This window comes from Pinus tabuliformis, chromosome 8 (genome assembly GCF_031772625.1).
Source record: "Pinus tabuliformis cultivar Carrire ecotype Pingquan chromosome 8, CPIR1, whole genome shotgun sequence".
Lineage (NCBI taxonomy): Eukaryota > Viridiplantae > Streptophyta > Pinopsida > Pinales > Pinaceae > Pinus > Pinus tabuliformis.
In genome coordinates this window covers 1,969,970,517-1,970,042,605 of record NC_142294.1, presented here as the reverse complement: position 1 = coordinate 1,970,042,605, position 72,089 = coordinate 1,969,970,517, and the positions used below count along the sequence as shown (strand labels likewise).

At 37.8% G+C, this 72,089-nt stretch overlaps 1 protein-coding gene and 1 pseudogene across 1 annotated transcript; both read left to right on the top strand.

Annotated features, from left to right (window-relative positions):
• Positions 1 to 37,742: 37,742 nt before the first annotated feature.
• LOC149244345 (uncharacterized) lies at positions 37,743 to 38,666 on the top strand. Its single transcript, XM_089371511.1, has one exon. The coding sequence runs from the start codon at positions 37,743 to 37,745 to the stop codon at positions 38,664 to 38,666; it is 924 nt and encodes a 307-aa protein (XP_089227637.1).
• Positions 38,667 to 42,091: 3,425 nt separating this feature from the next.
• Positions 42,092 to 44,548, top strand: LOC149244344 (glutathione reductase, cytosolic pseudogene; annotated as a pseudogene).
• The last annotated feature ends 27,541 nt before the right edge of the window (positions 44,549 to 72,089 follow it).

Below are 72,089 nucleotides of genomic sequence, written 5' to 3'. Positions count from 1 at the left end.
GAATTAATTTCCACCTGCATATCTTGACATCTCTCTAAATTCTGCATCAAAGTTCACTTGGTTAGCACCCTTTTGATTTCCAAAATAGTGTCTGTCCTATCCAAGATGTCAAGTTTTTCTAGTTGTTCCTTATTTCTATTATTCAAAAAGTGTATAAGCCGGTTGGCTTCATCTGGCATTTGTCCTAACAAAGCTCTTGTCTTTTGAATTTCTCCCTGTGCTGCTTTCACTAGATCAATCTGTTCAAAGATCACTTGGATGGATGGCCAAACATCATTTATAGATTGAGTGATGTTGGCCCAAAGAATTTTCTTGATCTCAGCCAGAGGCTTGTCAAAAGTGAGATCCTTTTCTAATGTTTTTACTTTATTTTCTAATGTTTTGATCTCCCTTGTTTTTTCCACAACATTTATCTTTGAGATATTATAATCTCTTTCCATTTTAGCCAACTGTTATTTTACTTGTTTTAATTCTGAGACTTGTAGTCTCATGTCTTCCATTGCCTTTATCAGCTCCTTTGTGCTCAAATTGGCACTGCTGCCTGGTGTTGTTCCTGCTGTAACTGTACCTGTGACCACCTCTACTGTGGTTGTTGGGATGTTTGGAGCTAATGCTATTCCAAGTGTAGAAGGGACTATTGTTGAGACTATGGGAATTACATCAGGAGGCTGAGAGGTCGACTCTCCCTGCCTGTCCTTCAGTGCTTTTTCTAATGCCGGCTCTGTATCATTCAATCTTTCATTGATTTTCAAGAGGAGATCCATCATCTCTTCTTTAGATTTCTTCTTTATAACCTCAGCAGTCTGTGGATGCCTTGAAGGAGGTAGCTTTAGTTGCTTCCTCAAGGCAGCAATGTCATCTTCTTTCTTCTTGATTAGTGCTTCTACACCTTTCACATCTTTGGGATCATGTCCCAATTCAATGATAATTTCTTCTAATGATTTTATTCTATCATCTTTGGCCAGGGAGGAGGATTTTTCTAAGTTTAGCTGGGAAGTTGTATTATCCAAAGAATTTTGTAGCCTGTGAGCCATCAATGCTTTACTATTTAAGGTTGAATAGACCATTTCTCTAGTTTTCTTATGAAGTTCAATCTGATCCAAAGGATTAATATCCTTTGCCAAGACTTCCAAAGTTGTCCTGATATAATCTGCTGCTTTTTGAGGTTGTTGTACCTTTGGCTTGAAGTAGCTCATTATCATCTTGCCCTCTTGAATGTCATACATTGACATTAATCTCTGCTGGTTTGTGGGGGCCATTTTCAAATAATAATTGTAAATTTGAAGTCTTACTGGATCATTTTTGGCCTTTATTTCTGTCAATGTCTTCTTGATGTCTAAGGCCTCTTTACTTTGTGGCCTGGTGAATAATACTTCTGCGTTGTGTTGTCTTTCTAGCTCCTACCTTTGTGAGCTAGTGGGTGTTCCTCCCAATGGGGAAGTTTGCTGGCTAACTACTCTTTCTACTCTTTAACTATCTGTAGTTTCTTCAATAATTTCCTCTTCTGAAAGAGGATTCAATCTTTGCCTTTTTTTCTCCAGGCTATCCTGTAGGTCCACTGGCAGGGGTAGTAGCTTCTCTGTCCCTCTTTTTATTCCTTTCCTCATTTAGAGGAGTTTGCAAAGCTGGAATTTCTGCTGCTTTGGTTTGAGCTGGAGGAGTTGGCACTTGACCCTGTTCTTTGGAAATTCCAGGCTGATATGACATTGTAGGCTGTTCTGTGGTTTCTATTTCCTTGCCTTTGGATGTTCCTATGGCTGGTATGTTGACTTCTTGTGGAGGTTGTTGAGAGGTCCCATCAATGGATGCACTAATTGTTGATTCTTGAGATAGCCTGAATGGTACCTGCCCAAAATAATCCAGGTCAAGGGTTTTCTCAGGATCTCTCATAGTATTTTCTATATTGACTTGCTCACTAACTTCTTCTACTAGGGTCCCCCCTATCCATTCATCCAAGTTTGCAAACTTTTCAATTGCTGGGATTCTATGGTGAATATATGAGGATAACCTGTTCTTCATTTTTATGTCACATATAAAACTGTTGGGGTCATAAGGTACCCACCTAAAAATATTTCGTAGTCTAAGGTGATCTTCTAAGATTTTTTCAGCTTCTTTCCATGCATCCCTAGTGTTGATGACAAAATGGCCTAGCTGGTTCTTAATTCTTAGGTGAGCTTTCTTTTTGGCACCACAAAAATGGACTAAATCTACATTTATGATCTGCCTGAAATACTCCAATGCAAATAATCTCATGGGAACATACTTGGGTAGCTTAAAAGGGAAAATTTCACACCCATACATCCTGATTTCTGTGTGATTTTTGTACAGGTACCAGTCACCTATCCTATACTGCTTAGAGAGCTGGAGAGTTTTCTTCATGTCACCATTGATCCTCGGAGGGGAAACTCCTATCAACAGAGTGGTTGCTGGATGTATAAACAAGTCAATGAACTCACTATAAGTGTAAGGGGTCTCAATGGTATTATGAAAGATTGGGCTCCAAAGGATATCAGACCTTGGATTTCCTTTGGTGCCAAGTTTTTGGATACAGAAAGTAAAGTTATCTGACTGATAATATAACATAAAATCATATATGAAAGAGGTGTATTTGAAAACTCCTTCCCTTTCCAATTTCAAGAATTGATCATGGATTTTGTTGGCAATATAGGTGGCATAGTCATATTTGACAGCAGGGGGCTATCCTGGAGTAAAGATTGATAATAAAACTAGGGTGATATCATCAAAAAATTCACTAGTGTTAAATCCCATAAACAGAGATATCATATCAACAATGAGTCTTCCAGTTTCAGTGAAGAAAGTCTGGAGATAAGGAGGTGGACCTTTTGGCTGGTGCTTTGCTAACATGAAGATTTGACTGATACGGCTTATTTCTGATTGGGACAACTGAGATGCTTTTTCAAGTAAATATCCCATGGAAATAGGAGTGAGGGGCTGACTGGAGTGGAATTGCAACATTTCATTGATGGATTGAGCAGTTATGGGAAAAATGACCGTTTGGCTTGGGGACATAACAGCTCTTTGATTAGGATCATAATTGGCACAGCATTGATGAATTATATCTGGGAAAACATGGACTGAGGGGAGGAAATACATGGGAATGTTAGATTCCCACAGTCTAAAAATGTCAGACTTGTTTAGATACCTATCTCTGGCTTGGAAGAAGACCTAAAGATGATTTTTATCACCAGATAGGTCTTTTATCTGAAAATCTTTATCGGCTAGAGGTAGATAATCCAAGTCTTTGTGAGGAGCATTCATGGGTGCGACATTCAGGGCTATAGGGGTTTCCATCTTTCGTTCTTGTGGATTCAAAAATGAAATTGGGGGTATTCTGTGGAAAATAGGCAAGACAGCAGGTTGGGAACTTTATAAGGCAAACACAGACTGGACTAGAACTGAATTTGGCCCTTTCTTGTAGAATTTTCAGTAGAAAACCAAAATTACAGGGTTTTAGTGAAAATTGGATAAATACCTGCAATAAAGGAGTGACCAGTACAATGGCAGGTTGGATGATAGGCTGCGGAGTGCGTTGCTGTAGATTTTCTGATCAAGTGGCGGTTGGGAGACTGGAATAGTTGACTTGGACGTTGTTTTGCACGGGAGCACGGGTCGCAGCATATAACAATGAAAATGAATTTTATTCGTTTTATTTAACAAAACTGAGGTTGGCGGGGTTTTTTTGGATTTATCAGGGATATGACATAAGCGGAAAATGACGTTGTGTCGTTTGTGGAGGGTGGTAAGCGGTACGCGATCGCACCGCTTTTGAGGCTGGGTGGTTTTGGGCCGGGGGCGAGCGATCATATGGACTGCACGACGCGTGGCGGAGGTACAGGCGGAAAACCGCTTGGTGATCGCGAGTTAAAGCGCGGTCACCAGGGGGGGCGCGATATTAATATTGATCGTTAGATGGTGCAGGAACGATCAGACGGCAGACGGGCAAGGGATACAGCAGGGCTTTACTGCATGCGGGCCTAATACATTTAACAAGTTAATAACCATATTGGTGTGATTAATGAATGGCGGGAATGGTTATTAATTAACCTAGAGGGTTAATTAATCCCGTATTGTGTGTCGAGGAATTAAGGTCCTTAATGAATTACGGTTTAACTCATTAATCCTTTTTAACTGTGTTTTATGGTTATAATTAATTAGGGCGGGATATATAATGTTTCGGGGATTTGTATATAACTAAATAATACGGGAAAGGGTAATAGGGTAGGATTTATATATTGTGTATGTTAATAGTTAATATGACTATGAAGTGAAAAAGCGCCAAGTTAAAACATTTCACATATATATTTGAACTTAGGCTAAAGATAAAAAGGGGTTTTTTAGGTGATATTGTGCATTATTCCTAAGTAAAATAGGGTTTTACTTAGGAAAAACTTTATGAAATGAAATGAATGGTTTATGGATGATTCTAAGTACTTAGGCTTTTTTGAATTATTAGGCCGAGGGTCCGGTCCCTCCAAACGTCAGGGAAATTCTCTGAGCCCCTTTAATTTTCAAAGACCTTAATACTTTAGGGGGAATTAGTGAAATCTATAGGGAAAAATGTGAATGAGAGTTAGTTATTTGACCTTGTCTTGCTTGAATTGTATCAAGTGTAATGTCTGTCTTGCACTTGTGATAAAAATAAAAAATTAACACTAGAGACATTATCCATCACGAGTAATTCTGCAACACCATCTACTTACCCTACCTACTTTAACCTAACATTTTTTCTTCTTTATTAGGGTGTACTTAGACTGGAAAACCCTTATCAAATCTTCTTTTCTTTTACATAATGATATCTATCTAAATCTACACTTATTACATCCAAGGGCTCAGATTAAACTGTTGAGCTCTTTTTTATTTACTCTACCTATCTACTTATCTGCCAAGATTACACTGTTTGGTCAGATTTTATTCTCTATCTCTAAAACATGAAGCTCAAATATGAACTAGCCAAGCTTAAGTTGTTTGGCTATTCATCAATTGTGGCATAAGTTACAAGCTACACACAATTGTTTATTACAGAAAATGAAAAAGTAGTGGTATTTAGACTTGCACACTTTCTTGGTCTTTCTTTGTTTGGGGTTCATTTCTTCTCATTTTTTGACCATTTTATTCTTTTTACCCTTTGATTTTTCTTTTAAGGTATACCCTCTCTATATTTTTTAAATTTTTTTATTTTTTGAAAATATGGAAAACCTTTGCAACAAGGAAATGTATGAACATATTACAGAGTTCATCAAGTCAATCATGAAATATGACACCTATTAATATAGGAGCATAACATGATGTATGGCCTAAATGTATGACTCACTTAGTGGTGACTTATCTAGTGCATGACTTATCAGAATTATTTTGTTTCATATATGGCTCAAGTGGATATGATTTGTTTAAATGAATGACTTAGTGAAATTATGATGAACTGCAAGATTGACACGTGGATACTAGACTTAATAACATGATGATTATATATCTTGTTGTTATATAAATGCATGAATGAGAGCTAACCCGCAGGGGGAGAGAACGATATGATAGCCAAGATCTACTCTTCCATTGAGGGAAATTCGAGACATCTCAGGAGGAAGATATAATGTACATTTTTCTATTACATTTGGTATCTACTTGATATGCACTCATATGACATGAGTAAAATGCAAATGACAGGTGGAAAGATGATCTGACTGGATTATTCGATGACAAGTCCAACCAGCTCTGTAGTGTGGTCCGTATTAGGGCATTGACCCTAGTTGTAAGGGGGGGTGGAGGCATTTCCCACCGTGTATCCTCCAAAACCTGGAATTGTGGGAGGGCAGTGGTGGACAGGCTCTCCTAGACGTGTGATGACGATTTCCAGTTGCTTGCTAGGGAAGTTAGGTCGATGTAGTCGACGCTTCCACCATGTCGGTTTTATCAGTGGTTAGTATGGCCGATGCCACTGGATAAAGCAGCAGAGGACGAATAGGGTGGGAACGGAAGTAGGTCATGATGGATAGGAGGATATAGATCAATTGGAGACTCTTGAGTTAAAGTAATGTCATTGTCTGACTTATCAATTTTACTACTACAACTCTCTCTATTTTGTTATGCCTTCGAACTCCTTGTATCTTTTCACTCTAACTTCGGGATGAATTTTTCTGAAGGAGGGGTGTATGTAATGCCCCACTTAATCTTATCATGCAAATTTTATTAATGTTTACATTACCTGAAAATATTGAGAAATATTAGTGAATACCTTCATTTGAGAAAAATGTAAATTTTATTTACAGAGGTAAAATTTATTATTGCTATTAATCAAATTTCCAACTTGTCTTCTCAAAATTAATCTTGGATAGGATATAGTCTCCTACCATTATTCCAATTTAAATATTCATCTCACATTCCCAAATGTACTCTCACATTTACTTGGGAGAAGACATGGTCCTCTCCAACTAATTACCAATTTATATATTCATCTCACATTCCCAAATGTACTCTCACATTTACTTGGGAGAAGACATGGTCCTCTTCAATTAATTGCCCAATTTTATATTCATATCTCACATTCCGAAATGTACTCTCACCTTTACTTGGGAGAAGACATGGTCCTCTCCAACTAATTACCAATATATATATATATATATATATATATATATATATTCATTTCACATTCCCAAATGTACTCTCAGATTTACTTGGGAGAAGACATGGTCATCTCCCATTAATTTCCCAATTTTATATTCATATCACATTTCCAAATGTACTCTCATATTTTCTTGGGAGAAGAGAAGTCAACTGTAAGGATGAATGAGAAGTTAATGACATTAATGAGAGGTGGTTGAGGGGGAGAAGAGAGGAGAGACATAAATGTGGGGGGAGGAAGAGAGAAAGGGGGATGCTAGGTCTTGCTTTTGTTTTTGGAGTTGGTTGTGATTTTGGGAGAGCTAAGGGAACCTGTGGAGGTTCCTTGGGCTTAGAGTTTGGAGAAATTATTGTTTATCTTGGTCTGGATTATTTATCTCGGACACACACTACATCTGGTTGGACTTAGGCTCGGAGGGCTAGGGAACTTGTGGAGGTTTCCTGGGCTAGGAATTATTTCCTAGTTGGCTGGGAGGCAAATCGAGTCGGTAGTCGAGAGGAGCATTTCAGCAAGAGCAGCAGTTCAGGGGCATCTCCATCGTCCATCAGTACTCATGTAAATTATTGAAATGAATGTTCACTATAAGTTATAAGCTTTAGAATGTAAATGGTTAATTATCATTGTTTAAATGTTTTATAAGGAAGGATTAAATTTTCATTGTTTAAATATCTTGTAAGAAAGTAAATTATTGTCTCTTATTTCATTTAATTCCCAGAGAATATGGATCTGTTAAAAGACCCTAAGATAGGGTCTTACAATTTCTCTCTATAATATTTATTGATTCTTTCTTTACATATTCGAAATACTTTTTAAATTTTACTTGATAAAGTTTACCTCACACAAAAACATTTCAACTATGATATCAACTCATATAATTTATATATGACAAATAATTAAAGTTTTTTATTTGGATACAGTTCACCTTATATAAAATCATTTTAACTCTGATATCAATTTGCATAATTTATATATTTGAAATACTTATTATTTTTCACTTGAATAAATTTTAGCTTACACAAAAACATTTTAATTATAATATTAATTTACATAATTTATATATCTTATTAATTTTTATTTATATGAATTTTATTTCGTATAAAACATTTTAATTCTCATATCAATTTACTCACACAAAAATATTTTTAACTATTAAATCAATTTACATAATTTATATACTAATTATTTTTTATTTTGATACAGTTGATTGTGCTTATTCAGTTTTTTTTTTTACAAATAATCTTATATGATTTTTTATATTACACATAAAATCTAATTTAATATTTTGTCAGAAATAAGGTGTTAGTAAGTTTTATAGCTAATTAAATTTATTTTCATAATAAAAAAATTGTCTTTTGAATTTTATCTACACTTTTTTTTGTAATAAATAATATTATTTTGTTCAAAAAATTAATTAAGTTAATATAATATGTATAGATTGTATCAACAACATAATGAATATTGCAATTATTTGGTTGGATATCCCGACCCCAGCTAACTTCAAATACACAATCTTTTTCTTTATTAATTAATTCTATTTATTTAACGTAACATACCCTGTTATAAAATTACTATTATTCTTTTCTCACTTTTTTGGTTGTCTTTTATAAGAACTTTTTGTTATTCTTAAAGCCTCATAACTATTATATGTGATTTGCAAGATGGTAATGGAATTTTTTTTAAGGCATTTCTTCCTCACCTAAGTTGAGATATTAATTATATAATACCATTTTGTTCCATTTGGCACAAAAACTTATTGAAGTATTAATTTATGATGTCATTTCGTTTTACTTAACGGGATAGAATTGGGTTAACGACCAGAGTTCCTTGTTCATTTTTGTTACAAGCTTTCTTTGTTTATTTTCCCTACTTTATTTTACGCTGATGATAGATATTGATTATATAATATTTGTTTTGTTTTATTTTATTTGAAAGTTATTTTCTAAAAACACTTTAAGAAGTATTAATTTCATGATGTCATTTTATGGGATAGAACTTTTTAGATGACTAGATTTTTTTTGTTCATTTTTTCTACTTTATTCTCTGCCCTCAATTAACACTTGAATGTTTACTTTTCATCATTCTATGTAAGGTTAACATTTGACTTTTTTTTTTTTAATAGAAATTCTATATATTTTCATTTTTAATTGAAGGTCCATTTTTTGTTTAAAAATATGTAACTAAAAGTAATTTATAACTATTTTAGAATATAATATATCTTATATGTAAATATTGTATTTTCATAATTCAAAATTTTAATATATTTAAAATTATTTTATATAAAATTTGTTTTGTTGAAGTTTTTTTTTTTTTAATTTATCTTAAAACACGTGGCAGTACATATATAATTTAAAAAAAATAGGAATGATTTTTGACACATATTACTAATTAATATATAATTATTTATAACAACAATGGGTCTAGATCTTGAATATTTTAATATATTATGAATTTAAAAAAATCTAAAAATTAAATAAATTTACATATATAATAATTTAACCTATTTCAAAGAAATTATAATTATAATAAAACTAGTAAGTACGTTAAGGATACACCTTGGTAGAACATAAAAGTTGCATATGCCATAGTTTTCAGCACTTATGGATACCATTTTTTGTGACTTCTTTTAGGAATTGATGGATATTTTTTTTCTATGTGGTTCACGAGCCTTGAAGGTCAGTGATCGCTACATCCACATAATATATGTACCAAAAAGATATCCCTGAAGGGATCACTTTTTGTTAGCTTAACCATGGAACCTGACCCCAGAGTGTCGAAATAATTTTGTAACCTCTTAATAGTAAAGGTGCTTTAACTATGAAGATTGGAGTGAAGATTGCAGACAGAGGACGCAGACGAATAGCTAGGGTTTCAGGTTTCTGAGCTCCATGGAGGCACGCAAAGGGGGGAGCTCCACTCCCTCCTATAGGCAGGCAGTGGCCAATCGAGGTAAGAAACCAATAGAATCTGTTAGAGGGCCTTCAGGAGAAAGAAAAAAGAATATGGAAGAGGATCAAGATTTTACCAAACCAAGGGAGGATAATAGCACAAAAGATAACGAGGAAGAAGATAAGAAACAGGGAGCAGAAAACAAGGCATAAAAGGGGCCATGTAAACCCAAGGCTGAGGTCACTCCCAGAGTAGTTTTAAATGATCCTGTTGTGCAAAAGCATAGGAACCACATGCATACCTATGCTATCATTTGTAAATTCATGGGATTATGGCCCACTGAAAAGGCATTACAAGCATGGATTAAATACCATTGGAAACCAAAAGGAAGCATAGACCTACATCTTGGGTCAAAGGGTTTCTTCATTGTGGTCTTCACAAATATTGAGGACAAAGACAGGGTGTTTGAAAGAGGACCCTACTTCTATGCACTAGCAGGCCTCTACATGCGGTCGTGGATGATGAATTTTGTTCCGGAGTGAGAAACTTTCACTTCGGTCCTGGTCTGGGTAAGACTCTACTCCCTACCTCTTCATTACTGACAAACGGAATCGTTATCTGCCACAGGAAATAAACTACGGTGTTTTTTTAAAGCCTATGAGGCCACCGAAGGGGAAAATACACTTCCTTCGCACGTATATGTGTGGAGATGGATCTATCAGGAGCCCTACCGGATGAGGTTATCTTGGAAGTTTTTGATGAAGAATGGGTGCAAACCGTAGATTATGAACATGTTCCTTTCAGATGCCACAGGTGCCATGAGCATGGGCACCTATTTAGAGATTGCCCTCTCAGTAAAATAGAGAACAGAAGTAAAGAAACCACAATGAAAGACACTAAAAGCTTTCACAAAGTGGGATATAGAGGAAAAGGGGGCAAAAGGGGGCCAAAGCAACAGCAAACAAAAGGGCAACAGGCCAGTCTGAACAGGTTCCAAGTTCTCAAAGAAGAGGAAGGGATATCAAAAGCAGATCAGGTAATGGAAGGAAACTCAGGGGAGAAGGAGAAAGAAGAAGATAGGGAACAAGCACAGGATGTTACTAAACAGAAAGAGACAATGCTGAGCGATGGAGAACTTGAGATGGACCAAGAAATGACCCAGAGTGAGATGGAAACGGAGGATCATGAACTACAGGAGATTCTTGATAGAGAACACTTAGATCTGGAAGGATTCTTGAAACAGGGAACCATGGGAGGGGTAGACTCACTACCTCAAGAAGAGTTCAACAGAGTACAGTAGCTGTTCCTATGGAAAACGCAGGCTAAAGGGCTAGAAATGCAAAGAAACAATGAAAGGCAGGGCAACGAAGGCGTGAAAACTATGAAAAACACACCAAGATTAGCTCCTAGAAACCCAGGAAAGAAAAGAGGAAGGAAAAAGCAGAATGAGCTATTGATGGAATGTGGAAAGCTAATGATAGATTCAAGTAAGATGAAATACCTAACCAGTTACTCCTTTACAAATCTTTAATAATGAAGTTCACATCTTGGAATATCATAGGTTTAGGTAGTAAAAGAAAACAAATAATACTTAGCAATAGAATGAAACAAGAAGCTCTGGATATGATCTTTATCCAGGAAACTAAATGTTCCATTCAAAAAATCAAAGAAATTCACAACAAATGGCTCAATAGATTTGAGTTTCTAGAAGTTAAAGCAGATAATACAGTAGGAGGTATACTCACTCTTTGGAACCCCCAAAAGATTGACATAATAGATGCTGAGGCATCTAGGAATTATTTATCAGTGGTTATTCAGCCTGTGGGAGACAGGGAGACTTATTTGGTCACGAATGTTTATGGCCCCCAAAGACTGGATGACAAACTCAGGTTTCTAGATTCTCTTGTGGAACTAAGAGATAGACATGCAGGAGTTCCATGGATCATGGGTGGGGACTTCAAAATGATCAAATCACTTTCGGAAAAAAAAGGGGGAACAAGAACTTTAAGCAAAGATTCTATAGCATTTCGACCTGCAAAAATGATATCCAAAGCGATCATATAATTAAGAACTTGGGTGGAACACGGGAGTGAGGGCGGACAATGAAGCTTGCAGTTAGTTGCAGTCGATGAACCCTATGGAGGGCTGTAGAGGAGGGGGCTCCACTCCCTCCTACAAGGAGGTCGTGGCCAGTGGAGGCAAGAAACCTCTAGAAAATGCTAGAGGAACTGGGGAGGAAGGGAAAAGAAATATGGATGTTATGAAATCAGCTCAAGAAAAGATAGAAAAGATAGATCAACGCCTTATAATTCAACCTCTTCGAGGGGGCAACCTCCTTTACATTACATAAATGAACAATTCTTGGATGATACAAATGAAAAGACCTCCTTTCTATATATAGGAGTCTAAGGGGTCATAACATAATCAGAGTCGACATAACAATAATAATGTAAGGGCACAATAATAACAATAGTGGGCTTCTATGGGGCACAATAGTAATAATATGGGCACTACATGGGTACATTAATATAATAAGTGGGTTATACTAATATCAATAAGGGGTTACACTAGTAGTATAGGGGCCTAACATGCCCCTCTCCTTCAAAAAGCGTTGTCCTCAACGCTTGAGTAGTTCTTGATGCTTCTGTATAAAATTCTTGTCCTCCCATGTGGAATCTTCAGCTGGTAAGTTCTTCGAGTTCTTGTTTCTGTGACTGCTTCAGGTTCCAATATGATTTTTCCTTCCTCTTCAATTTCTAGCAATATTGTTTGAATTAGGATCTTTTGCAACTTTTGAATAAGTGGCCATACTTCTTTGTCCTTCTTCCATTCATCCCTTGCTTTGTTTATCCAATCTGGTTGGATAATAGAAATAGCACAAAACAATGCTTCCACATCCTCATCCTTGAAGAGTCTTCCCATTCGGTAAGGTCGCCATTTTTTAAGTGCATGTAGTATTGCCAACATTTCCTTCTCATAAATAGCCTGCTTGAGATGTAGCAGTAAAAATACCCAATCACCTACATCAAAACATTTTTCACTATGATGTTGATCTACCTGTTGTTTCGTTTGATTTTGCACCGAAGTGGCGTTATCATTTAAAGGTTGCAGAACTTGTTGTTGATGCTCGATGTGATCTTTCACTGCTTGAACCTTTTTCTTCTTGATATGTCCTTCTATCTCTAGAGTTTGAGGAGTGGTAATTTCTTCCAATCCTTTACAAACTATGGTTGGATTCATTTCTTGATGCTCGATGTGATATTTCACTTCTTGAACATTTTTCTTCTTGATATGTCCTTCTATCTTGATAGTTTGAGGAGTGGTAATTTCAACCAATGAATTACAAGATATGGTTGGATTCATTTCTTCTTTCTCGGTGTGATATTTCACTTCTTGCACCTTTTTCTTCTTGATATGTCCTTCTATCTTGAGAGTTTGAGGAGTGGTAATTCTTGCCAATGCTTTACAAGATATGGTCTGATTCATTTCTTCTTTCTCTGGGGTGGGGTCCTGGCGTATATCCTCTTCTTTTGATGTTTCTTGATCCTTTTCTTCCTCCTCTTCATATTCTATGTAAAATAATTTCTTCTCGGCACACTTATGACCTTTAGTGCATTTGTTATCACAATTGTAATAAAGTCCTTTTTCTCTTTTTTCTTCCAATTGTTGTGGTGTAACCCTTGTAGGTTGTGGAAGGCTAGGAGAAACAACACTTCCATCTTTATAGTTGTGAGGGGTATGCTTCCTGGTTTCCATAATTTTTCTTTCCACTATGTCACAAAGCCCTTTTACTCTTTCCAATTGTTGTGGTGTTGCTCTAAAGAAGGTGTTGCTCTTTGTATCCTCATAATGTGCTATCATTTCCTCCGTGAAAATCAACCACGTAACAAGTTGTTTACAAGAACAAAGCCCTTCATACCATAAAAATTGATCCGGTTATAAATATGAAGATGCAATACATACCTTTTGTAACAATGGTACACCATGTAGATCAAAATATTGCTCCATCTGAAGTATCCAATTTACGGGATCCTTGCCATCAAACTTCTTCATCTTGCTTTTTCTTGATTTTAGTAGCTCGATCTTGAAACGACTGTAACTCTATACTTTCGGATCTTTAAGTTTTGAAATTGTGACCTGTAGTATCCCTCTGTGTCTTCTTTCCAATGCCACTAGTCTGATCCAAATTGGATTCTCCAAGGAAGAGTTATGCGAAGTCTCCCACAGTGACCTGATTATAGACTAGTTCAGTAGAGCTAACTTGTATGACGTGCCACGAGTCACTGGTTCAACCTTTGGCTCTAAAAGATATATGCAAGAAACTACAGTCCGTCCTCTTTCTTTACCTTCTTATGAAATTTCAATCCGATGCTCAGAGAGAAAGTTATGACGATTTTCCCCAGGTCACCTGTTTGGAATGTAATTCAGGAGTCTGCAAAAAGACCAACTTCCTCAGATCATATCTCTGCTAATATAGTGCGAAAAGCTCTGAAATTTGGACCCAAGGTTCAATGCGATTTCGTCTCAAATGGTTTTTTTTTTCGCTCCTGGAACCTCGCAGAAAAAAAGTTATAGCAAAGATTCCATGATGACCTGTTTGGAGCAGCGAAACCCTAGAATCCAAAGCTCTGATACCAAATGTTATGAAACCAGCTCAAGAAAAGATAGAAAAGATAGATCAATGCCTTAGAATTCAGCCTCTTCGAGGGGGCAACCTCCTTTACATTACATAAATGAAAAATTCTTGGATGATACAAATGAAAAGTCCTCCTTTCTATATATAGGAGTCTAAGGGGTCATAACATAATCAGAGCCGACATAACAATAATAATGTAAGGGCACAATAATAACAATAGTGGGCTTCTATTGGGGAAAAATAGTAACAATATGGGCACTACATGGGTACATTAATATAATAAGTGGGTTCTACTAATAACAATAAGGGGTTACACTAGTAGTATAGGGGCCTAACAATGGAAGAGGAAACAAAAGAAGCCATAAATAAGGAAAAGAATGACACAAAAGACAAAGAGGCAGAAGACAAAAAATAGGGAACTAAAGACAAAAAACTAAAAGGACCCTGCAAACCCAAAGCAGAGATAACATCCAGGGTCATTTTAAATGATCCAACTCTGCAGGCACACAAGGAACACATGCGGACGTATGTCGTCATTTGTAAGTTCATGGGACTATGGCCCACTGAAAAATATTTACAGTCGTGGATTAAATACCACTGGAAACCTAAAGGGAGCATAGAACTACATCTAGGGTCTAAGGGTTTCTTTACGGTGGTGTTCACGAATATTGAAGACAAGGACAAAATATTTGAAGGAGGGCCTTATTTCTATGTTGTAGCGGGACTCTACATGAGACCATGGATGATGAATTTTGTTCCAGAAAGGGAAACTGTCTTTAGTTCCGGTATGGGTAAGGCTCTATTCTCTACCTCTTGATTACTGGAAAAATGAATCGTTAGCTGCCATAGGCAATAAATTAGGTCGCTATGTTAAAGCCTCTGAAGCCACTAGAAGGGGAAAATATACTTCCTTTGCCAGAATATGTGTGGAAATGGATCTATCAGGAGCTCTACCGGATGAGGTGATCTTGGAAGTTTTTGATGAAGAATGGGTGCAAACAGTAGACTATGAACACATTCCGTTCAGATGTCGCAAATGTCATGAACATGGACACCTTTTTAGAGACTGTCCGCTCAGCAAAGAAGTAAACAAGAGAAAAACTAACACAATGAAAGAAACAGACAGCTTCCAGAAAGTGGTTAATCGAGGTAAAGGAGGTAAAAGAGGACCGAAACAACATCAAGACGAAGGAAAATAGTTTAGGCAGAACAGATTCCAAGTGCTTTAGGAAGAGGAAGAGATCACAAAAGAAGATCAAGCAATGGAAGGAAGTACTGTAGAAAAGGAGAAGGAAGAAAACTGGGAACAAACACAAAATATTGAGTACCAGAAAGAAGCTACAATGAGTGATGCTGAACAAGAAATGGATCAGGAAATGACCCAGAATGAAATGGACCTGGAGGACCATGAACTACAGGAAATTCTTGATAAAGAAAACCTAGATCTAGAAGGGTTCTTGATGCAGGGAACCACAGGAGGAGTGGATTTGTTACCCCAAGAAGAGCTCAACAGAATAAAACGCAGGCTAAAGCGTTGGAAAGAGGAAAAACCATCGATAAGCAGGACAATAGAGGTGTGAAAACGATGAAAACTACTCTGGGACTAGCCACTAGAAACCCAGGCAAGAAAAGAGGTAGGAAAAAGCAGAATGAACTCTTGATGGAGTGTGGAAAGCTGATGATTGATTCAGGTAAGATGAAAGATCTAGCCAGCTACTCCTTTACAAATCTTTAATAATGAAGTTTACATCTTGGAATATTAGAGGTCTAGGGAGTAAGAGAAAGCAAAGAATGCTTAGTAACATAATGAAACAAGAAACGTTGGATATAATTTTCATCCAAGAAACGAAATGTTCCATTCAAAAATTAAGACAAATTCATAGCAAATGGCTCAGCAGATTTGAGTTTCTTGAAGTTAAAGCAGAGAATACAGCGGGGGGCATACTCACCCTATGGAACCCCCACAAAATAGGCATTCTGGATGCTGAGGCTTCCAGAAATTATTTATCGGTTGTTATTCAACCGGTAGGAGAAAGGGACACCTTTCTGGTCACAAACGTGTATGGTCCTCAGAGAATAGATGACAAACTCAAGTTTCTAGATTCCCTGGTGGATCTCAAGGACAGACATGCAGATATACCCTAGATCATGGGAGGGGATTTCAACATGATCAAATCTCTTTCAGAGAAAAAAGGAGGAACAAGAGCTCTAAGTAAAGACTCCTTAGCTTTCCAAACCTTTTCAGACAATATGAATCTTGTTGACACTAATTGGAATACTGGCCTCTTTACTTGGAATAACAAAAGAGGAGGAGATTCCCATGTTGCCTCAATGTTAGACAGATTCCTCATCTCTGAGAATCTTATGCTGATAGATAAAGCGGTAACAGCGTGAGTTCTTCCCTTTGGAGGCTTAGACCACTAGCCAATTCAGTTGGAGATTAAGGGTATAGGCACTCCCAGGAACAAACCTTTCAGATTTGAAAATATCTGGCTGTCACACCCAGACTTCATCAGCAACATTGAAAAATGGTGGTCAGAAGATTTGCAGATTCAGGGGACTAGAATGTACCTTCTTCACAAAAGACTAAAGCACATCAAGCTCCGGCTTAAAGAATGGAACAAGAAGGATTTTGGCAATATTTTTGAGGAGAAAAAAGCTGTTGAGAACAAAATGCAAGTTCTCAACCAAGCTCTGATCAAGGAAGGCTTTGATAAAGGCATTAGTGATCAAGCGGATAAACATTTTCAAGAATGGGAGAATCTATGTAAACAAGAGGAAATATTTTGGAGACAAAAGTCCAGAGTTCAATGGCTCAAAGAAGGAGAGCGTAACACTAAGTTTTTTCATAGAGCCACCATGGCCAATAGAACTCACAACAGAATCTCTTCGATCAAGAATGAGGAGGGGGAGCTTCAGATCTCCCATGAAGCTATAGAAACTGTGTTAGTCCACCACTTCCAAGGTATAACTTAGGAGAACAATTCATCAGGGAGGTAACTAGTAATATATCGAAACTAGTGTCCAGAGAGGACAATTTCAACCTCAATAGACCAATAACGGAAGTGGAGCTTAGTGAAGTCCTCAAAGAAATGCAGAATGGTAAAGCACCAAGCCCGGATGGTTTTAATGTGGACTTTTTCAAAGCGTGCTGGAATATTGTTAAGAAAGACATTTTGAATGTTGTGGAGGACTCCAGGTTAAACAAAACCATTCTGAAAGTGCTCAATACATCCTTCATCGCCCTGATCCCAAAACAGGCCATTTCTCATACACCGGATAAATATAGCCCCATAGCCCTATGCAACGTAATCTATAAGATTATATCTAAGGTTGTGGCTAACAGACTCAAACCTTTGCTTCCGATTCTTGTTTTAGGGGAACAATCAGGTTATGTGGAAGGCAGACAAATTCTTGATAACATCATTCAAGCTCAAGAGGTGGTGCACTCATTAACTAGCAAGAGGCAGGCAAGCATGATCATGCAATTAGATATTTCCAAAGCTTATGACAAGGTAAACTAGGCCTACATCAAGAAAATGTTGATTGCTTTTGGATTTGATCATAATTGGGTCAGATGGGTAATGGCACTGGTGACCTCCTCTAGTTTTTCTATATTAGTTAATGGCTCTCCCTCAGAGATTTTCAGTCCTTCAAGAGGCCTCAGACAGGGAGACCCGCTCTCTCCCTTTCTTTTTATCATCATGATGGAAGGACTGGGTAGGGCAATAAAGTAGGCGAAAGCAACAGGAAAGATTAAAGGTCTGCAGCTAACTGAAAATGGTCAGGCCCTAACTCACCAACAATTTGTATATGATACCATGTTACAGGGAATCCCCACAATCAAAGAAGCTACAACCTACAAAAAAAATTTGAATCTCTTTGCCTTGGCTTCAGGTATGGAAGTTAATCTCTCTAAATCAAAAATCTTTTTCTTCAAGACCAATATTGCTATTCAGAAAAACATCTCCAAAATTCTAGGCTTTCATTGCTAAACCAATGCTCAAAAGTATTTGGGAACCTTTGATCAATAAGCTGCATGATAAAGTCAATAAATGGACCATCAGATCTTTAAATCTTGCTGGCAGGTTAGTTCTTACTAAAGTTGTTCTGCAAGCAATCCCTATTTTTATGTTATCAACCCTCCCAGCTCCAAAAGGAGTCCTTCAGCAATTCAGAAATATTCAAAGAAACTTCCTTTGGGGCAAGGAGGAGACTAGGAAGAAATGGGCCTTAGTGTCTTGGGAAAAAATTTGTAAGCCCAAGAACCATGGAGGGCTAGGTTTGGATGATCAAGAGATACTCAGCAAAGTTCTAGGGGCCAAACTTTGGTGGCGTTGGGTTCAGCATCTAGAGACTCAATGGGCAAATATCTGGAAAGAAAAATATGCTAGCTCCTGGAAAAACAGTGATCTCATAAGAATGTCAAGAAATATAAAGGGCTCATATATCTGGAACAAAGCCTGGGAGAATAGAAGACTAGTACAAGAAAATAGCTTCTGGGAAATCAGAGAAGGAAATCTTGCTCTTTTCTGGGAAGACAAGTGGCAACAAGAATCAATTCTGTTAAAAGAAGACTTCATGGATCTTAAGCAGGAGTCAGATTCCCAAGGATTAATTAAGGTAAAGGATTTCTGGAATCATTCTCATCATACGGAAAAGTGGAGAATCTGGAGAAACATCGATTGCAGAGATAACAATCTCCTAAAAACAAAAGCAGAGGAGATCAGAAAATAGTGGAACAAAGGAAGATCTTAGTTGCAAAGGGACAAGACCAACTAAGATGGGGCAATAACAAAGAGGGCACCTTTAATCTTAAGGAAGCAAAAGGCATTCTCCTTGAGCTAGATCCCCAGGTTCCGGACAAAATCTAGCAAAACCTTTGGAGGCACCAAGGGTGGATGAAAATCAAACTCTTCATGTGGTTGGTATACCACAAGAAAATACTGACTTGGGACAACATCAGGAAGAGGAGTGTTCAGGGGCCTTCAAGATGCCAACTCTGTGAGGCTTAAGAAGAAACTTTGGAACATTTACTCAACAGCTGCATTTTGACTTCTTGGTTATGGGACATTTTTGCTACAATCTTTCAGTAATCCGATAGAGATAGAGGGAGCATCATTAATACCCTCAATAATTGGAGAAGAAATTTTTTGGATTATGAAATTCTCAGCTCAGCGTGGGCTCTTACACCAAGCTTCATTATATGGAACGTTTGGAAGGAGAGGAACAAAAGAACATTTAAGGATGAAAAGAAGCCCCCACACCGCCTGTTGGAGATAATCCTGAAACAACTCAAGGAGACTGTGGGAACCACGGTTCGCAACTACCCTAAAAAACCTCCCTCAGATTTAGATTTAAAAATTCTCAGGTAGCTGGGGATGCAGGGGCTCACTCCCCTAGGCCTAGACAGGAAGGTTATTTCTATGGATACGGAGAAGGAATTCTGGCATCCTCCTCCGAAAGGCTATTTAAAATACAACATTGATGGGGCTTCAAAAGGGAACCCGGGAATAGCTGGGTATGGAGGTGTCCTCAGAAATGCAGAGGGAAGTATTATATCCATCTTCCATTGCCACCTAGGAACAGCCACCAACAACATGGCTGAACTAATGGCTATGGAGCAATGCCTGGATTTTCTGAGTCAAGATAACTGTTTCAATGTTATGATAGAGGCGGATTCTGAGTTAATCATCAACTTAGTGCAAAAAATAAATAATGGAACTGCGCCGGAGAAAGTCTCTAAACATTGGAAATTAATTCGGGTCTTCCAAAGAATTCAGAGCCATCTTCAGGGCCTTTGCACTGTCAGTTTCCACCATGTTCGCAGAAAGGCAAATAAGCTGGCGGATCTTCTGGCCAACCAGGGGGTCAGCTGCACAGAGAATAAGGTGTCGATGAAGTGGCAGGAGTTGCGTCCGAGCAGACTGAGAGCTCTATGTTGCGAGCAAGCGGAAGAAGATAGGGAAGTGTTTAGACACAAAGCCATGGAGGCTAGCTTGAATTGATTTATCCCTTGAATGTGTCATCAATATTTGGTATACTGTTCTTTGGTGGGAAGAAGACCACGTCTGGTCGCTCATACTCCAGGAGTTAGCGAGATGAAGATCTCAGTTCATCGTGGGCAACGAATCGAATCCCACAAGTCTTTGTTCGGTGGAAAGCCTCTTATCTTTACAAGGTTCCAGGTTCAGGAGAGGGAGATTAACATGCGCAAGAAGAACCTTGTTTTTTCCGGCAACCAGATTTTTCAGAAATCGGGGTCCCGGCATGTAAAACCGCCTCCCAGGTGGTTTTCGGCTGATCGCATCGCTTTCAAAGTGGGAAACGATTTGTGCGATTTCGCAACAATTCCATTCAAACTACAACACATGGCAGGGTGAGGGTTTCGAAATCTGCCCTTCTTCACACACTAATGATGGACCTTCTTGTTCGGTGCGATATCAATCTCATCCGTTGGATTTAGTCGGAAGGGATCAACAGTTGAGTTTGATCGTGCTTCTTGGTGGGGCAAGACCGCTAAACATCGGTCTTTTTGGCCGAGTGATATCCTCCTCAACCGTTGATCTTAATGCTTTTTTTGGACGGCTCAGATGGTTCGAGCTTTTTTGGGAGTGGGGCAACAGGAAAGTTTGGGGGCTTTTAGGGGGGCAGGTTTTATTTTTGTTGGTTGTTCCTTGGGTTCGGGTTTTTCATTGTAAGACTAAGAGGTTTAGCCCTTGGCAGCTTGGTCTTTTCTTTCTTTTCTTATTCCTTGGAGTCGGGTGAACGTTTGTAAAAATTGTACACTATTTTTTGGCTTAATGAAATAGAAGGATCAACACTTGCTTTAGCAAAAAAAAAGATTCTATAGCATTTCAAACTTTCATAGATAATATGAAGCTAATTGAAACTGATATGAATAATGACCTCTTTACATGGAACAACAAGAGAGGAGGGGAGTCTCAAGTAGCCTCAAAGTTAGACATATTCATAATTTCAGAGGACCTTATGCTCAACGACAAGGAAATGATAGTGAGAATTCTCCCCTTCGGTGGCTTAGACCATTGGCCTGTACAAATCGAGATACAGGGCATTGGTACCCCCAAAAACAAACCTTTCAGATTTGAGAATATCTGCCTCACCCACCCAGATTTTATCAGCAATATAGCAAGATGGTGGACAGAAGATCTGCACATTCAGGAACAAGAATGTTTCTGCTCCACAAAAGACTAAAATACATCATGCTTAGACTCAAAGAATGGGACAAGAATGAATTTGGCAATATTTTTGAAGCGAAAAAAGATGTTGAAGACAAAATGTAGGCACTCAATCAAACCCTTATCAGAGATGGCTTTGATAGAGTCATAAATGAGCAAGTCACCAAACTTCATCAAGACTGGGAGAACTTATGTAAACAAGAGGAAATATTTTGGAGACAAAAATCTAGAGTTCAATGGCTAAAAGAAGGGGAATGAAACACCAAATTTTTCCACAGATCCACCATGGCGAACAGATCCCATAATAGGATCTCTTCGATCAAGGACGAGGGAGGTCATCTTCTCAATTCCCATGAAGAGATAGAAACTGTGTTAGTCCAGCACTTTCAAGGTATAGCAAAGGAGACCACTGCAAATAGAGATCACTTTATCAGGGACTTAACAAGGCATATACCTAGGCTAGTATCAAGAGAGGATAATTTCAATCTCAATAGGCCAGTGACTGAAGAGGAGGTCAGTGAGGCCGTTAAAGAAATGCAAAATGGCAAAGCGCCAGGCCCTGATGGTTTCAATGTGGATTTCTTTAAAGCTTGTTGGAACATTTTTAAACAAGATATTCTGGATGTAGTGGAGGATTCCAGGTTGAATAGAACCATTCTGAAGGTGCTCAATACTTCCTTCATCTCCTTGATCCCCAAATAGGATAATGCTCAGACTCCAGACAGGTTTAGACCCATAGCTTTGTGCAATGTGGTGTACAAAATAATATCTAAAGTTGTTTCCAATAGACTCAAACCCCTTCTTCCTTCTCTAGTTTCTGTGGAGAAATCAGGTTATGTGGAGGGTAGACAAATACTCAATAACATCATTCAAGCACATGAAGTGGTGCATTCATTGTTAAGCAATAGGAAGGCAGGAATTATTATGCAAATGGACCTTGCCAAATCTTATGATAAGTTGAACTGGACCTATATTAGGAAGGTTCTTCTAGCCTTTGGTTTTGATCATACTTGGGTAAGATGGGTCATGGCACTGGTTACTTCTTCTAGCTTGTCAATTCTGGTTAATGGCTCTCCTTTCAAGACCTTTGCCCCTTCAAGAGGTCTCAGACAGGGAGATCCTCTCTCTCCCTTTCTCTTTATCCTCCTGATGGAAGGACTTGGGTGGTCTATCAAGCATGCGAAAGAAGGGTGTAACATCAAGGGTCTCAAACTTTCTGAGACTGTATAGGCTTTGACACATCAACAATTTGTTGATGACACTATGCTGCAGGGAGTTCCCATGGTAAAAGAAGCTCTTGCTTATAAACAAATTCTGCGTGACTTTGCCATGGCCACAGGTATGGAGGTAAATCTATCCAAATCTAATATTTTTTTCTTTAATACTAATATCACTATTTAGAGAAATATCTCCAGAATTTTGGGCTTTCAAAGGGAGGTCCTTCCTTCCAAGTACCTGGGAGTTCCTCTAACTGATAAACCTTTGCACAAAAGCATTTGGGAGCCGGTGATCAATAAGATGCAGGATAAAATCAGGAAATGGACTATCAGATCTTTAAACTTGGCAGGTCAGTTGGTGCTTACAAAAGCTATTTTGCAATCAATCCCCATTTTCATGCTTTCAGCACTTCCAGCTCCAAAGGGAGTTTTACAACAATTTAGAACCATTCAAAGAGACTTTCTTTGGGGTAAGGGGTAGGAGAGAAAGAAATGGGCCTTGGTAGCCTGGGATAAGATTTGAAAACTGAGAAACCATGGGGGTCTTGGATTGGACGATCCAGATGTACTTAGCAAGGTTTTAGGGGGAAAATTATGGTGGCGTTGGGTAAAAGATCTAAAGGCTCAGTGGGCTAGTATTTGGAAAGAAAAATACGCCAGAAATTGGCAAGATAATGATCACATAAGGATGATAGGCATCATAAAAGGATCCCACATCTGGAATAAGGCCTGGGAGAATAGAGGCTTAGTGCAGGAAAACAGTTTCTGGGAAATCAGAGAAGGAGATCTTGCTCTGTTTTGGGAGGATAAATGACAACAAGAACCCACACTGTTAAGAGAGGACTTTCTGGACCTCAAGAAAGAAATGGATAACAAAGGGCTTCTTAGGGTTAAAGACATTTGGGATCAAACCAATATTGAAGAAAAATGGAGAACCTGGAAGAATATAGAATTCGGGGATGACAACCCCTTGAAAGCAAAAGCAAAGGCACTACTGACAATGTTGGACCAAAGGAAGATTCTTGTTTCAGAGGGGCATGACCAACTTAGATGGGGCAACAATAAAGAAGGTGCCTTCAATATTAAGGAGGCCAAGAGTATATTCCTAGAGCTGGATTCCTACGTACCGAACAGGGTTTGGCAGAGCTTATGGAGGCATCAAGGCTGGATGAAAATTAAACTCTTTATGTGGTTGGTACATCATAAGAAAATTCTGACTTGGGAAAATATTCAGAAGAGGGGTGTTTTGGGACCTTCTAGATGCCAGCTCTGTGAAGCCCAAGAGGAGATAATGGATACTTTTGCCACAATTTTCCATCAGATAGACAGGGACAAAGAAAGCATTATCAATACCCTAAATAACTGGAGATGGAACTTCTCTGATTATGAGTTTCTTTGCTTGGCTTGGGTTTTAACTCCAGGCTTCATAATTTGGAATGTTTGGAAAGAAAGGAACAATAGAATCTTCAAAAATGTACACAGCTCCATCCAACGCATTTTTGAGCAGATCTTAAGACAGCTCAGGGAGACGGTTGGCACTATAGTGCGAAACTCCCCAAAAAATCCACCTTCAGAAAATGAGATGCAGATACTTCGTTAGTTGGGTATGCAGGGGCTTATACCACAGGGAATGGATAGGAAGGTTAGGAATCCGAAAAATAAGCCAGATTATTGGCATCCTCCCCCTCAGGGTTTTCTGAAATACAACATTGATGGGGCCTCAAAAGGCAACCCAGGTATTGCTAGTTTTGGAGGAGTGTTACGGGATGAAAATGGCTGTATCCTTTATATTTTCCATTGCCATCTGGGAAGAGCTACAAACAATATGGCTGAATTAATGGCTCTTGAACAGTGTTTAGATTTCCTGAAGTAGGATAATCTTCAGAATATTATTATTGAAGCCGATTCTGAGTTGATCATTAACTCGATCAAAAGAATCTGTTGTGGCACAGAGCCGGAAAAAGTCTCAAGTCATTGGAGGCTGATTCAGGTCTTTCAAAGGATCTAGTTTCACCTCCTAGACTTACGCACCGTGAGTTTCACTCATGTGCGAAGGACGGCAAATAAATTGGCGGACATTCTGGCCAATCAAGGGGTGCTCTGCACCAATAGCAAGGTCAAGTTGAGTTGGCGAGAGATGCCTTAGAACAGATTAAGGGAGCAGTGTCTTGATCAGGTGGATGAGGACAAAAAGGTGTTCCGAAACAGAGCCACAGAGACGGGGTCTAGTTGACTCTTATGTAGTTTTATTACACAAGGAAGGTCACTTTTGGGATGCAGGTCTATGTCGGCAACAGCGAACCAGAAGTCTCAAGGGGACAGCTGGAAGGAGGGATCTTCATCGTCCTTTGGCCCAGGTGCCGGAGTCCAGACTTTCGCGGCAGCCGCAAAACCCCGCTTTTATTCCTGCGGTAGCTTTACCACCCTCGAAGTGGTTTCTGGTGTATCGCATGCCCTTCAGGCAGAAAGAAGTTTTTCTCATTTGGAAGTGATTCCACTCACCACGCAACACGTGGCTAAAAGTGTGAAGGAAATATCACCCTCATCGCACTGTAATTATCGGTGAGTTTAGGCCGAGCGATATGATTCGTAACCGTTGGATCAATCGAGGTCAATCCACAGCCTGGATTAATTGTGCTTATTGGTGGGTCCGAAACAGAGGTTATGTTTCGAGCTGTTCACACAACCTCTCTGGAATCGTGCACAAATTACGGATTTCGGGTGGTGAAAGTGAACGATGGTTATGTTAAAAATGGGCTCGATATGATTATAAATTATGTTCTACTGAATTCATCGGGTCTTCTTTGTTTGTTAAACGGTGTGCTTGTTGGCCACTCGATATGTTTTTCATCCGCTGGATCTTTACCTTAGGATCTAACGGCTAGTTTTGGACTGCTCGTTTGGTTGGGTGGGCCCGCGTCCCTGGGTTCGCTCTGACGTCTTGGGACCATGGTTTGGGTTATGCCCATCATATTGGTCGACCTCACCGTCGTGGTAGCCTTTTGTACATTATTTCTTATTTTTAATTGAATAGAAGGATCTGCTCTTGCTTTAACTATGGGGAATTTAGATGATGTTAATTATCATGTAAAGTTGTAAATTTATTATTTTTAATTTTTAATTTTAATTTAATTTTTATTAATGTTAATTATCAGGTAAAGGTATTTCAACAACTTCATTTGTTGCCTCATACCAGGAAGCCAGAATAATTTTAGTAATCCACAGTTCTTTAATGCCTGGATGGTAGCAGGATCATTTTCTACATTTAAATCTTATTCCTCATGTTCTGTTTCTCTCCATATGAAAGCCAGTTTATGTTGATCAACCCCTAAAACATCAACAAGAGATTCATTAGGATCCTTTTCATGCAAAAAAATTGACAAATTTTGGGGAAAACTGTTGAACAAACTTTAGATTTGCACCCAACGCACCCCAGAAGAGAAAACTAGAGTGTTGCACCCATGCCTGCAGTGCATGAATTCTTAGGTGAAACGCACTTTTCGACCATCTGGGACTACGTTGGTCCTAGGGCTAAATTTTCGAACCCCGGAGCCCTCAAAAACTCAGAAAGTGTGCATAAAATGATGAACCACTGAAAGAAAAAGAAGGGTTCTAGCTCCTACTTGGAAGCGAGGGTACTCGAAATCATCCACTGGATTGGTCGCAATTAGTTGCAGAAGATCGAGGGAAGAAGTACTAAGAACTCTCACTATTGAAGGTAAATGTGAAATGGTAAAGACGAATAGTCATTTTTGAGTATATATGGTCATATTTTTATTATTTTATTCATATTTAATGTTTTGACCTAGTCACGATCCATTTTCACTATGAAGCATGCATGTTTAATCCTTTCTGTGTTGTTCTAAGTAGGTCGACAACTGTCAACGAATTTTCTTATGCTTTAAACATGTTATTTTAACTAGAGACTACACTTTTATCTCTTTTTTGGGCTCTTTAAATCTACGAAAAAGGAACCCCTTGGAGTCCTCTTTCAGCTCCTTTAAGACTCCCAAAACATGAAAATATTTCTGAGCACTTGTCTTTTCGAACTTGTACAAATGAATGAAAAGACATTTACTCAGTATAAGTCTAACCCTTTTCTGGACTGAGATAGACTAAATACAAAAAGGGAATACCTTAGTCAAACATGGCTAAGAGGTTCTCTTGGGTATTTTTTTCTGCCTTTTAGACCTAAGGGACTACCTACAAAAAGGGACATCTGGAGTTTTTTGTTTCACCTCTTTTTCAAACTCTCTAAACATGAAAAAGATGTCGAGTTTTACCCTTGCTGGACTCGTTAAAACATCAAACATTGATGGACTCGTCGATCATGCTAGGATCGGACCATTCCTGCTCAGGGTTCGTTAAATATACTCGGAGGGATTCATCCGAAGGATGGAATTACAAATCAATTATATGTTATCCTTCTCAAGCTTGTTAAAAAATAAAGAGGTACTAACCACTATGGTTGGGGAATTGAGAAAATAGGGTGCTCCATTTGTTAATGGCATTGAGTCGCTATTAAACATGACATTGTTCCACTTCATCTCCATGGTTTTTGGGTTGGGTAATCTGCTTGTCTTTCAGTGCATCATACCTTCACAGAACCTCCATTTCGGTTTTGGGTCAATGCTGCCAACTCCATTTTAGTGTCGTTCGTGTGTTCGAGAGAAGTCATTCTCTTATATCCGTTACAATAATCTTAAGCCTTCATTCTGTGTTTTCCTTTCCTGATCTAGTTCCATACTAGCATCATTCTGATCATTCTATCTCAATCATGATACCTTTTTCGTGTCGTTGATGGGGGATACATCAAGGCCCTCCTTTGAATGGTCGCTTCCTATCGACATTGCCACATTATCCAAGAAGTTGACTTAGAAAGACCCTTTGGTACCTTGGTGTTTGCATACATCAATGGAAAGTTTCCTCACACTTGGCGACAGGTTTACATCATTGGCCTTCGACCGAAAAATTCTGTGTGGTGTTCGGCATTAACTCATTTATTCACACCATATTGATTGTACTTTAGTACCTTGAGATCCATTAATGTCATCGGTGGTTTCTCTCACATTTGTTAGCAACTTACATCATTGGCCAGTAATCAGATGGTGTCTACCATGTTCGACTTCAGCTCATTGATTCACATGGTTAGACTCGTACATTGGTTGGTCGTGTGAATGAGATAGAAGACCCCGGATCTAGTTTCCACCATCTGGGCTGCGATTTCAGGATTATACATAGATCACTATGTATGATGGCTATGATCATACTAACAGTCATCTAGTCATGGATCCACCATCAGTCATCTATGGACATGTCCTTTGATCATTATACATGTAATGTTAGCTTATGTGTTGAGTATGGGTATGCATCCCTCAATAAAAGGATGTCATGATGCAAATGTATTGTAATAGAAGACATTGTTCTTGATCCCGACTTTTCATGAGGTAAATCACTTCAATCATTAGTCATCATCTCTAAATTTGTGCTTTAGGTCGAACATTGTCATCAATCAACCTCCTAATGGGATCATTCACATCATATTCCCCCCTTTACATCATCATTGCACAAATCCCTATGCATGACTCTATCATTCCCCATATTTTCTTCCTTGAACTGCATCATCTGAGACATTTTTAGGACCAACACACCCTAGCCTCTTGCTGGACAGTTTTCACCTACATGTTTCTCCACTATGGCCTGCATTGATCACCTATAGGTTGCTCCCCTTTTCACCTGCGTTGGTTCTAGAAATTCAAGAAAAAGAGAGAGAATCCTGAAGCCTCCATTTCTAGAATCTTCCAAGATCTATTGTAACCATTTACCTCAGATAAAACTTTTGAATCCTGATACCTTGGATTTTTCATCCCTTATCCTTAGATCTCATCCTCCCATCAAGAGTGGATCTCAATCCCGAGATTGGCTAAAGGATAATAACTCACAACTTACCCTACTCCTCTATATATTTATAGCCTTCCAAATGCAAGGGGTTGGTTTTTGGAGAGTGATTCTACCCTTATGTTGTTGTTTTGAGAGTTATCCTTTCATGCATTTAGGGTGATTGGAGATACACTTTGTGACAAAGGAAGGACAAGTCAACAACTTGGAGGAGTTCTTCTACAAGATCAACACCTATTTGTGGTTGTAACTCACTCCATTTATATCAATACAAAGAATTATTTTGTTTTCCTATATGTGATGTCGTTATTTCATATATTTCAATACAATGTTGATATGTTAAATGAAGTAGATAGATGGTGCTACATAGATCTCGTAGTTTCTTGGCTTGTGTTGTCTCATTGTGCATGTTCTAATTTTGGCAGTTGGAGCTAGGATTGGAGCATTCAATTCAAAGGAGAGAAACATATGACATATTCAAAGTAGGTTTCATCGCCTCATCTGCTTATTTGAAGGAAAACATTGTGTCCTTTGTTAGTTTGTTGTTCTAGGTTAGCCGCCAAACCTAGGGGAGATATTTTTGTCTGCAGTCATAAATATCGCATAACAAATGGTATTGTTTAATTTGAGCCATTTTAGTCAATCTCGGGACACTATCAGGTTCAACTAAAAATGCACCCATTTTACAAAGTAATTTAACAATTAAATTATAAATAATTCTCGGTACCAATCACCCCCTGTCCAAAATTAAAACTTTCACTACATTCACTTTCATCAAACCATTATGCCACCAAAATAAAATGATTTAGTTTTCAAAAATACTACACTCTCAATGCTATTAAATTTACAAAAAAATACCTCCAAACTTTACTAACACTCTGTTATTTATGCACTAATGTTTGTGCCAACTCTCAAAGTTACTGCAACACACATGTTTTCCTTGGTTTCTTTTTAACTTTGATGAATATTTGCCGCAGATTTCATTTTTCATTGCCAACGTTTCATACTAATTTCAGCATGCCAAATATCACCTTATTTTAAAATATTCTTTTAATCTCCAATGTCAATGATATTTTATTTATTTAGAAAAAACAAAAATTTCTTTCATGAAAGTTCTTTTCCATTCTTGCACTTAATTAAAAAAATAACTCACAAGCTTATGATTTTCCTTAATTAAAGGATTTTGTACTTCTATTTTTATTGGCGTTCAACCATATTCATGCTCACGCTCCATTTTACTCCATTTCCCGTCTAAGTAGCTCCCGGTGTGAGGACCATTTATCTGAATATACCACAACAGGGAGGCACTATGGAAAAACATTCACCGTTAGAACCATTCGAAGACATTGATTTCTCACCAAAGGTAAACTCGACTATATGATTGAATTCTAAACCTGTAAATTATGGGTGTGTCCGCCATACATTCACTGTCATTTTTTTCTCCATAATCACAGATGTCAAGAATCATATACACCTTTATCTGTTTTGATTGCACCTTCTGAAGCAACACAATGTCCGAGAGATCCAAGTGCGTGTTGGAATTTAGAGGAACAGCAAATCAATAAATAAACACACAGAATATCAAGCACATAAGAGACAATTTTTAACGTGGTTCACCCAACCAATCTGGGCTACGTCCACCAAACATAGGCATCAAGAATTTTATTATTCAGATTAGGAGATTACATCATGAAATCCTCACACTCTCTTAGCAAATCATCCGAATGACTGCCTGTTATATAGCATAGAGAATCTAACAGCCTCATAACTCCCTCACATCAAATATAGGAGGCATTAACTCCCTCCCAACAACCTGGAGCTAATCAAGGAACTGAATCCCTATTGTTGTCATCCTTCAGAGATTTTTGCCTATTTGACTAAAACAGAAAATCTCAACAATCTCCACCTTGACAACAATTCGCCTGATGCCCTGTTATTATTATTTTATCTTTTCTGCAAGCCAAGAGAAGCCAAACACCAGCGTAGCTTCTCCAACAAAACTGGTTTCGTGAACATGTCTGCACAGTTCTCCTTTGTATGCACCTTTTCAAGAGAAACTCCCCTTTCAGTGATAACCTGTCTTACAAAATGATATTTGATTGGAATATGCTTTGATTTACTATGATAGGCCGGATTCTTAGCCAAATGTATTGCACTTTGACTATCACAAAGTAACCTGATGTTGTCCTGTAACCTACCAAACTCACCAAGCAAACCTTTCAACCAAACCGCTTCTTTGCAAGCATGAGAAGCAGCAATGTATTCTGCTTCAGTAGTGGATCAAGCAACAATATTCTGTAGCTTTGACATCCAGCTTATAGCTCCACCTGCATGAGTAAAGACGTACCCTGAAGTTGATCTTCTCTTATCCAAATCACCTGCAAAATCAGAATCAACATATCCGCAAACAGATTCACTACTCTTATTGTAAGAGATACAATAACTACTTGTGCCTCTCAAGTACCGAAGCACCCATTTCACTGCTGACCAGTGTTCTTTACCCGGATTTTCCATGTACCTGCTGACAACCCCAACTGCATGAGAAATATCTGGTCGCATACACACCATCGCATACATCAAACATCCTACTACATTGGCATATGGAATTCGAGACATATAATCCTTTTCTTCATCTGTATTAGGACATAAACTCGAAGAAAGCTTAAAATGGGAAGCTAAAGGGACTGAAACAGGCTTCACATTATTCATACCAAACCTCAAAAGTATTTTCTCAACATACTTCTGTTGTGATAGCCACAGCTTACCATTGCCCCTGTCTCTGAAAATCTCCATGCCCAAAATCTGTCTTGACGCTCCTAGATCTTTCATATCAAACGTCCTTGCCATCTGAGTCTTCAACCTGTTGATTTCTTCAATGCTTTTGCTTGCTAAAAGCATATCATCAACATATAACACTAAGATAATGAACATGCCATTATTTAACTGCTTAAAGTAAACACAATGATCATATTCACTTCTTACATATTTCTGACTCAACATGAAAGAATCAAACTTCTTATACCACTGCCGAGGCGACTGCTTCAGGCCATATAATGACTTCTTGAGCCTGCAGAAAAATTTCGCATTGCGATGCTGAACAAACCCTTTCAGTTGTTCCATATATATTTCCTCATCTAAGTCACCATGTAGAAATGCAGTCTTAACATCTAACTGTTGCAACTCCAAATCAAACAAAGCCACTAATGCTAACACAATTCTAATTGAAACAATTTTAACCACTGGTGAAAATATCTCATGAAAGTCTATGCCAGCTTTCTGAGAAAACCCTTTTGCAACCAGTCTCGCTTTGTACCTGTCTTCCGTATCATTTACACCCCGTTTCAGCTTGAACACCCACTTGCATCCCACAGTTTTCCTGCCTTTGGGAAGTTCAACCAGATCCCACGTGCCATTCTTACCTAAGGCCATCATTTCTTCCTTCATGGCTGCTTTCCATTTGCCACTATTTGAACCTTCTACAGCTTCCTGATAACACAAAGGTTCATCATCATTAGCAATCAAAGCAACTGAAGTAACATGATCATCATACCTTCTCGGACGACGTTTGATCCTTGTAGACCTCCTTAAGAATGTTTCTGGTGCTTCCACAATTGGCTGTCTATCAACTGTAGGAATTTCTTCATGATCGCCATCTGAGACCTGTTCATGTCCTCCATCTGAACCCTGTTCATAATCTGATTCTGAAACCTGTTCATGACTAGAATCTGAACTATGGTCGTTATGAATATCATTAGAAATGCTGTCAAACTGAATATGCTGGAAATCAGATACATCATCCTGTTTCAATCTTCTATCTACATCTAACTGTACAAGAGAGGATTCATTAAACCTTACATCTCTGTTGATGATGATTTTGCGGGTAGTAGGATCCCACAATCTAAATCCCTTTGTTCCATCACCATACCCAACAAAGACATACCTTTTCGATTTCGGATCTAGTTTAGTTCGCTGATGTTTAGGCACTAGAGCATATGCATCACAACCAAACACTCTGAGTTTAGAATAATCACAAGGGTGTCCTTTCCATACCTCTTGCGAAACCTTGCAGCCTATCGCCATTGATGGAGATCGGTTTATCACATAACAAGTTGTTGCCACTGCTTCCGTCCACAACTCCTTTTGCAACCCGGCATTACTCAGCATACACCTTGCTCTCTCTAGAAGAGTCATGTTCATCCGTTCAACAACTCCATTCTGCTGAGGAGTATAAATCGTGGTCTTATGTCTCTCGATCCCTGCATCCTTGCAATAGCTGTCAAACTCCTTGGAGGAAAACTCACCACCATTGTCAGTTCTTAAACATTTTATAGTTCTACCAGTGTTGTTTTCTACCAATGCTCTAAACTGCTTGAAAACTGTAAAAACATCAGACTTCTTTTTCAACATGAAGACCCAAACTTTCCGAGAAAAGTCATCAATGAATGATACAAAATAAGACGAACCACCATATGACGTTGTAGGGGCTGGACCCCAAACATCTGAATGGATATAATCAAGTATGCCTTTACTAGTATGTTTGCCTGTTTTAAACTTTTGTTTACTTTGTTTACCAAACAGACAATGTTTACAGAAATCCAATTTTCCAGATCTTAGATTCGGAAGTAACTTTCAGTCAGCCAAAATTTTCAATCCTCACTCATATGCCCCAATCTTTGATGCCATAAGTGAATGGAACTACTGTCATGTTCAGACACAGACACATGATCTGACCCAGTTCTACCTTCTAACTGAAATAGATTTCCTACTTTCTTAGCCTTCATCACTAGTAAGATACCTTTATAGATTTTCATAACTCCACCTTGAATTACAGTTTTATATCCATTTGAATCAAGTGCTCCTAATGAAATCAAATTTTTCCTTAAATCTGGTACATGCCTCACATCAGTTAATATTTTTGTTGTCCCATCAAACATTTGCAGTTGTATGCTCCCAATTCCCATAATATTACATGTTACATCATTACCCATGTACACAACACCATCATCAATTGATCTATATGTTTTAAACCAATCTTTATGTATACACATGTGGTTAGATGCCCCGGAATCTAACAACCAATGTTGATCATGTTTTGAAACATTAACTGACAATACCTCATCACTCATACCTGAACCTGATACTGAACCTGTATCTGTGGTGTTGGCTTCCTTCTTTTCTGTTGAAGAGCCTTCTTTAGCAACCTGCTTTCACTTCCAGCAATCCTTTTTTAGATGTCCAGCCTTGCCACAATGCCAGCACTTCACCTTTGGCTTCTTTCCTTTGGACTTCGAACGAGAGTCGCTATGCTTTCCCCTGGAGTGTCTCTCTCGTGAGCGACCTCTGGCCATCATTACCTTTGATGTAGAGGTGTCTGCATTCGACCTCTTCCTCGTTTCCTCAGCCAACAAGGCTCCAACAACATCGTCAAACTCAAGGATATCTGATGTACTAAAGCTTATGGAAGTAACAAAGTGACCCCAGGATTCAGGTAATGAACATAATAGAGTTATTGCCTTATCCTCTGAATCAAATTTCACATCTAGACTGTCTAATTGCACCAATAAGGTATTAAAAACATTCAGGTGATCAGCAATTGAGGTACCTTCTTTCATCCGCAAACCATAAAGCTGTCGTTTCAGGAGAATTCGATTTCTCAAAGATTTCGTCATGTAGAGCTTCTCAAGCTTCGACCACAGGCCTGCGGCGATTTTCTCTGACACAATGTTGAACAGAACATCGTTCGCCAGACATAACCGAATTGCGCTCAGAGCTCTATCGTCCATCTCATCCCAATCATCCTCTGTCATGGAAGGAGGTCTGTTGTTTTTCCCCAACAGTGCTTTCGCCACACCTTGTTGAACCAGCAGATCGTGCATCTTCACCTTCCAGATCTCAAAATTATTCTTGCCATTAAATTTCTCAATTTCAAAACGGGCACTTTGTGTTTTGGCCATCTTGTATCAGCAAAAAACACAATAATCTCCAATATCCAACTAGCAATTTAAAAAAAAAATAATTGCCTATGCCTTTGAAACAAAATATCTTCCCTTCACACAAAAAATTTCTGCCTATGCCTTTGTTTTGACACAACAAAAAACTGCCTTATTACAGTAGACCTCCGCCAAAAACAAAAAAATATTTGTTTTATTAACTTTTGTTTCAAGTATCCTGGAAATGTCGTGGGAGTACTGTATTGAACAAACCTGGTTCCCAAAATATATACCCCAATATATTTTAACACCCCACCATTTAACATGCGTTCCAACCTTGTAATTTTTTAGAAAAAACCCATGTTACATAACCCTTATAACTCCTTTTTTGTTTAATGGCATTTCTAAAAAATTACAAGGTTGGAACGCATGTTAAATGGTGGGGTGTTAAAATATATTGGGGTATATATTTTGGGAACCAGGTTTGTTCAATAGAGTACTCCCATGACATTTCCAGGAAACTTGAAACAAAAGTTAATAAAACAAATATTTTTTTGTTTTTGGCGGAGGTCTACTGTAATAAGGCAGTTTTTTGTTGTGTCAAAACAAAGGCATAGGCAGAAATTTTTTGTGTGAAGGGAAAATATTTTGTTTCAAAGGCATAGGCAATTTTTTTTTTTTAAATTGCTGGTTGGATATTGGAGATTATTGTGTTTTTCGCTGATACAAGATGGCCAAAACACAAAGTGCCCGTTTTGAAATTGAGAAATTTAATGGCAAGAATAATTTTGAGATCTGGAAGGTGAAGATGCACGATCTGCTGGTTCAACAAGGTGTGGCGAAAGCACTGTTGGGGAAAAACAAAAGACCTCCTTCCATGACGGAGGATGATTGGGATGAGATGGACGATAGAGCTCTGAGCGCAATTCGGTTATGTCTGGCGGACGATGTTCTGTTCAACATTGTGTCAGAGAAAACCGTCGCAGGCCTGTGGTCGAAGCTTGAGAAGCTCTACATGACGAAATATTTGACAAATCGAATTCTCCTAAAACGGCAACCTTATGGTTTGCGGATGAAAGAAGGTACCAATTTTTGGAATTCAGAGGCATAGCAAATCAATAAATAAACACACAGAATATGAAGCACATAAGAGACAATTTTTAACGTGGTTCACCCAACCAATCTGGGCTACGTCCACCAAACATAGGCATCAGGAATTTTATTATTCAAATTAGGAGATTACATCATGAAATCCTCACACTCTCTTAGCAAATCATCCGAATGACTGCCTGTTATATAGCATAGAGAATCTAACAGCCTCATAACTCCCTCACATCAAATATAGGAGGCATTAACTCCCTCCCAACAACCTGGAGCTAATCTAGGAACTGAATCCCTATTGTTGTCATCCTTCAGAGATTTTTGCCTATTTGACTAAAACAGAAAATCTCAACAGTGCGAAATGATTCTTTGGGAGCAAGAATATGAAATAATTTCTCACGAAATTTGAATAAGAATTTTATTTTTATGGACTTCAAATACCTTCGTATTCAAGCTTCTTTCATCGCCTTTTCAATTTATGCCCTCTGCAAACTCCGCTTTTCTAACAATCGTCGATCTATTATCAATAATAGACTTGAACCATGGCCCCACCTTATCTACATCACGTAATCAAGGCAGTGAAGGATGATTGGTCAGAGTGAACAAAATATAAACAACCGCTTTTTTTTATTTGATTCCGGCGTAAGGCATGGATGATTGAATCATGGGAGGACGATCGTTCTTGGAGAATATGTTTGGCTAGTTAATTGTCATGGGATCAAAACTTGATGTAAATCTTGACAGAATCAACAGATGGGGACGATGTGTAAATGAGAAATGACATAATGAACAAATAGGGGACAATGCGAGGGAAATCTGCCATATTATAACTTTCTAATATTCACAACAAAAGTGTCTTTATGGTTGCATAGCTTCACGAGATTTTATTTAATAAACTAATATTATTATACCTCAGTTCACTTATGTCTCTCATACAATTTTTTTAAGACTTTGATGCACATTTCGACTTGCCTATGGACTCATCAATTTCTAAAAGCTCCATATCAATAATGTTAAATCTTAAATTTCAATGTGTTTATAAATGTTCACAAGCTTACGGATTTTTCTGACATCAAGGAAGAGGATTGTGGCCTCCATTTCTCCAACTCATTTGCTAACAATGCTTTCACCAAAACTACATCGATTGTACGACTTCATTAAAGTTCCACATTGTTGTTCCAATCTAGCATTGCGGCCAAAATCCTTCTTGCCTCGTTATGTCTCTTCAAGCGATGGCTTTCTGTGATAGTTGCAGCAGCAATGGCTTTGGGTGGTGGTGTTAAAACTTCAACTAGGATGCTCATATACAAGAGTGCGATTGTCCACACGAAATTTAAACCTTGGTTCTCTTTAGCAACAATTTCTGAATCTGGATCTTGTGCTGACCAGGTCTCGTCTCCTTCAACAATTCTTCAAGCTCTTCAAATTCTATAGCACGTGTAATAGGATGACCTCCATGATACTCACGAATCTCTTTCAGATGATCATATTCTCGGAAGATGTTTTGCTCGCTCATGCCTTGACCTCCAAGAGTGACGATTTCTGAAAAGCGTGGAGTTTTAATAAGAAACAAGAACTTCATGAATTTTCACTTGCCACAATACTATTCAAATCACTTCTTGATAACTCGCGCACTATGGGTTCTCAATATATAAATATCGCCCAACTGTAAACAGGCATCACGTGTCCTTTCTCCATACAAATCGTTATAAATTCATTATCAAAAATCATTAATACAACAATGAATTGAAAACCCTCAAGGCCTATGCACTTGAACCCCAATTTAAGCTTCTCATGTGATGCCACACAGTGGAACGCGCTGACAATACAATCCTCTTACACCATCCATGGCACGCGAAACTAATGAGGGAAAAGCGCGCATGAACATGAGTGCAAAAGAAGGCCACAAAACTGTTGGAGTTAATGCTTACATTTCATATTTGAGAAATTGGTTTGTGATGGTTGAGAAATTCTCTCAACCACTCTTTCTAAATTAGGAATAAGTTGGATCTCAAAAACTCTATTTAATAGAGTGATCTGAATGTAATCTGTGTGTGTGAGTGTCTTTGCACATACACCATTTGTGCATAATATATGTTTGAGTTTTTGTGATTGTGTGATTTTAGCTGTTTCTATCATGGTATTGGAGCACAGGATCAGAGGCCTGTGTATTGTGAGTCGAAATCCTTTTTTTTGTGTTTGTCCATCATAATCGACGTTGTTTTTATTTGTCTTTTAATGCCTGGTGCTGAATGCAAACGCGAGACAAGTATGCTGGACCTGCCAGAGAGCTGTATATCTACCATTTTCTCCTTTACTATGCTGCGCGACATTAGCAGACTGTCAGTTGTCTCCAAGCTCTTCAAATCTGTGTCCTATTCGGACGATCTCTGTGTCCTATCAAAATGGGTGTCTGAAATCAAGGAACCCAAAAAGAAAAGCAAAATCTGGCTCGGCTCCTTCGATACTCCAGAGATGGCCGCTCGAGCTTACGACGTCGCTGAGTTCTACCTGAAGGGCAAGAAGCAGGCGTTGCTTAATTTTCCAGAGATGATTGATCACCTTTTGCGGCCACTTTCTTTGTCTCCGCACGACATTCAGGTTGCTGCGGAAGAAGCAGCTGTTGCGTTCTATTTCAGCAAACAAGAGAGGAAAAGCCCTAGAAACCCTCCTGTAAGTAATGAGCCCCCCTCCTCGCATCAATTATTAACAGTAATTAGCTCAGGCTTTGAGTCCACAGATGTCGATCTACCAGGGGAAGCGGATACTAGTAATTATTCCTCATCGGTTTGTACACCAACCGAAGGTGTTGGTGAGTCCGAAAATACAGTGGTGGAGGACGATTCGTTCGAGTCTTTCAATTTATTTACCAATTTGGCAGAAGCTCCTCTGCTCTCTCCCCGTCCTCTGTTTAATGGGCACGAAGAGGGCTTGGCTGGAAGGATCCCCATCGAAATTGGGTTACATGTTATCTGCAAGAGCCTTAACTATCATTTGGGGCGACGACGAACGATATTGGCGTTTTGCTCGTGGAGACGGACACGACTCCAGATTCGAGGTGCTTGCGGAATTAACAGTGGTTTCGTGGTTGGAGGTCCGTGGTCAAATCGACTGCAGGCTTTTGTCTCCGGATACCAACTACAGAGTGGTGTTTGTCCTTAAATTCAGAGAACGTCAGTTTGGGTGGACAATGCCAGTTACTTTTTCAATTACAACGCCGGACAGAGAACAGATGGAAAATACATTTGTGATTATATTAGTTTAATTTCCATTATTATAAAATGTTTTGAAGAAATCAAGAAGTAGTAGTAAGGCTCAATATGGATGGTTGTCCAGATAGTATGGCAGTTGCGGATCTAGGGAAGGATCCCTCATTAGTGGTAGACGTGGAAGTGGTTTCCTAATGAGGTTATGCGACAGATTGGGATGCTGTCCAGTAATTGACTTCGGGAGGTCCTTGATTCGGGAGTTGAGGAAGGGAACTCGGGAATCCAACTTGCCAACTACACCTTTCTGAAGGTTATGAGGCAACTTGATGGAGCATCTACTGATAAGCTTGATTATTTTGTTATTTTTCATGTAATGTAATCATTAAAGGAGGATGTTGGAGTTAATGCTTACATTCCATATTTGAGAAATTGGTTTGTGATGGTTGAGAAATTCTCTCAACCACTCTCTCTAAATTAGGAATAAGTTGGATCTCAAAAACTCTATTTAATAGAGTGATCTGAATGTAATCTGTGTGTGTGAGTGTCTTTGCACATACACCATTTGTGCATAATATATGTTTGAGTTTTTGTGATTGTGTGATTTTAGCTGTTTCTATCAAAAACTAGTGGCTCAGACTATTCCACAGAGCAGATTAACGTCTACTGTGATATCACCATAAGATAACAAATTCGAAACCAATCTCAACTTTATATTAAGAATTGATCTCAATGAATGATTTACATAGTGTACATATTAATACAACAAGAAAATCGTTGACTCAGTTTATGGGTCTTCTTGGACTCTAATAACCACTCACCATAACACAAACCTAATCCCAAGGATTAGTTTTCTAACATAACGACACGGCAATGTGAGACAATATTAACCATGCTACAGAATCAAAATCGTCTGCGGAATCCTTCCAAAATGCTATAAAGAAGTAAGCCTCATATGCCAGATGGGCTATTACAATTAATGCTAGTGCTTCAAGATCACCCCATACACTTTTCAAGCCCCAAATGACAATTCCAAGAAGAGAGTAGGAAATGAACACACACATCATAACTCTCATGTTATCCATAAGGAGTTGCTCCTCCACCAAAAGAATCAATTGGGCGTTTTTAAAATATGAATTGCTTGAATTTAGACTAAAATCCAAGTGATCAATAAAAAAGAGCAACTGGATGGTAAGAGCACTAAGAACAAGAGCTAATACCGAAATCTAATTAGCCTTTCTTCACAAGGCCTTCCACACATCCACTAAGACCAAGGTAATAAATATAACAATGAAAACAAACGATGTCCACTCATATCCGGTATAAGAATTGCCAAACGAGTCTAATTCCTTATAATCCTGATCCCACTAAAAGTATGGAGCCCATTTTGTTTCATCCTCTAATAGACAACCTTGCGATGTAATCGTGCCTGTGAATTCCTTTTACCTGATAGATCTGCGAATATATTGGTGTTATGAAGCGCCTTTCATATCTGCGAAATCTATTTAGGAGATTGATCAAGTATGAATATAGAGAGGGACTTTAGGTGTCCACACAAATTCTTTGCAGCAATCCCCTTAGCGATTTTCTATCGAGTTGTCTTTAGTGAGACCTTTTGGAAGCTTTTCCGGTGGGTTTTTCCGGTCTAATATCTCTAAAATCCGGCAGGAATTTATTGAAATCACAAGTTTGATGGGTAACTTCTACATAATCCAAGTGCCCTAGGGGTTTTTTAGGGTGTTGAATCCACATATACAATAAAAAACATAGTTTAAATAACACAAATTAAGATTTCACCTCTAATTTTTCTGCATACCAGAAAGTCCAGAAAATTACACTAAATACAAACCCAATTTTCTATATTATGTCATTTGCACAGTAAAACAATAACTTTACAAATATATAAATCAATAATATAGTATTTTAGAATTTTGATTGTACTTAAAATTATTGTTTGATCTCCATCTGGATGACTCTATTTACATAAATTATTCTTTTTAAATCGTCTGGAAATGATTAGACCTTACCTTGTCTCGTTCGTTTTACTTATGTTGAGAATTCTACAACTAAAATATTTGAATTCTTACAAGTTGATCAACATTAAAATTCAATGTCCAGATGACTCTATTTACATAAATGATTCTTTTGATATCGTCTAGAAATGGTTGGTGTTATTTATTTACTCCAAATATCAAATTTATTGTTAGCACTGCAGATTTTTCAGCCATATTAATCCAAATATTGGAGACTGCAAGTGACTGCTTGCTATAGAATGTTTCAATGGGCCATAGCTTGTGGCAGGACAAAGTCTTGCAATTAATGGGTGTACCATATTCTCAAGACCCAGTTGACATTGAAATAAATGTAAAATTATAATTTTTTCTATACCATTATATTAAACTGAGAAATTAAATCTGTTAAACACACACATGGGCAACAACAAAATAGGAAAGATAAACAAGAGAGTACTTTTATTATTAACAAATGATATACATTTATAGTACATGGTGTGACCCTTGGATTCATATTCCAAGTAGTCTATTGGACTCCTTTTGGTTGTTCAACTTCCACACCAACCCTTAGAGGATTAGGTATCCAACATTCCCCCCTTAATCCGAAGGGTTATGTACGAGTCCAAGAAGAGAGTTGTAATACAAAACGTGCAAAAATGCATGGCAGCACTAGGATGAATGTGCTCTCTGAAATGTCGGTATAAAGGGCGGTGGTTTAAGGATCACCACCGACACTGGAACGCTTAGTGCAGTTCCCAGAACTCTTCCAATTTTGGCATGAAGCTCAGGTCTTCTGCTAGAGGAAGTGCTCCTGATGTTTTGAAGAGGGAAACCTTCAACCAATAAAGGGAGGTCGCACCCCGCATAAAAGGGAGAACCTCAACCTGAAAAGGGAGGTCTCAACCTGTGATGGTTTAAGGATTACCACCAACTCTAGAATGCTTAACACAATTCCTAGAACTCTTCCAAAACTAGCAAGAAGCTGAAGTCTTCTGCTAGAGGAAGTGTCCCCAATTCTTTGAAGAGGTATCACCGACTGAAGGCATGCTCAAGTGGCATCTCTGTCTCTGGCTACAACTCTGAATTTGGTGTGGCAGGTTGTGGCTCAAGCTCGCTTGATGTGTCTTTGAAGCTTGTAGATGACCATCATTTTCCCCCTTGTCAAATACAAGGTGAGATGATGGAGAAAACTCAACTGCAAGACTGTTCAATACTCTAGAACAAGTTCTGACATGTGACTGGAATATCTTCTTCGTTGTTGATGTCCATTGCCAAGAAGTGATCCATCCAAGATGAATCTTTGTTCTTACAGGAGGTTTGTTTCTGAAGCATCTGTTTGAAGAATGACTGGTTTTATGACAGTGCTTACATGGATGAAGATCAAAACAGTGGTATTTCAGACGGCCAACTCAATCACAGTGTTGGCATTTCACAATCTATTGTTGTTTCTGTTACTGTGGAGGAGGGGCAGAATCTACAACAGCTGAAGGTGAACTGTCATGAAGTAATCCAACACTCTGAAACTAAATGGTCTTTGCATAATCTGGAATAAGAAAGGACACGTCCTTGCCATATCCAAGACCAGTTCTGTGCTTGTTGTGGACAAGCTCTTCCCAAGGTCTGATGATGGGCTTGGGAAGTGCAAACTGAACTTCTGCGTTTGCATGTACAACTGCTGCTTCATTGGGTACTAAATCTTAATGAAATGTAACATTATTGACTTGCTACTGATGGGTTGTTGTCTCAATGTTCTGAACAGAAACAGGTTCAGAATGACGATTCCATTGTTGTAATTTTGCTTGCTGTAGCTGAGATTCAAGCTGCAAAAATTCAATCTTGTCATGTACATCTTGTAAACAACTGTGAATATCAGTGAGAAAATCCTTGTTGATTTTGATTGTATAATCCATAGTAGAGAGTATTAGATTGTCCAGTAACTCTAATATTGCACCAATTGGAGCCATTTTTTTTAATAAAAAAAAAAATAGTAAAACAATGAAGACCTCAACGCACTCCAAACTCTAATACAATGCCAATGGCAATAGTTTGCCTTTGATTGATGTCAGAATATTGTGTAAACAGGGTTGCTTGAATGAAACCCTGAATATTTTACGCTTTACTAACAACTCTGTGGATTCTTCTACATATGTTTCTCTGTTGGAGGCTTGCATTCAGGACAAAGCTTTACCAGAAGCCAAAATAGTACACGCTCACATTAATCAGATCAGAATTAAAGCAGACAATCTTTTACATAATGCACTTGTTAAAATGTATGTTAAGTGTGAAAAGCTGGTAGACGCTCGCAGAGTTTTCAACCAAATGCCTCAACGAGAAGAGTGCTCGTGGACTCTTATGATGGCAGCCTATGCAAGGCATGGCTTTCCTGAGGAGGCACTGTCACTATTCCGCCAAATACGAGAAATAGGCGTCCAAGCCAATAGCTTGACCTTCACCAATGTTGTTCAATCATATGTACCTGTCACTATTGATGCCCGAATTTTGCATATCCTACGATCATCACTATCTAGGAAACATGAAACTCTGGCTTCGAGACCTTAGCACCTTGCGGCCTCTTCTGCTCGGGTGCTCTGGACTTGGCGCTGGCCACGGAAACATGAAACTCTGGGCATTCCCTTGTTCGAAGGGGCCAAACCCTTGAAAATCCCTAATGCACAAGAGCCTTGAAAATACCACCCATGAGGGAAAAGGAGAGGATCGATATGCGAATTAAATAGTCACGAACAGTGAACCTCAAAGGGCCAAATGTGTGAACTTCTTTGCCTTCTCCTCCTAAACCCTGGCTTGAAAAGGGATAGAAAATAGAAATACCCTGAATCCACTGCAATCGATAGCTGAAATCAATCAGAGAATCTCCCGACTCCCACTCAACCTCTTTGCCTTATCCTCTTTCTCCTTGAATAGTGCTAACAAGGATACACTGGATACCTTAACAACTTTAAACCTAACTCCAGGAATATCTCCCACGGCATGCCCCTTTCACCCAAATCCAGCGATCAACACCTTGTCATTTTCTTCAATGTAGTTCAAAGGCCAACACAAATAGGCTCAACCTTGATGCAGTTGGTGTTGAGTGTGATAATTTAGGTTCTGTGAAGGTTGATGAGTACTCTCGAAGCATAGTTCCAAATATATGGGCAGTTGGAGATGTGACAAATCGGGTTAACCTTACACCTGTGGCGCTAATGGAGGGTACTTGCTTTGCTAAAACTGTGTTTGGTGGAAAACCCACTAAGCCTGATTATAATCATGTTCCTTGTGCAGTATTCTATATACCTCCTCTCTTTGTAGTGGGCCTTATAGAGAAGGAAGCTATAGAGAAACCTAATGGTGATATCGGTATCTTCACTTGAACATTTACACTCATGAAAAATACAATATCACGTCGTCCTGAAAAGACAGTTATGAAGCTCGTCGTGGATTGTGAGACTGACAAAGTTCTTGGGGCATCAATGTGTGGTCCAGATGCTCCTGAAATTATGCATGGTATTGCTATTGCTTTGAAGTGTGGGGCTACAAAGGCATAGTTTGACTCAACTGTTGGTATCCACCCATCAGCTGCATAATAGTTTGTTACTATGCGTACTATTAGCAGGCGTATTTCCGTTGGTAGTCAAGTAAAGAAAAGTGAATAAATTTATAATACGAGACATATATCTTATCATTTTTCCTGATAGACAAAGTCGTTGGTTAATGGATTTATTTTCTCTACCTGATGGGATAGATCTCTGCCTTTAACCAAGATAAGGTACTGTAGTTCCTATTGCCAATGTACAATATTGAAAATATAAGTACCATGTCAGAATGTAGGCGAAGCCCAGCTTTGTGACTAACCGGTTACCTCCAACATTAGGGAATGTTGACAACTATTTTTTTACAATCCAGTCTGTCTCTGGCTATGGTATATTTGTCACAGTGGGATCAGAGCGATATATGGTAGGGAGTAGCATTCAGCATGACAGAGGGATAAGGCTGAGTGCACTCCAAAGGATAGCGTTACAACCGGTGGTGTCTTTCTATAATGGCATGTTATAATTGTGATTGTTACAATCGAAACTGAAATGTTTTCACAGGATACCAACGTTACAACCTAAATCGCGTTACAACATATGAGCAGTGACCAGGATTTAGTGAGGCAGAGAGCCAAATTTAGGTCCTGCATTCAACTGTAATGGAATTGAGCAGGTGGAATATGGAACCGAGTTCAACACTAAGCCTGAGAATGGAATGAATACCACAACTAATGCTAGCAACAAATCAGTGTATCAGAGAACATCTAGAATGGCAGAGCTACACTTCTGCAATGGTAAAGAGTTGTTACATTGGTAGAGAGGGACAGGTCTGGCAATATTACTCTTTGTAGTCGCAGGGGCAGGTTTGCTCACAACAGAGGAATGGCAGAGCTGATAGAGGTAACAACCTCTATTCTAACAAATTCTCAGAAAGGTATAATCAAGAGGAGAGCATTGGTTTACAAAGGCCACAGAAACAGGTGGCTCACACTTAAGCAGGGCAAGAGATCGCCTACTCTGGTACCATGTTAAACACACACATGGGCAGCAACAAAATAGGAAAGATAAATAGGAGAGTACTTTTATTATTAACAAATGATATACATTTATAGTACATGGTGTGACCCTTGGATTCATATTCCAAGTGATCTCTTGGGCTCCTTTTGGCTGTTCAGCTTCCACACCAACCCTTAGAGGATTAGGTGTCCAACAAAATCTGACATTGAAATAAACCAACCATTCTATTATTTCTATAACATTATATATTTTCTATGCGATATCTCCAATATTGAATGGTCAAAAGTGTAATGGTTACAAGTTTCCGAACATTTAAATCGTTAATGTTAGCTTGTCAGATTTTGACCACAATCAACTATCATGAATAACCACATTTAAAAGCCGTACTCTAATCGACCTTCAAATTTGCCTTGTAAAAATCATGGAAAATCATATGTTTGTGCGTTTTCATTTAAGTGATCCAAAATTCATAATTTTTCATTAATGTAGGTAATGGCAAATTATCACTATTGAGAAAATATATAATGATAGTATGCTACTTCACATTGTAATAACTTCTTTCCAAACTCTTGTTATTAACCAGGCCACATGGCAAATTATCACTATTGAGAAAATATATAATGATAGAATGCTACTTCACACTGTAATAACTTCTTTCCAAACTCTTTTTATTAACCAGGCCACATAGCTAGCGTTCTGTGCCACTTAGTATAATTATTACTCTTTGAAAGGCATGAATTAGCTCCTATATTTGAACAAGGGCTACAAAATAGGTACTCCAACTTAGTTTAAATATAGTTAAATTAGAGTAATAAAACAATAAATACATACAACTTTATATTAATAAAATTTATAATTAAAATAACAAGATAATCCATGATTGCATTGTCTACGAACTCTATTTGTGGATGACTTTTTTTTAAACTATAATATCATATTTGTTCATTTAAAGGTACAATTGCCTTCTAGAAACACTCTCATGGGAAAATAAGGTTATGTAATGTTAGCTTAAAATATAGTTAAATTAAAATATATGTTATTGTTAAATATATTATTTTATTATTAATTTGTACTATATACTTGATTAAAATAAAAGACAATAAAGAAAAGATTGCAATTGATAAATGACTCATAGAATTCAAGGCTTTAATTACTAGCTCCATCCATGCATGTGAATGGAAGATTACTCATAGATGGAGAGGAACTTTTAGAACAATCATACTAGGCTATTGATATTGAATGGTGATAATTGTTGATTTTTTGAGTAGCTTGGGAGGTACTCCAAGCCCTAGGGTTAGGGATTTGGAGGGTGAAGCACCACAAAATTCATTTGTGGGCTTGGAATCCAAGGTTGGTGATTTGCACCCATTGATATTTGGGCCAAAACCATGGAGCATTTTGGACATGTGACGGATGGAGATGATAGAAGATGGCAAGGAAAATCCAATGCTTCGAGAATCTTCGAAATCTGAGATGTCTTTGACGAGATATGAATTTTTGAAGTTGACAATGATTTTTTTGGCACATAAGTCATGTAGGGTTAGTGTGAATGTCCAAAAGATATGTCTATTCATGGAGCCCTTGTAAAGTCTATTAATACAAAGTGATGTGATGTTATTTCACACATCCAAAAGTGCATCAATTCATAGATAACTCTCTAAATTAAGCTGAGCTCAATGGAAGGAGGATGAATTTGTTTAAGGGTTATGTTTGGGTGATTTTGACACCTGTGATAAGGCCGAATTGATACAAAATGATAGCCGCAGGCTTGACGAAAAAATATGGGTTGAGTTATGATGTGTTTTTCTCCTTATAAGTCTGAATTCTGAGCAGGAATGTTGCCGCATTCCTTGGGCAGATTCTGAAGATGTGTTGGTGAGGTTTTGAGGGAGGTATGTCCAGTTCTTAAGGTCACATCTCTAGAGACTAGAACAAGTAGGTTCTAGATCTAACAAAGGTCAAGTGAGGGTAGTTTGGGGTTGGTTGTTATTTACTATTATTTTTCCATTAGGAACATTAAATTGGTATCAGAGCATGATCTTGGCAAGTTGTGGGGAGACTAGCAAAATCATGGAGGTGTAGGCATGCATGCATAGTGAATGGTGAAACTATGGACATTCTAGTGAAGCAAGAAATATGTAGTACATAGAGGATCACAGAGGAAATCAATAGAAACAATGAAATTCTCAACAAAAATGATGATATACTAAAAGAAAACGATGAGAAACTAAAAAGAATTATGGGCCCAATTGAGTAGCATTAAGGGGATAAATTGGAGCCATCCTCATCCTTAAGATAGAGATCCTAGAATTAAGCATGCCACAGAGGTAGAGCCATTTACACCATGTGGGGATAGTCGATAGAATCAATGCACACGACCTTCTGAGAAGGAGTGGACAGGACATGGACAGTTAGAGGATGAGACCAGGAGGTAGTTCTGCTAGTGGAGATGTAGCTTTAGATATCAGACGCATGAGAAGAAGGTTGAGCATGATGTTGATAACACATAGGAGGAGCACATCGATATCCCGAGAGTGACACATTGGTGGAGGCAATTGAGCATACACCTATAGGGCCATCCGTTGAGGAGGTACCCAGAGCTATAATCGAGTTTCCAGATGATGGCCTCCCACAACAGGTTCATGAGGTGCCAGGAGACATAGCCGTATCCACCATTGATGAGGTGTTGGGAGACATATCTTCCATTGATGAGGTTCCTATAGACACAAAGGTATCCAAAGATGTGACTGAGCTTATAGATGATAACTTCCCACAATAGTTTCAATGACTTCACGTCGGCCTTCTAACATTGAAAAAGGTCACGATAGTCTAAGAGACCATTCTGTAGCAGAATGTGGAGCTGGATGGCATGAGAGCGGTCTGTGCCAAGTTAGTGGTCCAGATGACTCATGTTGGGGAACTGTTGATGTCCCTAATGATGCAGCTAGAGGGGTGTATGTTGGAGTGCCATAGTAGCCCTCTTCATATATAAATAGATGGGGCTTGTAGCACTAGTGGGTTTCCTCTACACAATGGAGAGGGATAATTAGAGTCACCTCAATAGATTTTGTGTGGAAATCTAACCAATGAGATGAGGTGACATGAGTTGCATAGGGTGCAACATTCGTAGGATGGAGGGATAGTTCTCTGTATAGGAGTGCATGCATTCAAGCCCTCTCTTGGGGTTGGATGGAAAGAGGTTCTGAGTGGGTACTTGGTGGAGTTGGGAGTGAAGCTCAACAGGAGCTCCCAAACATTAGGAAAATTGGAGGCCCAAGTTGGCACTAGGATCCAAGTGGGGCCTCGTACCATACAATGGAGACGTACGATGATGGATGTTGGGATCCAAATGGGACTCCCCACCACATCATGGATTTAGCTAGTGAGGGTATTAGCACTGTGATAAATTCGATGACTAGGTGACCACACACTCTTGGATCTCAATCAATGTTAGTGACAGGTTGGATTGACAGAGGATTAGGTAGACTCGATGAGTTGTTTGGGAATGTTGGTTGCGCATAGAGTCGCGGGATGAGTAACATCCTCTAGCATGTGCTTATTGGAAGGGGGTGCATCGGGAGGCCACTTGACAAATCATTGCATGGAGGCAATGCTCACTCATTGGTATATTAGACACTGAAGCTATTAAGGATAGGAACAATAGTATCATTCTTGTTAGCATGTGAGGAGTTAGGCTACTCAGGTCTGTCAGGATAGATGAGGATATGTAGCTCACATCATGGATGGATTGCTAGCAAGGTGGTGGATGCACTGACACATGAGGGATGTCTGATAGTTCAGGGTGGTACAACAATGAGCATTGGTATCGAGTGGATTACGTAGTTGTGCCATGAGGTTCAATGTTATGCATAAGAGTGTAGGAGTACGTGCTTGTGTAAAATAGGGCATGATGATGGATAATAGGTTCAATTGGAGTGTTACCTCCAAAGAGATCCCTTAAGGGGGACAACCATAATACTCTTGGGTTTGGAACTCTCAGGATTAGAGAACAGGTTGGTCATAGGGTTGCCCGTGAGTTTCCATATGAGTTCTTGAATATACCCATTAGGTCCCATACACTTATTACTCTCAACCATTGCACTCTGATACATGGGACTTGGGTATTGTCTCTTAATGTCTTCATCACGAGCAACAAGACCTAGAATTTTTGTTTGAGATAGTTAGGCGAGACACAATGCATCAAGAGAGAGGCTTTCTAGTAGTGGCATATGGTCAAAGCACAAGTTGGCAAGTGCAAGTTTGGGGATGATCCGATCTTCAGTAGAGGTGGCATGTGCTCGACCCTTAAGCCCACACTTAGGGAGATGCATGACACCTTTAGGGTGAGGCATTCTGAGATATCTCATGATCATATACAATAGTTGGTGGACCATTCTTGTTGGCATGTTTTTAGACTCCACACCGTGTTTGGCGACACTTTCATGATACAAGGTAACATATCTCGCAATGTGGTGTGGGAGGCATAAGGAAATCTTGCACGAACTAGATTGATTCGTGATTTATGGAGTCCATATATTGATTGTAGCACGGAATTGAGATAGGGTATGGGCTGGTGCCACTAGTTCACGACTATGCTGCACCCGATATGGCTATTGGATCTAGAGATTCAGTTGGTTTATTGGTCACTTTATTTCGTCGCGAGAAGGATTAAGGTAGAGAGTGACCCAACTCACTCTTGTTTTCACATATGGGGGAGCGTTGAGGCCTTCGTCACATGATAAGGATTGTTTTTCTTGTCCCTGCTCCAAATTAGGGTTAGTGTTCGATGGGTAGGCCTTGACTTCATGGAGTTTCTTGGGCCAGATGTGTTGGCACTCATATATTTTTCCATCAGATTCCAAGAGAGGAGGATATAGCTTATGCATGATGGGAAGACAAACATGATAAGAGTGGTGTAATGACAACATGGTGGCACCCTTTTGAGATTAGCATTGGATCTAGGGATCACAGGATTCGACCGTTTAAATACCGTTAGGAATTCAATTGTTTCTGTAGAGAAAGATCATTTAGATCTTCCATTGGGTTTCAATGATTCACTGATGACATGGGGGACTTCGCCAATATGGAAGGATGTTCCACAAGAGGAGGTCAAGATGGTTTGGGACCCTCGTGACATAAGATTTATTCATGTGATGATGCGCAACATCGAGGAGTGTTTTAGTGGCACATTTGGACCCTTTCATTAGCTCAACCAACCCATGGATCAACAACATGTAGTGATATTTATTGAGGACAAGAAATTTTTGGCAGGGAGGACCGTCAAGTCCCCAATTTTATGCATGCTAAAATCACTAAAGAGTTTTGTTAATTTTTTATAATATTAAAAAAGGGGAAAACATTATTTTGTGAGAAAAGACAAAAAATATTATTTTAATGGAATGGCGTAAAAATAATATTTTATTGAAGGAAGGAACACAAAATATTATTTTAATGGAGATTGGTGGGAAATTATTATTTTATTAAAATGGAGGAAAAAGTCACCTAGTGGAAAATGACCCCCACAAATAAAATAATAATTAAAAAGGGAGTCTAGAAGCATGGGAAGAAATTATAAAAGGAGGACACACTCATTTTTTGATCATATTTTTCCTATTACATTTCACCTTTGATCTTCTCTTGGGGTTGTTTAGAACAATAAGAAAATTGCTTTTTAGCATAGGAATTCCAAGCATAAATTCCACCCTCATTTTGGAGAAATTCGCGGGCCTCCCTAGTGAGGCCTTTGGGAGTCTACTTTAGGACTTCCATTGGAGATAATTACAGATATTTCCCTCAGCCATTCACACTACCTGGGCATAGAAGGAGAACTACAGTGATAATATGGAGCAACTTTCTTTGTTTGCGGGTTTTAAGCATTTGCATAATATTTTCTCTTGGCATCAGGAGGAGATTGACACTAATTTACTTGGTTGAGACAGTGGTATATTGCTTGGAAGAATTATTATTTTCTGAGCCTATGCTGTGGTTATTACGATGAATTTGCAAAGCGGTTCTCGGTTGGAAATTTAACTAGAGTTAGCTAGGAATTGGATTTATTTCCGGAGGAAATTTTTGTAGGTGATTTTCAGCGATTTCCAAAGGCGGATTTGGATCATTTATTAAGGTAATTTCATGTTGGACGTACAGCTAGGTAGTCGAGGATTTTCTTATTATTTGGGGCTTTCTAGGTCAACTGGAATTAAAGCAATATTTTTTTGGTTTTGTATGGGTTTAGTGAGAGGAGTCCGTGGTTAAAATTTCATATTTTTTCGTGGAGTATTTGGGCTATAAATCAACATTCCTTCAACACTGCGATTTATTGAAAAACTGGGTACTTCACACCACTTGGTGAGCTTGATCTTGGCTTAGAGTTAATTCAAACCATTTTTGGGTTTTTATGGGTTTGGTGTGAGGAGCTCTCAGTTAAATTTACATAATTTTCTGAGCAGTTTCTATGGCATAAATTTCAGTTCTTCTTTAGCATTTTATGGGTAATTCAGACTTCTTGGGGCTTTCCGGGTCAGCTAGAATTAGCCCAAGATCTTTTTTGGATTTGGTAGATTTGGGTGAGAGAAGTCTCCAATTAATTTTGCAGAATTGTTGGAGCATATTTGAGGGCATAAATAACAATATTTCACCTCTAGCAACAACGGTAGTATAATTTTTGGGCATTGTGAGTTGCTAGGTGAGCCATTTCCAGGTTTGCATGCTTGTGGAAGCAAACCCAAATTCCATCATTCCACTATATTTGTACTCAGTTCCAACATTGGTATTAATAAAACAACTCAGATTTACTAGTCATATTCTATGACTTATTGATTGTACATGTATGTGTGAATTTCTTATTGTTGTAGCTTAGTGCATGGCTATGTTATTTGCTATTATTTTTCCATTAGGAACATTACAGATTAGGTCAATTGTGTAAACCATGAATTGCATTCAAACCATTAATACATAAGTCTCTTTTCTCCTCAAAAGCTTCCCCTTCTATCAAATGAATTCATAGGTTTTTATACAAAAAAATTAATATCTGTTAGTGTAACTATCCCTTAACTACTTAATTAAATGAAAAAATAAAAATAATTTCGAAAATCAAGATTTAATAACTATTAGAATAACTATTCCTTAACTACTTAATTAGTCCTGGGTGCATTTTACGCATAAAAATTTCATGTAAGTGAATATAAATTAAAATTAAATTCTTAACCTAAAATATTTAGGCAATTCAATAAACTTTTCAAGAAATTAAATAAATAAAGAAAAAAATTAGTTTAACGTTTGAGGTTAAAGATAGCTCATGGGAAAAATTCTTCTTCCTCTCGTTAATGTATTCGACCCTTTCCCAGCTTCTCGAAAAAACCCTAACTAAATAGATTCCAAGGGCTAGCTACTAGAATATCTATGTAATTTTTCCTCTAGATATCTATGTAATTTTTCCTCTGTAGCTGCCAGAATATCTGCATAACTTTTCCTGTTGCCTCTGAAGACTCACATTCTAAAATGAAATTTGGATAAAATAAATCATAGTTAGAGACTTAGAATCTCCCAATCAAGGTGCATGCTAGATAATCTAGTGGTTGAAATTGTTTTAAAATCAATGGTCTTTATCTTTATATGGGGTGAAAAGTTAGAAGTGAGTTAACGACTTTCATTTGACCCGATATAACTTCTTTTGGTTGAAATGTGTTTTAATCGAACAGTTGAAATACATAGTGCCTATTTAACGTTTGAGCCAAGCTTAATGCTATGTCTTGAAACTCAAATTCATTAAAAGGGTGACCATATTTGGATAGGGCGATTAAAATATTCGGCTAGTTAACTTATGTCTCCATAATGTTTAACAAAGATGTAAAACATGATTTATATATGCAACGTTTGTTATATGCCATGGAGTGGTTACTTAAATTATTAATTAGAGAGGATGAATGCTCCTACCAGTGTATTTTTTTAATTTAATTTTATTTATTTATTATTTATTTTATTCTCATATATTTGTTTATTTAATTCATATTTATTTTATTTTATTTCATTTTTAGTATGTCTTAGTTGTATTTTAATTAAAATATTTAATTTTCTAAATTTTTTATGACTATAATGAAAACGACTTTATAATTATTTTTATAAATAAAATTATCATTTTGATTTTGATTTTTAACTACTATTATAAAGTATATTATAATATTAAAAAATGTTAAATCTCTTATTTAATATGATAATAATTTTTATAATGATTATTTTAATTTTAATGTTGGGTGGTTAGGAACATTTTCGCTGTAAGTATGTTATTTTAATCATAAAAATTCATATGATGTGAGAAATATAGAAAATAGAGACTTATATAAGGCCAAACGTGTATAAATAACCTAGGTCTAAATTGGAGTCAAATTTAATGAGAGCATTTTGATAAAAAAAACCTTCTTTCTAAAACTCCACTACTTTAAAGGGAGTTTGTTCACTAAGCTCATTAAAACAAGTTGTGAGGTGTTACTGAATTCAAATTCATATGGAAAGGGTGAGCATGCAACAAGACTAGATCAACCAAGCTCTAACTACTTCATTAAATAAGCACCTTTAATAAGTGATAGAATGGTTTCTTCATTTTGGGAATTCTCTTCCTACCATTACGTATACACGCCGATAAGTAAGTGCCTTGACTGCTCCATGAACCTGTGAATTTTCGAGTTTGCATTTTTGGGGCAATGTCAGAATCTTGTACAGAATAGTTAGGGTCTTGCGGTGGCAGAGTGAGGGACAGAGGTCAACAGGAGCAAAGGACGATGTCGAGGCACATAAGATAGGAAGGATATAATGAGATAGACTAGAGAAAATTTTATATTTAAAAGTATTAAATACTAGAAATTGTTCCTAAAGGTCCAAATATATACCGAAGGAATAAAGATTTGGAAAGATTATGTAGCCATAAACAAAGCACACCTACAAAGTTTTCATAATTTATTTTCATTTACTGTTAAACATGTTTAAAAAAAACATCATTTAATGTTTAAAAAAAAATCATTTAATGTTTAAAAAAAAATACTTCAAAAAACATCATTTACATTTGTTGAATTGAGGCTTCTGTGATCCATATCAAGTTTTATGAGAAGATTTTTCGGCGTAAATCACATTATAATACATTTGTCGACTCGTTTCGAACCATCGAGCGTGGTTTATCGTCCGGACAAGTTGAAGAACCAGATCATGGCTGCATGTTAAATAGGGAGAGGAGATCTTCCAAAGGCTAAATTTGACTCGGAAATGGCTATATCGGACTGGGCAACTAGACTGGACCAACGACTATATTTGACCATGAAACAACTAAATTTGACTAGCCAACCGGACTAGACCAAGGGATAGGGACATGGACTAATATTATATTTGATAATATTATTTAATTATAATAATATTATTAGATAAATAATTATTCAATGTATTAATAGTGTTTAATATACATATTATCAATATTATTAACATAATGTATTTTTATGTTCTAAATGTTATTAATGTCTAAAATAATAATCTTATGAATGCTATTTGTGAATATTTATTTTAATACTTTTATGTTAGTCATGTTTATTATTTATGTGAAATGTTAACTATATTTATGTTAATATTAATTTATTAATAGATCTAGGGATTATTAATATTAATAATAGTATGGAGTTATTATTACTCTTAATACTCCTAAATATATAACTATAATAATAATATTATAAAATTAATTATTATTTTATAAATTATATTATTATTATCATTATTATTATTATTATTATTATTATTATTAATGGTTTGTATAACTTATTAATAGAATTTATTAATTAAATATAAACGTAAAACATTAAGCTATGTAATGTAAACTTAAACTTTCTAATTAAATATAAATTTTAGATCAATAACCATCTATAATAGATACTTTTTTTAAATCCATTAAGTTAGTTAGATAATGGACCATCTAATAAATTTAAGGAAAATAATATGAGGGAAATTTCCCTAAAATGACTAAAAACTAGCATTTGCACTAGATGTTGCAAAGGAAACACCGTAAGGCATAAATTGAAGAACGCAAATACAACAAACAAATACTTTCATAAAGAATAAAAATACTTATAATGAATTTACTATTAGATATTCCTATATATTGCACTATATATTAGCCCCACTAATTGTTTCCCTTTCTTAATGTAACCTTTCACCACTATGGTCACTATAATATCAAATAAAATGTGTCTCTTAACCAATGGGTATCAGATAAAAAGCAGCAGCTGCTCCTTAAAACCCTAAGTTGTTCTTTACCAAAGGCTCCCAATCTGAAATTCTCCCCACAATTGGAAGTATCCCAAACGAAGCAAATAAAAATAGCCACAGAGGAGAAAGAAGAACAACACAACCCACTGCCATGAACCCTCGCATATTTACAAAGAATATCATCATGATACCAACTGATTATCAAAAGAAAACTGTTAAACTTGGGAAACAGTTTCACCTGACCTTAGCAATAACTTTGTCTTGACTCACAAACTCCATACAAAAGTGAGTTAGCATATTCAGCTGTCCTGCATAGAACTGGATGTGATAATTTTATTTCCTCCTCTCCTTGCAATTTTTCTAGGATAATTAAGGCAAATTATTAACCCCAACCTTTGTTGCCCCGCGATGTTTGAAGCTGGAAAAAAATGAAGCTTCAAACCTCTTATGCTGTACATTTGATCTGTATTCCTTAGTCAGCTTCTGTCATGCTGTACATTTGATCTGTATTCCTCAGTCAGCTTCTATCATGGTGATCATGTCCCAAGTCCATCATGTCACTGCATTCCTATGAAGTGAATTTGGACATGGATGAAGACCCATCTTATAGATCTTGATGACAAATGAAAAACAAACAAACACAACAAAATTCAAGTGTAGGGAAGCCTTCATCTGGAGAGACAGGCCAGACTACATGAAAATTAGTCAGCCCTAAAAGTCTAAACCCTAATGCTTGAAATTTCCTTCATCTGAAAAAATATGTTCCTTTCATCAATTCATGCTCTTTCAAGAAGCATTTCATGTGCAGCAACTAATGGGTATTATCTTAATTCTGGATCAAGGAGCCTACAGAAGATCCATAATCAATGAGCTCAGGCCATACTCCTCCATTCCAATATGCAGAATCACTAGCTGCCTCAAACAAGGGCTCTGATGGAACTGGCCATTCTGGAGTTATATTCAAACGATTGTCTTGACCTTCCACCTTGACACAAGAAGGGAGGCTTGTGACCACTTTTAGGTTAAGATCATTCCTGGAGCTATTACTGTTTTCCAGTTAAGAGAAAGGGGTTATACCTACCTGTACAGGATCACTACCCTCAGCTAGCTTCTGCTGCTCAATTGCTCTCCAATGATTGGCCTCAGAATACCTGCTGGTATAGCCATTATTGATCCCTTCCTACAGAGATAGAGAATACGGAGACAAATCATCATAATTAGTGGAATTCAGCACTAGTAACGGCACTTCTGAGATTTGTGTGGGGAGACTTTCAAAGAAGCTAGCATCTATATCTCTGACTACTCTAGTTAGGGCTTCTGTTCTATTAGGGTTAGAATTAAAATTGAGACATGGAAAAGTGGGTTTAAAAGAGTTGAGGGCATCCAGTGAGGAAAGCCCATTGAGAGGGGATAGGTTGCAGCTATGGGGATCAAAGAATGTCCTTAGAAACTCAGAATCATTTCCATATAGAGCTCTCTGATCTGCCAGCCTTGTGGCAAGAGAAAGACTGTGGATGCCATCCTAAGTAGTAGCACTTCCTGCAGGAAGCCCATAGAACATAGAATTTGCAATTTGAGAATTCCCTAGGGGAGCTGAACCGTTTATGTTTAACTCATTAACAGATGTGGAAGCTTCATTCATTTGAGCACAAGCGTGATCTATTGTTCTCTTGGCACGCTTGTTCTTCCGGCACCCATCACCAATAGGAACGTTGCGCAGAGTGCCTCCTCTAGTCCAATATCTCTTGCATGTCTTGCAGAAATGGCGAGGCTGGGACAAGCTGTAGTTGTTGTAGTAGCAAAACTTGGTGGTGGCTTAATCACAACGAGGGCATTTGAGTGGTTGATCTGGCGGTGGTGGCTTCAATCCACTTTGTTCCATCATAGGCCGGGAGCAAGCCGTCAGCATTTCCTCCAGAGGCTTTAGGGTTCTCTCGTGCATGACACTCTGCACAAAGAATCAAAGGAAATATTGCGTCAAATACAAGCATCAATATCTCAGCTACAACTCAAATTTCTAATTATGCCAAAATAAATGAAAGTTTCAGAGTTTATGCTTTTGTGATTCTAATTCATTTGAATTTTATCTCTCTAATAAATCTATTTTTTATTTGTCAACCTTGAAAACTGTGTAACAATAATCTCTATGTGAGGTATCCTAAAGATAAAACTCAAATAAACTTTCCAACCTTGAAAACTTTATCACAATAAATCTCTATGTGATGTATCCTGAAGATAAAACTCAAATAAACGAAGATAAAACTCAAATAAACAAAAACAATCAATGAAAAGGATCTTGATCTTGGATTCTAACAGACTGATACATCTCCAACACAAGCCAAAACATTTGACCTCCTCCATGGAATAAGAATGCTAGTAGAAGAAGTTGTGATTTAGATGAAATTCTAAGAATAACTGACAATAAAGCATCATATATTTGTGAAATTCACCCTGAGCTGCATCTAAACATGAATCAAGACTAAATTTCCAAGGCTTAAAGTAATGATTCATTACAAAAGTGTACGTGAGATGCTTGTAAAGCTACAAAATATGCATATAATATACTCAGAAACCCTAGACGGGATGGGATGAATTCGGACCTACATACCATCGCCTTTGCTGCAACCCTAACCCTAAGAAAACCAAGAAAGAGGAGGAGGGCAGAAGCAAGAGTCTGAGCCTAATCGCAATGCAATTAGGCTATTGTTATACCTGTGGCTAGTCAGAATCCATGCAGACTTGGATGGAGCTGAGAACCATTTCAGCTCTAAAGCTAACTTAGAATCCAACACCTTGAAAACCACTACAGTTTGAAAAACCGATATGCAAGCGAACACACACCAGTCCTGCACTGTTGCACCAAGTTGCAGACCCAGATGGAAGCATCTAATAAACATATCCTGCAGTAACATGGAACAGTTAGAATCCAAAAGAATTAATACCATGAAACAAATGGATAGGAAATACTTATAATGAATTTACTATTAGATATTCCTATATATTGCAGTATATATTAGCCCCACTAATTGTTTCCCTTTCTTAATGTAACCTTTCACCACTATGGTCACTATAATATCAAATACAATATGTGTCTCTTAACCAATGTAACCTTTCACCACTATGGTCACTATAATATCAAATACAATATGTGTCTCTTAACCAATGGGTGTCAGATAAAAAGCAACAGTTGCTCCTAAAAACCCTAAGTTGTTCTTTACCAAAGGCTCCCAATCCGAAGTTCTCCCCACAATTGGAAGGATCCCAAATGAAGCAAATAACAATAGCCACAGAGGAGAAAGAAGAACAGCACAACCCACTGCCATGAACCCTCACATATTTACAAATAATATCATCATGATACCAACTGATTATCAAAAGAAAACTGTTAAACTTGGGAAATAGTTTCACCTGACCTTAGCAATAACTTTTTCTTGACTCACAAACTCCAGACAAAAGTGAGTTAGCATATTCAGCTGTCCTGCATAGAACTGGATGTGATAATTTGATTTCCTCCTCTCCTTGCAATTTTGCTAGGATAATTAAGGCAAATTATTAACCCCAACCTTTGTTGCCCCGCGATGTTTGAAGCTGGAAAAAAATGAAGCTTCAAACCTCTTATGCTATACATTTGATCTGTATTCCTCAGTTAGCTTCTGTCATGGTGATCATGTCCCAAGTCCATCATGTCACTGCATTCCTATGAAGTGAATTTGGACATTGATGAAGACCCATCTTATAGATATTTATGACAAATGAAAAACAAATAAACAAACATAACAAAATTCAAGTGTAGGGAAGCCTTCATCTGGAGAGACTGGCCAGACTACATGACAATTAATCAGCCCTGAAAGTCTAAACCCTAATGCTTGACATTTCCTTCATCTTAAAAAATACATTCCTCTCATCAATTCATGCTCTTTCAAGAAGCATTTCATGTGCAGCAACTAATGGGTATTATCTTAATTCTAGATCAAGGAGCCTACAGAAGATCAATAATTAGTGAGCTCAGGCAATACTCCTCCATTCCAATATGCAGTATCACTAGCTGCCTCAAAAAAGGGCTCTAATGGAACTGGCCATTCTAGAGTTATATTCAAACGATTGTCTTGACCTTCCACCTTGACACAAGAAGGGAGGCTTGTGACCACTTTTAGGTTAAGATCATTCCTAGAGCTATTAGTGTTTTCCAGTTCAGAGAAAGGGGTTATACCTACCAGTACAGGATCACTACCCTCAGCTAGCTTCTATTGCTCAATTGCTCTCCACTAATTGGCCTCAGAATACCTATTGGTATTGCCATTATTGATCCCTTCCTGCAGAGATAGAGAATACGGAGACAAATCATCACCATTAGTGGAATTCAGCACTGGTAACGGTACTTCTAAGATTTGTGTGGGGAGACTTTCAAAGAAGCTGGCATCTATATCTCTGACTACTCTAGTTAGGGCTTCTGTTCTATTAGGGTTAGAATTAAAATTGAGACATGGAAAAGTGGGTTTAAAAGAGTTGAGGGCGTTTAGTGAGGAAAGCCCATTGAGAGGGGATAGGTTGCAGCTACGGGGATCAAAGAATGTCCTTAGAAACTTAGAATCATTGCCATATAGAGCTCTCTGATCTGCCAGCCTTATGGCAAGAGAAAGACTGTGGATGCCATCATGAGTAGTAGCACTTCCTGCAGGAAGCCCATAGAAAATATAATTTGCAATTTGAGAATGCCCTAGGGGAGTTAAACCATTTATGTTTAACTCATTAACAGATGTGGAAGCTTTGTTCATTTGAGCACAAGCGTGATCTATTTTTCTTTTGGCACGCTTGTTCTTCCGGAACCCACCACCAACAGGAACGTCGCGCAGAGTGCCTCCTCTAGTCCAATATCTCTTGCATGTCTTGCAGAAATGGCGAGGCTGGGACAAGCTGTAGTTGTTGTAGTAGCAAAACTTGGTGTTGGCTGAATCACAATGAGGGAAATTGAGTGGTTGATCTGGCAGTGGTGGCTTCAATCCACTTTGTTCCATCATAGGCCGGGAGCAAGCCGGCAGCATTCCCTCCAGAGGCTTTAGGGTTCTCTCATGCATGACACTCTGCACAAAGAATCAAAGGAAATATTGCGTCAAATACAAGCATCAATATCTCAGCTACAACTCAAATTTCTAATTATGCCAAAATAAATGAAAGTTTCAGAGTTTATGCTTTTGTGATTCTAATTCATTTGAATTTTATCTCTCTAATAAATCTATTTTTATTCGTCAACCTTGAAAACTGTGTAACAATAATCTCTATGTGAGGTATCCTAAAGATAAAACTCAAATAACCTTTCCAAATAAACTTTCCAACCTTGAAAACTTTATCAAATAAATCTCTATGTGATGTATCCTGAAGATAAAACTCAAATAAACAAAAACAATCAATGAAAAGGATCTTGATCTTGGACTCTAACAGACTGATACATCTCCAACACAAGCCAAAACATTTGACCTCCTCCATGAAATAAGAATGCTAGTAGAAGAAGCTGTGATTGAGATGAAATTCTAAGAATAACTGACAATAAAGCATCATATATTTGTGAAATTCACCGTGAGCTACATCTAAACATGAATCAATACTAAATTTCCAAGGTATAAAGTAATCATTCATTACAAAAGTGTACGTGAGATGCTTGTAAAGCTACAAAATATGCATATAATATACTCAGAAACCCTAGATGGGATGGGATGAATTCGGACCTACATACCATCGCCTTTGCTGCAACCCTAACCCTAAGAAAACCAAGAAAGAGGAGGAGGGCAGAAACAAGAGTCTGAGCCTAATCACAGTGCAATTAGGCTATTGTTATACTTGTGGCTAGTCAGAATCCATGCAGACTTGGATGGAGCTGAGAACCATTTCAGCTCTAAAGCTAACTTAGAATCCAACACCTTGAAAACCACTACAGTTTGAAAAACCGATATGCAGGCGAACACACACCAGTCCTGCACTGTTGCGCCAAGTTGCAGACCCAGATGGAAGTATCTAATAAACAGATCCTGCAGTAACATGGAATAGTTAGAATCCAAAAGAATTAATACCATGAAACAAATGGATAGGCTATGGGAGCCTGAGATGAGATTACCCAAAGAAACAGAAATTAAATGTAAAATCCACACACCTTGATTTGCTTATTGGAGTCTCAGGCTTCAATAACATTAGTATTAAATAACAAACTGTTGGCTTGTAGTGTTCTGAAAGTGAATCACACTGAATGGCTAGTAACGTTTACTCTATGGCTGGAAAGGTCGACTCAAGTAACACAGTGTGATGAATCCGGAAAATAGTAATTATTTCCAAATATTTTCTCTGCACGCAAACACAGAGAAATACAAATACAGAAAGAACAAGGAGCAGGATGAAAACAAATGGGAGGAGAAGAAGAGATCAGATTGCACAGAAGACCAGCATAAAAAAAGAGGGAAGGCACAGAAGACAAGCGTGGAGAAGAAGAGGGCGTGTGAATATATGATAGCTTGAGTGGGGATGATGATGATGATGGGCATGGGATTAGGGTAAGGGAATCTGATTGGCAGGCGGCTGGACGGTGACGAAAACCGAGGCTGTAACGATCCTCCGAAGTACATACAGTGACAGGCAGTCAGGCGGGGCCTGGACCTAAACCCACAGCTAGCAGCTACAAGAAAGAAAGAGCTCCCAGGATTCTCTTATGGGTGGATACCGGGTGGATGTGGAAGGAAACCGAGGCAGGTAATTAGGGGAGGCAAGTATGGCCCAGACCTTGTAAGGATTCTCATTTTCCACTCTGACTTGTCTTCCAAAGCCTGCAACTCTTGTGAAATCTTCACTGCTTGGGCTGGAGATAAGACCCTAGCTATGTCAATAACATTGGTGAAGTTGTTGGGTAGCTGAAGGTCTGGGGCTTTTATTGCTTCTGGCTCTTTTGAGGCCATGTTGGATTGAAAGTCTGAGTTCAGGATTTGGGTAATTGCTAAAGATGGTGTCAACTGCACTTGGTGAATCAGAAAGGTGAACAAGAACATGGATGCCATTGACAGAGTTTGATTACCCACATCCTTGAGAATGTTATTTTTGTGCTGTGCATATATCAACTGAGAAATACCCAGGTTTTTGAAGGTGATCTGAAAGGGGTTGAAGTTGTGGGGTATTGAATCGGGTGTACATTGACTGACAGAGTATGAGTGTTTTATGCGATTGAAGGTGGGCTTGTAATTGAAAATGGAGAGGAAAGAGAATGACTTAAAAGAGATAACGCAACAGGAACTGAGTGGCATTTTAACTGGGGGTGGAGAAAGACTCAGAATTCTCTTGATGGTTTCTTGCTGAGGCTTGAGCTTGAGTTGCCATGAGATACTGGAGATGGGTCTAATCACAAAAGACCGAATGCACCAAAAATTCTGCTGCGCAATTGCTCTCCACCGATTGGCCTCAGAATACCTGTTGGTATTGCCATTATTGATCCCTTCCTGCAGAGATAGAGAATACGGAGACAAATCATCACAATTAGTGGAATTCAGCACTGGTAACGGTACTTCTGAGATTTGTGTGGGGAGACTTTCAAAGAAGTTGGCATCTATATCTCTGACTGCTCTAGTTAGGGCTTCTGTTCTATTAGGGTTAGAATTAAAATTGAGACATGGAAAAGTGGGTTTAAAAGAGTTGAGGGCGTTCAGTGAGGAAATCCCATTAAGAGGGGATAGGTTGCAGCTACGGGGATCAAAGAATGTCCTTAGAAACTTAGAATCATTGCCATATAGAGCTCTCTGATCTGCCAGCCTTATGGCAAGAGAAAGACTGTGGATGCCATCATGAGTAGTAGCACTTCCTGCAGGAAGCCCATAGAACATAGAATTTGCAATTTGAGAATGCCCTATGGGAGCTAAACCATTTATGTTTAACTCATTAACAGATGTGGAAGCTTTGTTCATTTGAGCACAAGCGTGATCTATTGTTCTCTTGGAAGTAGTAAACACAAGAATGACATACCTATAAGCTATAGGGGAAGGCCTCATTGCCATACATTCAGAAAATTCATGAGTCTGGAGTAACCACATCCTGAAATAAAAAACAATATAATGCCTGCAATAAAAGGTTTATTTTACACAAATCAAAACGAAATTTATTCTCTGCTGAATGTAACTAAAACCAGAATAACAGAATAACAGGGCTGCTGAGCACAGAGAATGTCAGACTTGGGAACTTTACAGCGAATTACAGTCACTACAGAGCATGGTGGATATGTGAAGGAGACCCATTAATCGATGCAGTCCTGCATGAGAATAACTGACAATAAAGCATCATATATTTGTGAAATTTACCCTGAGCTGCATCTAAACATGAATCAAGACTAAATTTCCAAGGCTTAAAGTAATGATTCATTACAAAGGTGTACATGAGATGCTTGTAAAGCTCAGAAACCCTAGACGGGATGGGATGAATTCAGACCTACATACCATCGCCTTTGCTGCAACCCTAACCCTAAGAAAACCAAGAAAGAGGAGGGCAGAAACAAGAGTATGAGCCTAATCGCAGTGCAATTAGGCTATTGCTATACCTGTGGCCAGTCAGAATCCATGCAGACTTGGATGGAGCTGAGAACCATTTCAGCTCTAAAGCTAACTTAGAATCCAACACCTTGAAAAACCGATATGCAGGCGAACACACACCAGTCCTGCACTGTTGCGCCAAGTTGCAAACCCAGATGGAAGCATCTAATAAATAGATCCTGTAGCAAACCATTTCTGCAATGAATTGGTAACCACTTTGATCCAATGACTGAAACTTTTGCAATCATCTAACATACAATCTTGTGGTGCACAAGATGACAGGTGTGCAGAGAGGGGAGTTGATTTCAGAGGGAAATTCCTTACGGCGTAATAAAGAGGAACTAATGAGAAAGAAAATAGTTTGATTTAACAGGCCAGTTAAATTAAAACCGTACCCATGAATATTTAGGGATAGAAAAAGGATTTTTATTTCATGAATAGACAATTTGTTCAAATCATTAATAGAGAAGGGGTGAAAGAGACCAGATGACCATAGAAATCAAAGAGACGATAAAAAGGAAACAACAACGAACCAGAAGACAAGGGGGGAAACGACTAGGAAGAGAGGGCAGGGATCCAGCAACTGCTGATTTTCTAGCCGTCATCTCTATTGAGATTGCTCGACCTTTTTTCAATCTCAATGGCTTCCCTAAATTTCTGGCGATGAAACTGCGCAACCCTAGCAATAACACAGGGCTCCTCAATACAAACGTGATGTTTAGTCTTCTAAGCATGCTCTGCTAGTGCGGAAGACTGGATCCTCCCATGTTTTAGGTCTGTTGAGTGCTCATTAATCCTCTGATTAATAGAGTGACCAGTCTCACCAATGTAGGGGGTCCCACAGGAACAAGGAATAATATAGACACCTTTCATGTCCTTAGGGTCGACTGAATCCTTTACCGATCGAAGGGAGTTACAGATGGTGTTAAGGGGTCTAAAGGTCGAGGGAACATTATGCTTCCTAAGAATCCTTGCAATCTTATCAGTGGTCCCTTGGATAAAAGGTAGATGGACCCCTGAGACTCAATCTTTAGGGTCTTTCTTGACCAACGAATTCCTGTTGCCTTTAAGGAAAGCCCTTTGACTAAGGTGCCTACTATAACCGTTATTAACAAAGAAATTAAGGAGATGGGCTTTCTCTTTATTGAGGCTCTTTTCATCAGAGATTCTTAGTGCACAAGTAACAATCGTGTTGAGAACGCCCAACTTTTGAGCAGGGAAATGATGGGAGCTCGCATGAAGATACTACTTAATATGTGTTTTCTTTCGAAACACTTGGTAGGAGATCGAACTGTCATTATTCTTGTGAGTTTTTATGTGGTCTCCCTTTACACTTGCATTCCTGTAAAGGAGGCCATGGAGGTTATCAACCGACTCATGGACCCTGATACAGCTCGGTTAGTTGAGATCTGTCTCACTTCCACTTTTCTCAGCTTCGAAGGCGAGTTCTATGAGCAGACCTGCGGTGTTGCCATGGGCTCCCCCATATCCCCTGTTGTTGCTAATCGTTTTATAGAAGATTTTAAATCCAAGGCTTTGGCCTCAACGCGTCTCTTGCCTAGGCTTTGGAAGAGATTTGGATGACACGGGTGTCATCTGGTCTCATGGCCAAGATGAGTTGGATCTTTTCTTCAAGCATATCAACAGTTGATCCTCCGCCATTAAGTTCACTATGGAACAAGAAGTCGAAGGATGCCTTCCTTTCTTCGATGTTCTTATTTCGAAGAATAACGACGGTTCCTTCTCCCACCAAGTGTTTCGAAAGAAAACACATACTGAGCAGTATCTTCATGCCATCTCCCATCATTTCGCTGCTCAAACGTTGGGCGTTCTCAACACGCTTGCTACTTGTGCATTGAGAATATCTGATGAAAAGAGCCTCAATAAAGAGAAATCCCATCTCCTTAATGTCTTTGTTAATAATGGTTATAGTAGGCACCTTGGTCAGAGGACTTTCCTTAAAGCCAATAGGAATTCGTTGGTCAAGAAAGACCCTAAAGATCAAGTCTCAAGGGTCCATATACCTTATCCAAGGGACCACTAATAAGATTGCAAGGATTCTTAGGAAGCATAATGTTCTCTCGACCTTTAGACCCCTTAACACCATCTGTAACTCCCTCTGATCGGTAAAGGATCCAGTCGACCCCAAGGACATGAAAGCTGTCTATATTATTCCCCATTACTGCGGGACCCCCTACATTGGTGAGACTAGTCGCTCTATTAATCTGAGGATTAAATGAGTACTCAGCAGACCTAAAACATGGGAGGACCTGGTCTTCCGCACTAGTAGAGCATGTTGAGAAGACTAAACATCATGTGTGTATTGAGGAGGCTTGTGTTATTGCTAGGGATGCGCAGTTTCATCACTGGAAATTTAGGGGAGCCATTGAGATAAAAAAAAGGGCTGAGAAGTCTCAATAGAGATGACGGCTGGAAAATCAGCAGTTGTTAGATCCCTACCCTCTCTTCCTAGTCGTTTTTTCCCGCTCGTCTTCTGGTTCATTGTTGTTTCCTTTTTATCGTCTCTTTGATTTTTATGGTCACCTGGTCTCTTTCATCCCTTCTCTATTAATGATTTGAACAAATTATCTATTCATGAAATACAAATCCTTTTTCTATCCCTAAATATTGATGAGTATGGTTTTAATTTAACTAGCCTGTTAAATCAAACTATTTTCTTTCTCATTAGTTCCTCTTTGTTTTTAGTCATTTTAGAGAAATTTCCCTCATATTCTTTTCCTTAAATTTATTAGATGGTCCATTATCTCACTAACTTAATGGGTTTAATTTTTTTTTTATCTATTATAGATGGTTATTGATCTAAAATTTATATTTAATTAGAAAGTTTAAGTTTACATTAGATAGTTTAATGTTTTAAGTTTATATTTAATTAATAAATTCTATTAATAAGTTATACAAACTATTAATAATAATAATAAGAATATAATTTATAAAATAATAATTAATTTTATAATATTATTATTATAGTTATATATTTAGGATTATTAAGACTAATAATAAATCCATACTATTATTAATATTAATAATCCCTAGATCTATTAATAAATTACTATTAACATATTAACATAAATATAGTTAAGATTTCACATAAATAATAAACATGACTAACATAAACGTATTAAAATAAATATTCACAAATAGCATTCATGATATTATTATTTCAGACATTAATATCATTTAGAACATAAAAATATATATATATATATATATATTATGTTAATAATATTGATAATATGTATATTAAACATTATTAATACATTGAATAATTATTTATCTAATAATATTATTATAATTAAATAATATTATCAAATATAATATTAGTTCATGTCCCTATCCCTTGGTCCAGTCCGCTTGGCTAGTCAAATTTAGCGATTTCATGGTCAAATATAGCTGTTGGTCTAGTCTAGTTGCCCTGTCTGATATAGCCATTTCCGAGTCAAACTTAGCCGTTGGAAGATCTGCTCTCCCTATTTAACATGTAGCCATGATCTGGTTCTTCAACTTGTCCCGATGATGAACCACACTCGTTGGTTCAAAACGCATCGACAAATGTATTATAATGTTATTTATGCCAAAAAATCTTCTCATAAAACATCATTTACAGTCAAAGAAGTTTAAAAAACCCAAAAAACAATTCCTTCAAAAAACATCATTTACAGCCAAAGAAGTTAAAAAAACCCAAAAAAAAACTTTATGACTTCAAATTTGAAGACTAAGTATGATGGCCATTTAAAAACTATCAAAATGTCGACCAAAAGTATGAGAATCCATAATAGTGGAATTCACAGGTTCCTCACAATCCGAACAACGAATGCAAGAATGAATATAGTGACAAATCCATGCAATTTAAATCATATTACCCATTATTTGGTGCAAACATCAACAACCCATGTTCATTATATTTAAGGATATAGTTGTATTGTCATTATACTCGACAATATAATTGTATGGTCAGACACCTAAAATCTATTATATTGTTCTATGAGTTAGCCATTCATATAAGCAAGAAAAAGCATGTAAGAAAGTAAAATGCAACAAAAAGAATAACCGGATGTTGAACTACCTATGGAGTGAGACAAAAAGAGCACTAAAGTACATGTCATGAAGCCTTGCTTCCTCATCATCAAAATCTCCCTCTTCATCTCCAGTTGTGTCTTGATATTTCTTATACTCAAAGACCAAGCCATTCATGTTGCTCTCTTCCTCAATAAACTCCATCTCGTCCATGCCCTCTCCTGTGTACCAATGCAAGAAGGCCTTCCTCCTGATGAACCATGGACTGACGACATATGTGTAGAGACATGGCTTAGATTTTCAATATAATTCTAATACAAAGTCCTCGTAGTTGGAATGCAATCTTTTTTAATCAAATAAACCACTAAATATAATAGTTACTATTATCCTTTAGTGACATAAACCAAAAACTATAATAGTATGTAGGAACCTTTTATCCTCATGTTCAAACTCTGTCCATGATTCTTCTTGATCATGTCCTTTTAGGGCCTTTCTAATTCAAAAGAAATAGGTCCATGATTCTTCTTGATCATGTCCTTTTAGGGCCTTTCTAATTCAAAAGAAATATACCAAAATTGGAAGCTTCAAGTCGTTTCCCATGGTAACATTTCTATTTCGCTACTTTCATCTCATAAAATCAAGCATCTACTCCATGGCACCCTAACGAAAATATGTCTGAGGAAAATATCTAGCATCTACGCCATGACATCCTAACAAAAGCATGTCTCGGCCAAAGAGTTCAATCCATCATAAGAAGATAGTCATCCAACGTTCTTGAATTGCCTCTCCACATGGAATTTGTTGCTATCACAAGTATTTATTTTAAATAATAAAAGTGACAAAAACTCTTAGATCTGATCAATTTTTTTTCCTAAACTCCAAAACTTAGAAACTTTGTTCCACTCGATGAATTCGTTGAGAATCTTACACCATTTATTATAGGTTAAACTTAGAACCTTTGTTCGACTCAATGAATTCGTTAAGAATCTTACACCATTTGTTACACGTTATAAGTACCGGGCCACTTGTGATACCTAATCAAATCCCTAATATAATAAGAAGTATTAAAACAATTTCAAGCTAACTCAAATAAAGACATTGTTAGCGAAAGTTCAAGTAAAAGTCGAAGATCAACAATAGGCACCATCATTACAACAAATTCAAAAATAAACAGTAGGTACCATCATTACAACAAATTCAAGAAGTAGGATTGACAATTCATAAATTATCTCTACTGACATGACTATTGTTATTTGCATTGATTATGCAGATTTCAAAGGGAAAAATTATAGTTGTAACAGAGTGCTTGCTCACTCTTCTAAACATCTCCTGGATGGAAGTTGAATTCCTGAAAATTGACTTACACAAGAACGTGATCAAAAGCCTCTCGTATACTACTTAGCACATGCCAATCTCAATGAGAGATTTTTTTTTTTTGTCTGCTTCACTTCAGTTGAAAATTATTTAATCCATAAAGCAAGCATGTAAATACTAAGATAAAACTTCTAACATTCCCCTAAAACTGTATCAAAGGGTGAAATAAATACATTTACTAAGGTTTTCCTTTAATATATGTTGGAAATACAAAATTTAGTTGAAACTCTGGAATAATTCTTTCTCTTGGTCAATTTTATTTGTTTTTATTCTTTTTTTAACTGGAAACCCAACATTGCATCCAAGTTATACAGAAGATTTGCAATTTATTTGTGGAAGATTTCTATTGAATTATTACAAACATCACTTCTAACTCAACGAAAGGATCACAGTTTTTCCCTACCATTATGCTTTGGATCACACTCATAAATCTTTTATTCAATTTAACGTTACTATTTACAGTTATACGAAAGACCATAAAACTCAATAAATGTTGCATTTGTTACAAAATAAGGGCCAATAAGGGAAGACGTAAGAATTAAGTATCGAACAAGTTCGTGAAATAGTTTTGTTCGTTCAAGGTAAGAATTTTAGTCAAATGACTTTTGTGCGTCACAGATGAAGGGTTGTTTTTTCGCTTTTCATAAATTTGTAACACGGAATTTATTAAATGTTTTATGCAGTGGAATATGGAGGATCCCATCCATTTTGCGACATTTCACTAGTAACAGGGGTTGCTGATTTGTCTCAACTGTTGTTGTACAACAAGCAGGGATTTCCCAGCTTGCAGGAGGATTTTGTTTAGGAGTATTTGCAGAATATAGGCTTCATATTTTGGGCACTGATCATATGAAGGATTAGAATATTTTAGTAATGGCAAAAGCTAATGAAGATGGAGCTCAAACAATCGAAAGCAATGATGTCAAACTATTTTCTTCTCCAATGACAGCTGAAGATAATAAACCTACTTTTCCCGGTGTGCCGAATGAATCCCCGAGATTTGAAAATGGAGGACAGGAAACTGCTCTAGACAACGGTGTCCTCAAATATGTGTTGGAATATTAATTCCAACTACAGGCTGTTAGAAAACTAATAAACTTGAATAGTGATTCTACATGCGGAAAGAACTGAAAAGAATCACTGAAACTTAATACCCAGGGATACGAGTTACCTCCAGCCATTGGTGATGTTTGATGAAAGCCACAGTCCACTTGCCTGCTACTTCTTCTGCACTCCAGCTTCAATCCAAGCAAAAGAAAAAGAACACAAGAATTCTGAAGGCACTTCCAAGCTCTGCTATCTCAGCTAGATGGTGTAAAACTGAAGGGGTTTGAGATATGAGCTTGGGGACCAAACAGATGAACATATAGCTAAGCTTCCATCAAGCTTCTAAAAGCTATGTGTTAGAAAAACCACAAATCAAGGTAGAGATCAGATCAAAGTAATGGACCACTTTAGTAGCTCCCAATTATAAATTTAGTAATTGTAGTTGATTTTCTTAACTTAAGGAAACTACTGCAGTTGGTTTCCATAAGTTAAGAAAAGCTGCAATTCCATAAATCAAGGTAGCTTTTGTGTAAAATCAATGGAGCTTAACATTCTCCCACTTGGTCCATACTTCCAAACTTAATGTCTCAAAAACCATTGACAATCTTTATTAAGTAATAGATACATGAATCATGGCGATAAGTCCTCTAATGATGAGTATTATCTTCCATGTATTACTATGCATTTATTCTTATTCTAATTTATGTGGCAACAATTTCTTAATGAATAAACCTTATGTTTATTCTTGGTCCTTCTTAAATGAATTTTCTCAAATCAACTTAAGGTGCACATAAATATGAGAAAAAACATCACAATAATTAAGAATTTCATTAACATTGTCCGTACAATGAAAAACTGCATAATGGAACCAAGTCCCATATTCAATACATGATCCTTGAATTTAAACGGTGGCATGCCCTTAGTCAAAGGATCAGCGATCATTAACTCAGTGCTGACGTGCTCAATGACCACTTTATTTTCTTTAACACGTTCCCTTATAGCTAAATACTTAATGTCGATGTGTTTATTTCGACTCCCACTTTTTTAGCCATAAAACCAGCAGCTGAATTATCACAATATATTCTCAATGGCTTAGAGATAGAATCCATAATTCTAAGCCCAGAAATGAAATTCTTAAGCCATACACCATGTAAAGCAGCCTCAAACAGGATATACATAAGCATGTAGTCTTTGGTCCCTTGAAGGTACCTCATTACTTTCTTTGCAACTATCCAGTGGTCTAAACCTGGATCACTCTGATATCGTCCCAACATTCCCACAACAAATGCAATGTCAGGTCTTGCGCAGACTTGAGCATACATTAGGAATTGCTGATCTCTTAGGTCTAGTAGATCTTCTTAATGTTGTACCATCATCTTCCTGAGAAGTATGTGGTTCAACTTGTTGTTCAAAAGTTCTTGGCAACTCTTGAACTCCTTGATCTACTGGAATATCGTCAGCAGCTTGTGGAACTTCAACAATTGGTTGTTCAACACCAGTTTGTACTTGAGGGGTGCTATGAGTAATAACCAATCTATCACTTGAAGTGGAAGGTTGAGATTCTGAATGA

Excerpts from the sequence above, each read along its gene's own strand:
- LOC149244345 (XM_089371511.1), top strand. The coding sequence starts at position 37,743 with ATGCCTGGTGCTGAATGCAAACGCGAGACAAGTATGCTGGACCTGCCA.